Source organism: Corylus avellana, chromosome 5, assembly GCF_965113065.1.
Source record: "Corylus avellana chromosome 5, dhCorAvel1.hap1.2, whole genome shotgun sequence".
Taxonomy (NCBI): Eukaryota; Viridiplantae; Streptophyta; class Magnoliopsida; order Fagales; family Betulaceae; genus Corylus; species Corylus avellana.
In genome coordinates this window covers 417,690-479,258 of record NC_142494.1, presented here as the reverse complement: position 1 = coordinate 479,258, position 61,569 = coordinate 417,690, and the positions used below count along the sequence as shown (strand labels likewise).

The 61,569-nt window shown below is 35.8% G+C and overlaps 10 protein-coding genes across 16 annotated transcripts; 4 read left to right on the top strand and 6 right to left on the bottom strand.

Annotated features, from left to right (window-relative positions):
* The first annotated feature begins 5,929 nt into the window (after window positions 1–5,929).
* LOC132180894 (acetyl-CoA acetyltransferase 2) lies at window positions 5,930–10,874 on the top strand. The gene is made up of 15 exons (XM_059593877.2): window positions 5,930–6,005; window positions 6,947–7,003; window positions 7,253–7,351; window positions 7,458–7,631; window positions 7,795–7,900; window positions 7,979–8,117; window positions 8,207–8,284; window positions 8,366–8,431; window positions 8,730–8,815; window positions 9,431–9,530; window positions 9,689–9,799; window positions 9,898–9,939; window positions 10,136–10,222; window positions 10,488–10,594; window positions 10,714–10,874. The coding sequence occupies exons 2-14, from the start codon at window positions 6,967–6,969 to the stop codon at window positions 10,575–10,577; spliced, it is 1,215 nt and encodes a 404-aa protein (XP_059449860.2). The 5' UTR covers window positions 5,930–6,005; window positions 6,947–6,966; the 3' UTR covers window positions 10,578–10,594; window positions 10,714–10,874.
* A 2,455-nt stretch (window positions 10,875–13,329) lies between these two features.
* On the top strand, window positions 13,330–16,073 carry LOC132182288 (protein NOI4-like). Of its 2 annotated transcripts, none has more exons than XM_059595487.2 (3): window positions 13,330–13,499; window positions 14,757–14,939; window positions 15,743–16,073. In XM_059595487.2, the coding sequence occupies exons 1-3, from the start codon at window positions 13,494–13,496 to the stop codon at window positions 15,785–15,787; spliced, it is 234 nt and encodes a 77-aa protein (XP_059451470.1). In that variant the 5' UTR covers window positions 13,330–13,493; the 3' UTR covers window positions 15,788–16,073. The 2 variants fall into 2 exon arrangements, with proteins under 2 accessions (XP_059451470.1, XP_059451469.1); XM_059595486.2 differs by having other exon boundaries at window positions 13,336–13,499; window positions 15,740–16,073.
* A 605-nt stretch (window positions 16,074–16,678) lies between these two features.
* Window positions 16,679–18,944, bottom strand: P24BETA2 (emp24/gp25L/p24 family/GOLD family protein). The gene is made up of 4 exons (XM_059593672.2): window positions 18,654–18,944; window positions 17,436–17,631; window positions 17,137–17,244; window positions 16,679–16,878 (listed from the first exon to the last, which is right to left on the bottom strand). Exons 1-4 carry the CDS (start codon window positions 18,876–18,878, stop codon window positions 16,739–16,741), a joined length of 669 nt encoding a protein of 222 aa, XP_059449655.2. The 5' UTR covers window positions 18,879–18,944; the 3' UTR covers window positions 16,679–16,738.
* Window positions 18,945–19,677: 733 nt separating this feature from the next.
* Window positions 19,678–23,868, bottom strand: LOC132180743 (SAWADEE protein). 4 transcript variants are annotated; one of them, XM_059593668.2, is made up of 7 exons: window positions 23,329–23,868; window positions 22,932–23,225; window positions 22,782–22,830; window positions 21,698–21,989; window positions 20,741–20,819; window positions 20,244–20,470; window positions 19,678–19,781 (listed from the first exon to the last, which is right to left on the bottom strand). In XM_059593668.2, exons 1-6 carry the CDS (start codon window positions 23,644–23,646, stop codon window positions 20,252–20,254), a joined length of 1,251 nt encoding a protein of 416 aa, XP_059449651.1. In that variant the 5' UTR covers window positions 23,647–23,868; the 3' UTR covers window positions 19,678–19,781; window positions 20,244–20,251. The 4 variants fall into 4 exon arrangements, with proteins under 4 accessions (XP_059449651.1, XP_059449650.1, XP_059449652.1 ...); XM_059593667.1 differs by lacking the exon at window positions 19,678–19,781 and having other exon boundaries at window positions 20,148–20,470; XM_059593669.1 differs by lacking the exon at window positions 19,678–19,781 and having other exon boundaries at window positions 20,148–20,470; window positions 21,698–21,986.
* Window positions 23,869–24,364: 496 nt separating this feature from the next.
* LOC132180744 (indole-3-glycerol phosphate synthase, chloroplastic) lies at window positions 24,365–28,185 on the bottom strand. The gene is made up of 10 exons (XM_059593671.2): window positions 27,912–28,185; window positions 27,158–27,418; window positions 26,866–27,042; window positions 26,052–26,126; window positions 25,870–25,914; window positions 25,601–25,765; window positions 25,089–25,167; window positions 24,859–24,941; window positions 24,684–24,752; window positions 24,365–24,604 (listed from the first exon to the last, which is right to left on the bottom strand). Exons 1-10 carry the CDS (start codon window positions 28,053–28,055, stop codon window positions 24,521–24,523), a joined length of 1,182 nt encoding a protein of 393 aa, XP_059449654.1. The 5' UTR covers window positions 28,056–28,185; the 3' UTR covers window positions 24,365–24,520.
* A 1,718-nt stretch (window positions 28,186–29,903) lies between these two features.
* Window positions 29,904–34,941, bottom strand: LOC132180926 (Rubisco methyltransferase family protein). The gene is made up of 12 exons (XM_059593923.2): window positions 34,510–34,941; window positions 33,659–33,822; window positions 33,460–33,543; window positions 33,247–33,304; window positions 32,843–32,896; window positions 32,210–32,281; window positions 32,035–32,115; window positions 31,203–31,375; window positions 30,835–30,937; window positions 30,625–30,756; window positions 30,410–30,532; window positions 29,904–30,259 (listed from the first exon to the last, which is right to left on the bottom strand). The coding sequence occupies exons 1-12, from the start codon at window positions 34,873–34,875 to the stop codon at window positions 30,173–30,175; spliced, it is 1,497 nt and encodes a 498-aa protein (XP_059449906.1). The 5' UTR covers window positions 34,876–34,941; the 3' UTR covers window positions 29,904–30,172.
* Window positions 34,942–35,065: 124 nt separating this feature from the next.
* On the top strand, window positions 35,066–38,731 carry LOC132181264 (uncharacterized). Of its 2 annotated transcripts, XM_059594398.2 has the most exons (6): window positions 35,066–35,524; window positions 36,069–36,214; window positions 36,537–36,744; window positions 37,423–37,521; window positions 37,914–37,996; window positions 38,099–38,731. In XM_059594398.2, the coding sequence occupies exons 1-6, from the start codon at window positions 35,096–35,098 to the stop codon at window positions 38,229–38,231; spliced, it is 1,098 nt and encodes a 365-aa protein (XP_059450381.2). In that variant the 5' UTR covers window positions 35,066–35,095; the 3' UTR covers window positions 38,232–38,731. The 2 variants fall into 2 exon arrangements, with proteins under 2 accessions (XP_059450381.2, XP_059450383.2); XM_059594400.2 differs by lacking the exon at window positions 37,914–37,996 and having other exon boundaries at window positions 38,099–38,189.
* Window positions 38,732–40,288: 1,557 nt separating this feature from the next.
* Window positions 40,289–43,305, top strand: LOC132180593 (receptor-like protein 7). The gene is given in 2 exon segments (XM_088516602.1): window positions 40,289–42,193; window positions 42,196–43,305. Coding segments are annotated over 2 exon segments (3,003 nt in total). The 5' UTR covers window positions 40,289–40,300.
* Window positions 43,306–50,434: 7,129 nt separating this feature from the next.
* Window positions 50,435–55,688, bottom strand: LACS8 (AMP-dependent synthetase and ligase family protein). 2 transcript variants are annotated; one of them, XM_059594556.2, is made up of 12 exons: window positions 55,549–55,688; window positions 54,140–54,740; window positions 53,924–54,004; window positions 53,511–53,780; window positions 52,959–53,090; window positions 52,711–52,884; window positions 52,390–52,619; window positions 52,057–52,174; window positions 51,608–51,739; window positions 51,360–51,494; window positions 51,071–51,277; window positions 50,435–50,794 (listed from the first exon to the last, which is right to left on the bottom strand). In XM_059594556.2, the coding sequence occupies exons 2-12, from the start codon at window positions 54,686–54,688 to the stop codon at window positions 50,630–50,632; spliced, it is 2,193 nt and encodes a 730-aa protein (XP_059450539.1). In that variant the 5' UTR covers window positions 54,689–54,740; window positions 55,549–55,688; the 3' UTR covers window positions 50,435–50,629. The 2 variants fall into 2 exon arrangements, with proteins under 2 accessions (XP_059450539.1, XP_088372577.1); XM_088516451.1 differs by lacking the exon at window positions 55,549–55,688 and adding an exon at window positions 55,166–55,510.
* An 808-nt stretch (window positions 55,689–56,496) lies between these two features.
* LOC132180565 (receptor-like protein 6) lies at window positions 56,497–59,621 on the bottom strand. The gene has a single exon (XM_059593437.2). The coding sequence runs from the start codon at window positions 59,610–59,612 to the stop codon at window positions 56,664–56,666; it is 2,949 nt and encodes a 982-aa protein (XP_059449420.1). The 5' UTR covers window positions 59,613–59,621; the 3' UTR covers window positions 56,497–56,663.
* Between the last annotated feature and the right edge of the window lie 1,948 nt (window positions 59,622–61,569).

Genomic DNA, 61,569 nt, shown 5'->3' with positions numbered 1-61,569 from the left:
GATCCATCAATAAGGAATACCGAGCAAAGTTGGCACCTCTCTCAAATTGTTGATAATGTCAGATAATAGAAAATGAAGATTTGCTTAGTATGCCTTCCCTTTCTTTGCATCACTCGATGCCAATTGTTTAGGAAATGGCAGAAGTAATTAACTGTTGTGGAAATGTTCTTTTTTCTTGAATTTCTTTCGACCTTTCAACATGAAACATCTTTTAAGGAAGTGGATTGTAAGAAAATGGTTCCAAAGAGATACCTCCTTTTGCTTTGTTATGAGCATACCATATATATACCCTTTTTTGCATGCATGCTAGCTAGCCTTGAAAAGGAACCTCAAGCAGTGGACTCCATAAAGCCCTGTATCACAAGAATGGTCAGTGTCAAAAAGACAAAAACTATCTTAATCAACCCTCTAATTCCTATAATTTCCCCCTATTATGAAGTATTATGATAGAATTGTTGGGCCACAAATGATTCTCTTTATGTGGTTACATGGTTGAAACAAAACTATGCTTGTTTATGTCCTTTATATAAACATCAGCCCAAGGATAATCCTCAAGATGGAAGAAGTGAGCGAGAACATGCAATGCTGGTTGTAACGACCCATGATAAAAGTTGTGGCTACAATTAAAGGCATTTAAAAAGTTCTCAAAATCAGCTAAATTTCTGAAAAAGTTAGAGAGACTACGAAATAATCGAACAAGCCGGTTATGAGTCTCTTCCAATGACTGTAAGATAAATAAAAGCAAGAATATGATATTTTGTGGTCTGCATATGAATCTAAAATTTCTTTACACCAAAAGGGCTCCACTATAAGAGAGCCAAAGAAGAAAGGGAAGAGGATGGAACAAAAAATGACCTAATTGTACTTGGAGTACAAGTTTCCTCACTTGTCAGAAAATGCTACCCAAAACAAACAAAAGTGAAGGATTATAATGGTCCACGAGTTATGCTAGAAAGAGAATTAGAGTCTTCTTTATATCCTCTCTATTATGACGTGATTTTTAAAATTACTAATATATCAAAATTTATTAATGATTATCTCAAATTCAATGATAATTTTAAAAGTCACGTCATGATAAAAAAAAAAAAAAAAAAAAAAAATAGTCTTTCTTTTAACATTACTCCTTGTCCACGTAATAAGAGAAAAATCCAACAAGCAATTGATCACATGCATATATAAATTCACATGTTTGAGTCTATATATATATATATATATATATATATAGTATGAATCCATTTTGGTCGATGAATAAATTCAGAGAGCTATTATGAAAAAGACAGGGGGTGACTTTGAGGAATCATTTGGGGTAGTAGGACCCGTGATGTGTTGAACGATAAAGTCACCTCTCACGAACAAGGGAGAATATCATTTCTTGGAAATGTTCGATTTATTATTTATAGTTGGTTGTTGGGGGAATTGGGATTTGGGTTTCCCAAAGTCACCCAAAGGCCAAATACTACAACGTTTGTGTGTAGCATTTATTTTCTTCTTGTAAGCCATAAGGGCTTTGTTAGGCAATGGAATAAAAAAATGGAGTAGAATGGTACTGTAGCAGATTTGATTGATATGAGAGAAAAAAAAATAAGAATGTTTTATATAAAAAAGTAAAAAAATTTGTTTTGTAGTGATTTTTTATTTATTTGAATAGTAATAAAAAGTTATTGATATAATGTAAAAAGTAAAAATGATGAAGTTGATTTTGAGAATAATTTTTTTTGATTTTTGGGTCCCGTCCAGTCTTGCCCTTTGCCAAACACAGCCCAAAGTGTTTGTAGATTCTTTCAAATATGAAATTTTAAAATTTTAAATTTGAGCATTTTTTTATATTTAACGGTCCAAATTTTCTATGTTACTGAAACAATTAATTGTAGTTTTTAACATGTCAAACCCACTTGTCACGGTGACATATAAGTCGTTGCATTTGTTTGGACCAATAGATATAATAGAGAGCTCAGATTTTAAAATCTAAGGCAAAATGATTCACGTCACGTTATTTGTTTGGACCATTTTGTCTTTTTCTTTTTTTTACTGTTCACATCACTTTTTCTCCGAAAAAATAAAAAAATAAAAATATTCTCACTATTTTTTTTTTTTTACTTTTTATTTCACATAATTCACTTTTTATTACTATTCAATTAAAAAAATTACTACGAAACAAAATTTTTTTACCATTCAATACAAAAAATTCAAAACTTTATATCACATCAATCCATGTTAGCTACCGTATCTAAGGCAAAATGGTTTGTCAGACAGACCCCAAATCTTTAGTAATTTACCTGAAACCTACTCTAACAAATAAGTTTTATAAAAACTCTCTAACATTTATTAATCGAATTGCTAACAATCTCATAACGTAGCATGTCATTGTAAACATCTAAAAGACCAATAAATTGTTTTTGTGTTTTTTTTTTTTTTGTTTAATAATATTTAAGGTCCAACGGTTACTAAGCTTGAACCCACTTTTTATTTTCCTTCTCACGTGAAATATGGGTAGCAGTCAATAAAACGTGGAAAGAGTGTTGTGTGTTCATATAACGTGGAGTCAATATATTAATGTTTCCTCTTCAATTGCATTTGCTTGAGTTTGGTACATGTCACTATTAAGGTAGGTGACTGAAAGATAGATGACTTTCATAGAGTAATTTTTGTTTTTTATTTAAAAATATATATTGACGTACCATCAAGGCAAAATATTTTTGAGCATTAATCTGACCATAAAAGATCTTACTTGTAGAAGTAATGACAAGCTTTTCAATAAAGACAATGAAGAGGCAATTCACACGTTATGAAAAACTGTATGGTTGAAGATAATAATTCCACTATAGGAGTTGTATACTTGTTGTAAATATCAATACAATGATCTCATAATATTTATGGAGAAAATTATGTAATTCTCAAATCTTACATGGAGTGATTTGTGTATATATTATTATCTAAATAATAATAACTCACTTAAAATTGTCAAAAATTTACTGAAACTTTTTTCACACTTGGCAAAATCTCAAAGTACAAAAAATAAACCTTATATAAAATGTCAATGTTGTTGTTATTAGATTAAGAAGGAAAAAATTTTAACAAAAGGCAACTTGTCATTGAGAAAATGGGCATTGATGCAATTTTTCTTAAATAATTTGTCTCAATAGCACCTTCATTTATGTATAAAAATGTTATTACATTATGATACTTAGAAACCATTAATGCTATTGACAATTGCCACTATATTGACATTTTTCTTAGTGACCATTTAGTGGGAGATATTTGAAACTATTAACTATGTGTATCAATATTTGACATTTTTCTTGATGAGTAAGTGGGCATGTTTTGAGCATTAAATGAAATGTTGCAAATACAACTATGACTATGAAGCCTAGCCTACACAATATGACTACACAGTGGCCGATCTATCTACGCCACACGCCGTCACACTCACAACTAGATTATTGGCTATGCATTAAATTTTCACGATGCATGGTATGCTATAAGCCGGTCTATCTACACTACACGCCGTCACACTCACAACTAGATCATTGGCTACGCATTAAATTTTCATAATGCATGTTAACACATCATTCTCTCAATTATCTATTCTTGGATTTGTGGGCTCATATGAGCTTTACACAAGTTTAATGGTAGATTCACCTATTCACTATACGAAGATAAGTAAAAGATGTGATGGAAAATGATTTTTATCATTTCTCAATTTTCATTGCAATGAAAGCCTAAGGCCTCCGGGTAATGAAATGATTATTAATTTATTAGAAAAAAGACTAAAGAAAGACAGGAAAAAAAAAACTTACGAGGAAGACAAAGACAAAGAGCAATTGTAGAGTGATCTGAGACTCCAAGCAAAAAAGAGCTTTCACTTTTAAGTTTCACTGCTTTGGCATAGAAGCAATGAGTGTGAAGAAAGAAATTTGAATGGTGATAGGTAAAAAGCGTTATCAAACGTGTTATTTTTAACATATATTAATTTAATAAATTAGATTGAAAAAAAAAAGAAAAAAAAAAAGACCTAATTTGAAAGAAAACCTTTACCCTTAAATGATGTGTGTTTTATTTACATTTTGTTCCTTTTTACATTGTTAGAAATATAACATATGTTCTACTTAATCTAGGCTTAGCAATTTTGACATGACCTGCAAACCTGACACGAACATGACATGGAGTTAACGGGTTTTGTGTTAGATTTAAACGGGTTCAGGTCATAATCGGGTCACCCCGTTTATGACCCGATTATTTTTCGTGTATGGCGGGTCAACCTGTGGATCAAGCGGGTTGACCCGGAGATTGAGTTGTTATTTGAATAGACAATGAAACCTATTAAAGGCAATTCCCAAATCATTTACCATGTAAACTATATACTTTGAAATTTGCTATTTGCTATGATGGACTATAGAGTTGAAAATTGCTAATAATTGTGAATGTTTTTATTGAAAGGCAATTTGTTAACAATTAAACCTATTATGTTTTGATCATATTGTAATTTGTGAATTCTATTGAATCTCAATGGCATTGGTATTATTATTACATTATTTTTCCTATTTTTCATTCAAACGTGTTGGGTCGTGTTGTGTTACCTTTTAAGTAAACGAATCGTGTCGGATCGTGTCAACCTAATATGACTCAGTTATTTTAAACGGGTTAAACGGGTAGTGTCGGATTACCCAGCTATTTTTCGTGTCGTGTTCGTGTTTGAGAGTTCAACCTGTTTAGCTAAACGGGACGTGTTCGCATGTTCGGGTTTAGGTTAATCGGGTGGCGAGTCATTACGGGTTGTAATCATGTCGACTCACCAACTCATTTTGCCATCCCGACTAATCACATAAGAGTAATACTAAAAATCACATCTCCTTAAAATTTATTTTAATTTTTAACTATGGTAAATCCAATAACTAATTGGCACTATCACTATCACGTTAACATAATGATATGATGGTGGAATAAAATGATGGATTACAACAATACTCATTCAAACAATATTCGTTTATTTGTTTCTTTGTCAAATGAAAAGAAAAATATATCTATATCGATGAAACCTATTAAACTCTTATGAAAAGATTACTTTAGTTGTCGTTTGATTCATTCAAGTGTTGGTGCTCACGTACCTTAAAAAAAAAAAAAAAAAAAAAAAAAAAAAAATTATGGGAAAATATTGGAAAAGAATCTTTAGGCCAGCCTAAAAGATTCTCTTTATGTGCGTGAATCACATCCCATGAAAACAACTTTGTCTGCTTGCCCACTTGCCACACGATGGTAAGATGGTTGACCACAGCGTGTTCCGCATGGTGCACCCCTAAACCTTTTATTAATTTTTGAGTAAATTAATTTTCCCTGTACAATTCAAGGCAATAAATTAATTACTTCCTAGCTACTACCCTTAATTGGTCTTACTATGACTTTTATGATGGTGACTTTTTAGGAAATTTTGGTTCACAATTTCTCCATCTAATTTAAAATGTGAAAACTGTTTTTTATATTTTTATGAGAATTTTTGTTTTTTTTTTTTAAAAAATAATTTTAACAAATAGAGTCTATGAGACTTCGTTTCTACGCCTTATTACATAATTCATTCAATCCAGCGTATTAAACTAATATATGTTTTTAAAGTATATATTTTTCACGTACTTTAAAAATACACGTCAATTTAATAAATTAAGTTAAAAAAAAAAATTGAAATTAATTTAGAAGAATGTTTGCCTATTATTTAATTGATTGGTCAAGTGAAATGATTCATAAATATTGTTTTTTTGATAAAAGTCAAGTCCTCCTACAATGAAAGCGATCCAAGTCCATTGGATAGAATTATCAATTATCTAAAGAAAAAAGAAAGTGGACATAAGAGTCAATAGTTTAATTCACACAGGGTTTTCAGTAAATCCACACCCTCTTTCCCCCCTATATATACAGTTGTACACCAAACTCAATTCTTCATTTCTAGCTGACAAGGACCACAGTCTCTCTTTCTCTCTCTCTCTCTGTGATCCCATAAACTCCGAGAAAGACAGGTACGAATCTCTTTGTTTCTGATTGTTACCAATCTTCAGAGCTTAAAGTTTCTCTCAAGATCTTTTTTTTTTTTTTTTTTTGGGGCATGTTCTTGCTGATTTTCCGGGCATTTCTCTTGATTTTTTGGTTGCCGTACTGCGCATTTTGGTCATGCTGCTGATTCCTTACTATATGTGATTAGGTTTGGTTAGGGTTAGATCTATTGTTGATTAAGTAAAGACAGGGCAATTACGGGACTAATTGTAGGATATTATTGGATGCATGTGTAATTGGAGAGGATCTTCACGTTCTGTTTGGTTGCTGAGAAAACTGAAACAAGAGGACAAAACTAGTCAAAGCTCTGAACATTGTTTGTTTTGGTTCGGTTTGGTTCCCATCCCACTATAAAAGAAAAGGAAAAAACTTTAATACATGTATGTATATACGTTACTTGTTATGAGGTATTTGTTGTCTCTACTAAGAATTGGTTTTGTCGCATCTGGAGGTTAATTTGGGAATAAGAGTAGTTGGTTTTGTAGATTCTGTGAATTGGAAAATATGTGTAAAATCAGGAAATTAATTTATTGATTTTTCTTAGGAGGCTCTATATTCTGAAATTAAGAATGTTTTGTTGGGTTTGCAAAATTATTATCAAGCTCTCATCTTTAGTACGATTAGCTTAAGGAGTGATTTGTTATTTGCTGAATCCTGCTAAAGTTCTCTAACTTCTGTTGGGTTTCCTAATATGAAGCTGTTTTGAAGTTAGTTGGTTAGTCAGAGCAACAAAGCCTATGTTTTAAATATTGGTTTCTTGGAACCTCACATGCTTTGGTTTTGCTTTGAAGTGTATAATTAGGGGGTCATGCATAAAGTTTGTGCTTAATTGTTTGGGGTTGTGCATGATATCTTATCTATTATTGTCTCACAAGCATATGCTAATTTAAATTGATAAATTTTGCAGATTTCCATTTGAAAATATCCATGGCTCCAGCAGCAGCAGACTCAATTAAGCCTAGAGGTCTAATGTTTTCTCTGTATTATGTCTTAAAACCGTGGATTGTTGGCTAAGTCTTTATTTATTATGTCTTAATCATACTAAAGTTACTTAAAGGCGAAAAGTCAGTGGTGTCTTTGTGCTTTATGTCTCTGTGATTAGTTACTTTTTCCTTTTTTTCTATTATAGAAATTGAACTTTTTAGCTTAGCAGAAAACTTAATGATCAGCTGCTTTCTGGTTCACTCAATCCTACTGGTTTTATTTTATGCAGATGTATGCATTGTTGGTGTTGCACGTACGCCAATGGGTGGACTTCTTGGTTCTCTTTCATCTTTTTCTGCCACTAAGCTTGGTTCTATTGCCATTGAAGGTATGTCTAGAACCATTTTTTTCTGCTTCATGATACGGTCAATCTTTTTGTTTTTAGAAAGGTTTCTCTTGTCCTTTTCTTGAACTATTTTTCATGTCCCTTGTAGCTGCTCTTAAAAGAGCAAATGTTGATCCATCACTTGTACAAGAAGTTATCTTTGGCAATGTTCTCAGTGCAAATTTAGGGCAGGCTCCGGCCAGACAAGCTGCATTGGGTGCAGGAATACCTAATTCAGTGGTCTGTACCACTGTTAACAAAGTTTGTGCATCAGGGATGAAGGGTAGACACTCTATTGTTATGAAATCTTTATTTATTTGTTTGTTTATTGATTTTTACCTAAGTTTTTTATTTATTTATTTATTTTATTTTTAATAATAAAAAAAAAAAGAAGAAATGATAATTAAATGCACTATCTATTAATCTAATCAATTTGGTTATTGCAGCAACAATGCTTGCAGCACAAAGTATCCAGTTGGGCATCAATGATGTTGTTGTGGCTGGTGGCATGGAAAGCATGTCCAATGCACCTAAATACATTGCAGAAGCAAGGTTAATATACCCTTCTACTCGTGTTTCTCTTAGTTTTGAGTTAAAATTTCAAAGTTTTTGATTTTATACTAAATGCAGGAAGGGATCTCGCTTTGGACATGATACTCTTTTTGATGGAATGCTGAAAGATGGTTTATGGGATGTCTATAATGATTGTGCCATGGGATCATGTGCTGAATTATGCGCAGATAAACATGGAATAACGAGGGAGGAGCAGGTGTTCTTCAAAACCTATTTTCTTATTGCATAATATTTAATGGTGTTTGCTGCAATAGAATCTGATTTGTGTCTATGTGATTTGTGCAGGATAACTTTGCTGTTCAGAGCTTTGAGCGTGGTATTGCTGCCAAAGATTCTGGTGCCTTTGCATGGGAAATTGTTCCGGTTGGACAGCTTATCAATAAGTTGAATGATGAGACCCTAGCACTATGTTGTATCTATTAACCTCAATTTGATAACATGCAGGTTGAAGTTTCTGGAGGAAGGGGAAAACCATCAACAATTGTTGACAAGGATGAAGGCCTAGGAAAGGTACAGAATTTATCCACTTGAAACAATTGCTCCATCACTTAGTCTCCTTAGCTGCACCCTGAATTTTTTTTCAATGTTTCATAGAAAGAGAAGGGGTGGGAAGCTGATCACAAACTTTCTTCAATGCTTGACTATCTAAATTATGTTTCTCTAAGTTGTAAACCTTTTATTTATCGTAACTTTTTGTATTAGATCTTCTTTTTTGATAACTACGATATTAACATATAAATCTGGGAGCAGAGAGCTGCCCAACTTCCTGTCCCTAATATCCTTAGATGTTTCTTTTGTGCCATGTCAGTTTGATGCCGCCAAATTAAGGAAGCTCCGACCTAGTTTCAAGGACAATGGAGGTTCTGTCACTGCTGGCAATGCTTCCAGTATAAGGTTCATTAATTTATCTATTTCTGTTGTTCTATTTTTACTTGTTCTTCTTCATCTACTTTTTTCTTTAAGCTTAAAGTTGCTTCTCAATAGCACTTTGTATGTGGTCACTAATTGTCTTCTGTAAGAGTCTGAGAGAACCAATTATAACAGAGAACCATGTACACTGAAATTGCTAATTTGATCACCAATCTGACCAGAAAAACTTGGATATCGCTCTATTATAGGTTGACCAACCCCTTGATTGAAATTTCTTCCATAATCATCTTAATGCCTTGGTGAAAGAAAAATAGGATCTTGTTATCACTTGATCATGTTTGGAGCTAGTGGGAGGGAATTGTGGTACTTTTTTGTCTTCTGATCTTTCGTGTAAACTGCTTATAGTCTTACATTTTGTGACTTTCTGTCTAATAAGCTGTGAGTGCACTCATCATTGGTTAAGTATTTAATGTGTGGAGTGCATGAAGTGGAATTCATTTTTTGTTGTGCAAGTGATACAAAGACATGATAGAAGTTTCTATTCATTGAAGGATGAATTGTCCATTTTTAGTTATGCAAGTCTTACAAAGACACGAACTGAAGCTTTTACTGAAAATAAAAAAATATTCTGATTGACAGTGATGGAGCTGCCGCTTTAATTTTAGTGAGTGGAGAGACAGCACTGAAGCTTGGGCTGCAAGTGATTGCAAAGATCACTGGGTATGCTGATGCTGCTCAGGTAATACACAAGTGACAAGTATTAGTTACTTTTAGCTTGCTTTCAGAGCCACTGCAAATATCAGAAGTGAAAACTCCCTTTCTGTTTTTAATATTATGCATTTTCAATATTAAGTTTTGGGTGTAATAATTGATTTTAATTTTGAATTGATTGTGCAGGCGCCAGAATTCTTTACAACAGCTCCAGCTCTGGCAATTCCAAAAGCTATTTCAAAAGCTGGGTTGGAGGCCTCTGAAATTGATTTCTATGAAATAAACGAAGCCTTTGCTGTAAGTTGTTATAGCACACATTTAGCATGAGTAGCATGAGTAGCACGAGTAGCATGTCAATCTATGAGGTTATCAATCTTATTATGTCATCTGTGCAGGTTGTGGCTCTTGCAAACCAAAAACTGCTTGGACTTAATCCCGTGAGTTTCTAAACATCTCTCACTCTTGCCACAGACATGCCTGCCTGTGCATGTGCATTTGTTCATGTGGCACTTGCATGCTTGTTTGTTTTTCCATCCCCCCCCCCCCCCCCCCCCCCCCAGCCTGCTGGTGGGGGGTTCTCTGTCTTCTTGCTTTTTCATTATTCATCAAATACGATTCTCAATTTATTTGCAGGAAAAAGTTAATGTGCATGGTGGAGCGGTAGGCTTGGGACATCCTCTAGGTTGTAGTGGAGCTCGTATCTTGGTCACATTGTTGGGGGTATAACCACGCTGGATTGTCATTTTGCTCCGCAATATTTTCTGAATAGCTATTTTTGTGTCAATATATTGCCCTCCTCTCTAGCCTGCTGGATTGCCTATTTTCCCTGCAATTTTTTCTGCAAATAGCTACTTTTGTGTCAATATGTTGCTCTCTCTAGCCTCCTGGTTTAGTTTTGCCAACCTTTTTTTTCTAAAGTTTTTGGTGATAAAAAGCCTATTATTCTTTTTCTGTTCTCATAGTTAAAGTTATAACGCCATTGTAGGTACTGAGGCAGAAAAATGGGAAATACGGTGTTGGTGGTGTTTGCAACGGAGGAGGTGGTGCATCTGCCCTTGTTTTAGAGCTTGTGTAAGCCTTTTTCCATGTTAGGTAAGCCTTTCTCTTTCAATCACAACGCTTAAGTTGGCCTTGTTGCAGCTGAAGATTTAGAGTCAGGCTCGTTGGATACTTGATTTAATCTTTGCTTAATTTAGTTTATTTTGGTTCAGGCTGGATATGAAGAAGGTTGGGAGATGAGAATCTGTTGGCATCAAAGTCCGATGTTTGTTTTGCAATTTCATCTTCATCTTCTCCTCCATTTTTTTGGCTTTCTCTAGAATAAACTATAATTGTATTTATCTTCTGAAAGAAATGTAGTTGGTTTCTAATATTGTGCACCCTTCTCAAACTGTCTCTCTCTATTACTGGCTGAAAAAAGAAGAAAAAGAAGGAATGAATAAATACAAATAAATAAATATATATATGCGAATAATTGGACAGCCTCATGGGTCACCTGCACCAATCCCTGTTGTCGAGGAGAACAAGCAAGAAGGCCAAAATGGGATGCTTTTGTTTGTTATTTACTCTGAAAAATACGAAGCAGAATTGGGTGGCTGGTACAAACAAGTGATCGAACACGTAATGCTACAATTACAAAAGTCAATTTGGTTAACTTGTTTGTGTTATATAGAATATGCATAGTTAGTTTCTATCGCCAAATTCTACAATTGTTTAGATGCTTTGGACAATAAAGTTATAAGCCGATGGTTCATAATTATAAGTTGATAGCCCTCAACAATATTCCAACTATAGATGTCGAAATAGCTCCTAAACTTGTGATAAGCCAGCCTTGTTCATAATCCTTGGTTTGGTTTGGATTGAATTTGGTAGGGTGGCTTTTTTGGACATATCTTATTCTAAATTGTAATTTTATTAAAAAAAAAAAAAGAAAAAAAGAAAAAAAAAGGAAGTGTAACATGATCTTATACTTTAGCTAACTATATTCCATTTTTAACATTATAATAAGAAGAAAAATCCTCAATTTTATCTATTATTTGAACCAATAATTTACCTATTTCATAATACTGGCAATTTTTCTGAGAGAATAGAGATCACAGGTGGAATTCTAAAGGAATCAGAAAAAATGAATAATCATTTCAGATGCATCAGTTGTCAAGCCTTAAAAATTGCAAGCAGCACATTATTTATTTTAATTAATTAATTAATTTATTTTTGGTTTAGGACATCTCCTTACAAGCCTCTTCGCTGTACATAAAACGCAGCAGAGAGAACAATACTCAAAAAATCAGCACAATGAACACAAATAGTTAGGTCTTGCCGTCACCTGTCTTTTTTCGATGATTGTCCTAAATTTTTCAAAAGTTTTCAACAATGCCAACTCTCACAAACGAGTATTCTCTCTTTTTCTCTCTTTAGCATTTCTATAAGTTTAGCGTATTCATATAGGTGTTTGGAAGTGCGATTTTTTTGTACTGAACTTAACTATATATTTTTTGGATTGTGAATATCGAGAAGAAAAACGAGTTTGAGATTATGTTTGGATGATTTACCTATTTCATAATACTGACATGACAGTCTCATCAATTTTTGTAATTTTTCTTTTTAATAAAAACTAGGGTTAAATACTAAATTAGTCCCTAGGGTTTCACAACTTTATTTTTTTCCCCCTGGGTTTTCATTTTTATCACAGGAGGTCCCTGTGGTTTTGATAAGTGACCAAATTAGTCCATCCGTTAGTTGACCGTTAGTTGATCGTTAAACTGGACACGTGGACCAATCAGACGTCGACACGTGGCACATATATTAATTTTTTTTTAATTAAAAAAAATGTTTTTTTTTTTAAAAAAAAATTAAAAAAAAAAAAAAAAAAAAAAAAATCGGAAAAAACTGGGGGTGGCCGAGCCACCCCCTTGGCAATTTGGGGGTGGCTCGGCCACCCCCTTTGGCCATGGGGGTGGCCAGGCCACCCCCATCTGGCCGGATGGGGGTGGCCGAGCCACCCCCTGGGCACCAGGGGGTGGCCGAGCCACCCCCTTGGGCCCCAAGGGGGTGGCCGAAACCACCCCCGGTTCCCACTGGGGGTGGCTCGGCCACCCCCATGGAGCCTTGGGGGTGGCCGAAACCACCATTGGGGGTGGTTTCGGCCACCCCCAAGGCTCCATGGGGGTGGCCGAGCCACCCCCAGTGGGAACCGGGGGTGGTTTCGGCCACCCCCTTGGGGCCCAAGGGGGTGGCCGAGCCACCCCCTGGTGCCCAGGGGGTGGCTCGGCCACCCCCATCCGGCCAGATGGGGGTGGCCTGGCCACCCCCATGGCCAAAGCGGCCACCCCCAAATTGCCAAGAGCCACCCCCAGTTTTTTCCGATTTTTCTTTTTTTTTTTTTTTTTTTTTTTTTTAATATATTTTTTTTAATTTTTTTTTTTAAAAAAACATTTTTTTTAATTAAAAAAAAATTAAAAAAAAAATTAATATATGTGCCACGTGTCGACGTCTGATTGGTCCACATGTCCAGTTTAACGGTCAACTAACGGTCAACTAACGGATGGACTAATTTGGTCACTTATCAAAACCACATGGACCTCCTGTGATAAAAATGAAAACCCAAGGGGGAAAAAATAAAGTTGTGAAACCCTAGGGACTAATTTAGTATTTAACCCTAAAAACTAATTTAAGAATTAGTTGTAACTATCGCGGTCAATATTCCATAAGATTGTAAGAATTTTTATTTTTATCTTACTCAATTAATAAAGACAAATAATGAGAAGGGGCCGTTTTGTGTACTTGTGCTTCGCTGGAAGTACCAGTCTAAAGGCTAAAAACACAGTAAGGTTGTTCAAACAGGTGGCCTTCCCATCTACAAAATCCCACTCCCTCTCTGTCTTCTCTCTCTCTCTCTCTCTCTCTCTGTGTCTGTCTCTGTGGAATCAGGGAATAGACGAGAAGGGTAGAGAAGGGGAGGCGAGACGGAGATCTCTCTCCAATCGCACTCATGGCGGTACGTTTTTTTTTTTAAACAAAAGTTTATTGAAGAACAATTCGCATACGTACGTACATGTCTTGTGTTGTCTTTGTGCGTTTGGACGAATTCGATTTCGTGGATATTTATTTGGTTCTTCTTTTGCTTTTGGTCTATCAACTACCATTTCTGTTTGCGTTTTGATTTCTCTGAATGCGCTTTCTGTTCCATTTTCAATCCCTTTCACAGAATATGGTATTTGATTTTTCTATATATATATATATATGCAGCAATAACATGTTAATGTATGTGGATCTGTTTGTGAAGTTCTTTGTATACGTTTGTATATGTTTTTCGCTTTGTGTTGGTTGTGTTAGTGGGGTTCTTATCTAGTTCTTTTAAATGGTGGAAATGTAATCAAAATACTAGGCTTTGATGGGTTACGCATCGCTTCAAATTGTTTATCCTATGTGGAGTATTTTTCATCATCTGAGTTCTTGCTTGTAGTTTCATCATGCTTAGAAAAACTGTTCCTCGACATTATTTAATTTATTTTACTTTGTTATTGACATAGTTCATATGATTCTGTGTGATCCTAGCTTTAGTATTTGAGCTACTTTTTCATGTAAGCAAACCAAGTATATTAATATGTCGTAGTGTTACCATATGATGCAGTATCAAGATCCTGCATGTGGGAATTGGCGGATTATTGTAATCAATTCTTGCCATTCCCCCTCGGATCAAGATGGTGGCATGTGAGGCAAAAAAATTTCATCCCTTTTCCCTTTGCTTCTTTGGCCACCTTCCCTCTCTCTCCTCCATGACCCACAGCTGGCCAAGGACCCATGATCGTGAGTCTCCATGGCCATGGAGACCCAAGTCCCATGGCCAAAGAAGCAAAGGGAAAGGTGTGAAATTTTTTGCCCCATGACGTGAATGAATGGCCACATTTAAGAATTGCAGACCCCTGCTATACTCTAGGTATTGCAGGGGATCTCAATCCCCCCTTTCTCTTTAACGTATATCTATTGGTTTTATTTATTTATGTTATGTATCCTGTTCCATGTTTACTGATTATTCTGCAAGCATCTCCAATATTTCCTTGTATAAAAAGATTTACAATTAGCTTGACTAGCATCTTTATATTAAGGCATGTGAAGCACCATCCTCCTATATTTCATTCATATCTTTGTTTTGGTTGTATTTTCCTTGAATTAATATGTAGGCAGCAAGAAGTTGGGCATATGAGAAGATTGCATTTATCACACGTATCTTATGAAATTTGAATTTCCACAGGAAAAGGGTAAACCATTGCCAAAGTTTGGAGAATGGGATGTCAATGACCCTGCTTCTGCAGAGGGATTCACGGTAATCTTCAACAAGGCTCGGAATGAGAAAAAAACGGGCGGCAAGATTGAATCTCCACCAATGGTTGACTCAAACTATAAGCACGAAGCAGTTCTTGGAAAACCTCACTCTGTAAGTTCCAACTTTGCATATTTCTTATATTGGATGTGCACTCTGGCTTGTATAAAACCTCCCTCAATTTTATGCTTTGAACCTTTTCCCATTTCATACAACTTACTAAAAGCAGGAGGATCGTGTTTGGTTGACAACATAAAGTATTCATTTGAACGTTCATTATCATAAATTGTTCCATTGCTTTAGAACATCAATTTGGCCTTTGTTTCAAATTAAATCTAAAGCTTTAATTGAATCGCATAAACCCTATAATTTCAAAATTATTGCAATCTGGACCCTTGGTGTGTTTCTGTTGAGCATAAAAAACTGAAATCCATGTAATCTGCACTTAAGACCATTCTTGTAATCTGTAAATCCCTCCATGTGAATTGAAACTCATGGAATGGTTTGCTTATATGCAAAAAATTCTAATAGTTAAACAAGATCAATTCTCAGCCAATATTCTTTTGGTCTTTGTATTGCTTTTTCATACTTAAAATTCAAATCACCCTATCCTTGGTAGCGTTTTCATACTTAAAATTCAAATCACCGAATCCTTGGTATTGGTGATATTCTTACTTTTTGTGTATTTTCACTCTTCCATCTTAATGCCCTCATTTTGGCATAGAACTCATATTGGCTAATTACTAATGTCCCTGATTGATTTTTATGGCCATCTTCTGAGGCTGGTTATGAATGCCAATGATATATACATGCATGATAGAAGATATGCTTAAGAATTGTTTGATGAGACAACCATGTTTCCTTATAATGACACTTGTGGGTTAATACATTGCTTTTTATTTTGATGTTTACAGCAGAAAAAATGGTGTTGCTGCATACAATCGACTTATGCAGAATCTTGAGGCTTCTCTTACCTCTTAATAGCTTGAATATGAAAGCATCGTTTTGTTCATGCCCGAGCTGAAAACATATTCCAGAAGGCTGGAGCTGTATTCAGAAGCTATGATGGATCCTACTGGTTTTGTTTGTTTTGTCCTAAACTTGGTGATAATGTGCTCGTAGAGAAGTTTAAGGAACAATGTTATATTATGGTCAGTATACCGGTTGGTTATTCTTTGGTGCTGCTTCTCTTCTTTATTGAAATCCTATGACTTGGTACACTACTATTTGTGACAATTTGTTTCTTCATTGTTTTGAGTGTATTTGATTTCTTCTTTCCTGGTTAACTGCATAGTTATACCTCATGAGGCTTTCCTATTTCTCTTAAAATAGTTGATGGTGCATCATGGAATCAATAATGTCTATTCCCTTCGTCATATATCAGAACAAACTGCGAAATTATCAAGCAGATATATTTTATATTTTATTTTTTTCCAAATTGAAAATGGTAAGCAGAGCTTGGATAACAATGTCATGCATACGGCTTGTCGAATGTTGTGAAGGAATTGTATGAGTCATGTTAAGCTCTATATTGAGTCTTTACTAGGTAAGATTGAATTTTTTAAGTGTCTAAGAAGTTATAACCGTAACTTTAACTAGTCCTTTTGAAGTAATAGCATCAAAACTCACCTAATAAAATCTATTATCTCCCTAGTCATAATGCCGCTAGAATCAAATTTAACGGTTAGGATGGCCGTTAAAACCCAAACCACCAATTGGATTAGAACCGAATCGAAAGTGGGTTGGAAGTTGGAACTGCACGGATTTGAACACCCCTACTATTCAAAAAAATCAACTCATATTCAATGTCAATTTAACCATAGATGACACATCTCTTCATTAAATAGGGCAATGGTTACATGATAGTCCATCTTGTGCTAATAATAGATTCATTAAATATGCAACAAACATATCTAAACTTTGAGGACGCTAGCCCCTAGTTTCCGATTAAACAAGCGTTGCAAAAGGTAGACTTGGAGGACGCTGGCCCCAACGAGTGCTACCGATTCAATCACTGCCTTATGGATTGCTCTCCGGCTCATTCCATCATTAACTGCAACATTATAATAACATAGCATTAATTCAAAGATAAATGAACTTTCACCAAATAATTAAGAACCGGGATCCTGATCTTTTGAAATTACCTTCCCAAATTCCAAGAAATTTGGGACGAGAATAAGAATGGAGGGACTATTTTGCTATTTGGTTATGATGTGACATAAAAATGTGAAAATAGTTTCGAGTCATTTGTTAATATTTTTACTTTCTACCCTAAAAAGCGTTAACCAAACGGGCCCAATCATGGTAGTACCTATTGCCTGGCGGTGAGTCTCAGCCTTTAACCAATGCTGTTCAAACACGATGTTGTCAAGGGCTTCCTCCAACTTTGCTATCTGTTCCATCAAGGGGGTGACATGGGCTGCATAGATCAACAACAATTTCTAATCATTATCCAAATGGAGGTTGATAAAATAAATACTAATAATAATAAAAGAAAGAAAGAGGGGTTAAGTAATAAAAAGAAGAAAAAATTAATGATTCTTTTTATTATAGCGTTCATCTCGCGTACATAGAATGCAAATTTAAGAAGCGTTTTTCTAAAAAGCTCACCATCTTGTAAATGCTGTTCAGAGGGCTTCAAGGATTTGAGGTGACCAACATGTACATCAAAGTAAATGGATTCATGGTATGGAGACTTGTTAATGAAACATAAGTGATAAATCCCCTTCGATGGTGCCATAAAACTAATGGTCAAGCTTTTCTTGTCGCGAAAATCTAGAATCTGCTCGCCACTCGGTCCCTTTATCTGATGATAATATCAACACAATAGTGAGATTACTAAAGATTCTATGGTGGATGGATGCAGCACAATGAAAGAAACCGGAGAAATTCAAGGCCAAGTTCTTTATTTTAGCCTTTTTGATCCATGCAAAGGAAAAACGTAAACGTTTTCTAGATGTAATACTTTTTAACCTTCAAGTACCTCAAAAGAACCCGTTCTTGTTCTATGTTCTCCTAATGTAATTACAAATCGAAAGTCCGCAATGGAATTTGATACAAATTTTGGATATAATTCACCATTCAAAATTAGTTTGCACAAAAAGAGTTCTTAATAACTTATATACACGTGATTAATATTATATTTAACTCGTGTGGTACTTAGAATTATAACGTACGTACCATCAAGCTCCACAACTAACTTTCACGGTGTGCCATCTTTTGGGGACTCCACTTTATCGACATAATTGATCAAAGCAAATTCAATGTTTCTCAATAGAGGAAAAAAGTTATGTAGATGTAATACTTTTTAATCATCATGTCAAAGAACCTGATCGATTTGGTTCTATCTTCTCATAATGTAATTACAAATCAAAAGTTTACGAGTGGTCTTTATACAGAATTTGATATAAATTTTAGGTAAAATTCACTCTTAAAAGCCAACTTGTAGTTAAGATTGTGCTTAACCCCATGTGAAATACTTCGGATTATAACATATTACCACACTTCATCGTTGGATCGATGCTAACCCAATGGTAATTCTTTCTCTTTTGACCGCTCCACTCATATATTAATATCCAATAACTTCTAACGGTATGCAACATTTTAACGTTAAATATCCAATATGGCAGATGGTGCGAAATTTCAATTGTGAACTAATTGCAGACCATGAGATGACTATAAGAACAGAAACAGAAAGAAACCATGCATGCATCCTAATCTTCGAGAAGAAAAAAAAAAAAACCCATTATATATATTCTAAAAGCACAAGATCATTTATGAAAACAATGAAAAGAAAATGAAAAAAGAAGAAGAAGATATGTAACATACGACGAGATCGATACCGTCGGCGTTGGCGGAATGATGCCAGGGGGAATTGTCCTTAATGACTACGAAAGAGACATGAAAAGAGTCACCCTCGTACTTGACCCCCTGGGAGAAGCACTCTTCTCCTTCCTCTATCCAAAACCTTAATCCTTCCGTTCCTCTGCTTCTCAATAATACTAAACACAGCGCCGCCATCGCCACTGCATGTCTCAAACCCCACAACCCCATCTCTTACAACCGTTTGGAAATGGGACGATCAAGTCCAGGTTCACAAAGGACAAACGTTGTCGTTTCTTTTTATTGCATGCCTAGCTGTTTTGTCGTTACTGGGTAAAGACAACGGTGTTGTGCAATTTAGATGGAAAATGATCTCTCAATTTCCTTCTATTTAGTACATTTTGAAAGGTAGCATTATCAAAAAATTTTAATGATAGTAGTGTATTAAATGCAATACCCTTCAAAATGCACTAAATAGAAAAAATAGAAAAATTTTGAAATGAAGAGATCCTTTTCCAATTTAGATATGCCACGTGGACATGGTTACATCATAGTTTAGGCTTTGGGGCATGTCAATGTGACGTCTTTCTTTTATATTTTTCTTTTCTAAATTAAGCAATCAAAATATGAACCATTTAATTTAAAAATAGTTAATAAAAATTACTACAAATTTCTTACTTATTATTTATAACATTGTATTATCCCAAATATTTTCATGTTATTTACAAAAGTATTTTGATTCTTATCTACAACGTGCTACAATATAGGAATAACAAGGTGGGATTCAATGAGAATCTTTTCAGGGGAGGGCGGTGGGTTGGAAGTCTTGAGACGTAAGATACGAGTCATATAACAATGAAAATAGCTACTTCTTTCTAGACAAGGATTCTTTATAATTTCAAAGGAAGTGTAGATTTCAAATTAAGAATTAAATATATTTTCATTTGGTTTTTTCGCTTTATGTTGTAAAAAAGCTTTAAGCAAAGCGAATAAAGAGCATTTTTTTAATCAAATCATCCATGCACATATACCTTACAGCAAACCAAATCCTTCAACTCTACAGGAGAACACACAGACAACTTCTTCAGCTCACTTCTGAATTGCACCCATGTTCGCAAATGCAAATTCTCGCAACTAAAAGCACCAAACAAAAAGAAAGTTGAGACATTTATGAGATTTATTTAAGAGGAATATGTTGCTTCTTATATTTGTTAACATAAAAAGCAGGAACTTTTTAATTCAGACCATTGAACATCAAAGACCTTCTTGCAGATAGCTTATTGTTGCAGAGATATTTGTTCATCCTCTCCAACAATTACCAGAAAGTTGCGTTGCTGATTTTATAAACATAAACAAATCTTGCATCGATTTCAAACCATGATGTGACTTCAATAGAGGGTACACAATGTGAAATAATTAGAAATCCAAGTTCCAATCTTAAATCCATTCTTTCACCTGTATTTCCATTTGTTTCTCACCAGATTTTTCTGAAAAAGTACATTGGCCAGGCAATATATTGATATATTCTCACAAAATGACTTACATGTGTGTGACATACGGTATATAACAAACTGCACAAGTGAATTACATTGATACCTAATAGTCTAATCCGAAGCATATGAACAAGAAACAGAGCATTTCCTCGGGTGTTGCAGCATGATCTTTCCAACATCCAAAGCTAGCCTCTTCTGAAGTCCCTTTTGATGATTAAAAAACTCCACAAATAAATCCTTGAGCAGTCTAGCTCTCTCGTACTCTTCACTTCCAAAATGGACAACCTTTAACTCGTTTCTTCCAATATTGCTTCCTTGCCGCAACATTCTCTGCAAAGTAAATGCTAATGAATTTCAAGAAGGAACCAACAAAATACTTGTAATCATTTACTCCAACCTACTGAGTGTCAATGCAGGCAAATGGGTGAAATTACAGGCCACGAGTGGTAGCTACATGCTCTTATACAATTAATTGATGATATGGGGTGCTTGAGAGTGCAGCATCACCTTTCTCTACCATATATCCACAATATGTTCTATTGCTTAACATATTCAACCCCACTGGCCCAAAAGCCAAAAATATTGAATTTCAGGGCTTGCCTGAGAGTCGAGTGTCTGGATCCACGTTGATGCTCTTAGGGCATTATGCCCTGACATTGTCTCAATTATCACCCATGGTCTGCAGATAATGAGTTAGTAAGGAACACTAACGCTCTTGTGATTAAAGCTAAAAAGAAGTAACCCAAAAAGCACAATAACAAGGAAATAAAAAAGGGCAATGGATTGAAAATGTAGAATAAAAAGTGGTTTGAGGTTGAAGACCCACATTGGTAAAGTATAAAGAGAGTGAGTAGTTAATATACCTAAGTAGATTAAAGCCCATTAGCTTAGACTTTTGGATTACAGTAGTGTTCTAATATGTATATTAACTTACTTTTATTGGACACCCTAACAATTGGTATCAGAGCTATGGTTAGTTTTCACAGCTGATACGAGTGTTTTGATTTGATGCGTTTGGTTTAACTTTGGTAAAAGAATTTGGTTCTAGAGATTTGTTGTGAATATACTTGTAAGGTTTTCGTCTCATATTGGCAAAGTACAATAAAGTATAAAAAGAGTGAGTGGTTAATCTAAATGGACCCAAGCGCGAGTCTTCCACAAGTGCACTCACAACATCACAAGTGCACTCATAATAAATCTCCCTCTTACTTGTGAGTCTCTAATATCAACTATTATGGAGAGATATACATAGGAAGTCAAACAAAAGTAAGTTAATATACATATTATGACACCATTTCTAGCCCAAAAGCCCAAGCTAATGGACTCTGGTCCACTTAGGTATATTACCATTCACTCTTTGTATACTTTACCAATGTGAGATACAAACTTTCCTAGTGCACTCACAACAAAAAGCATGGGGCATATTGTAATTAACAAACTGGCCAAAAGCATTAAATGCATCAATTAGATACAAAAGATTACAAGGAAGAAATAAAAGTGAAGACCAGCTAATTAATAAGATGCTAGAAAGCCTACTAGAATAATGCATATGCATACCTTTCTCTTGAGGACATGATGATGTGGTTTGAGTTATCCAGAAAATCACTCAACTTCTGAAATTTCTTTTCACAATCTAACACAAGGGCTCCCTGTGTTGATGGCTCTGAAGTCAAATTTGGGATAACGTAGACTTGAGGTGATATGGAAGTTTCTCTATGTATGAACTCTGCAACTGATAAGGGAGATAAGCCTTTATCCAGATTCTCTAGCAGTATCACAAAATGGCTTCCTACCCCCCCAAGATCCGTATCTTGCATAGTCCTTTCCAGATGACTGGCAATCCTTCCTACTTCAGAGATACACGAACACAAACCAATGCATTTGATTAAAGGCAAAGAGTACAAAGGTAGGTAGTTAACTCATGTACAAACAATGAGTATGGTGGGAAAAAAGCTGTAATTTAAGTCATTTTCAGACTGTTACTTGAATATTAGGAAGGCAAAAATACAAGAGACACAAGGCAGTGACAAAGGTCAGAGCCCTATGAAAGAGGGCCCAAGTATTTTGGGATCTAAGACCTTTGAGAGTCGAGTTTAGCTTAATATCAGGGGTAGCAATTCAGCTTAATATCAGGTGTAGCAATTCGTGTTTGTATCGAAACATGGATATAAGACTAAATAAGTTTTTTTTTTTTTTTATGTCGGGGAACCTCTCCAAGGCAGGGCCTTTTGGACCCATCCCTGTAAAGTAAACCCCGGTCCCGTGCACCGCACCCTCGAAAGTTTTCATACACGGAACTGGTTAAATCACTAACTTTTCACTAGGGGGTGTGGCCCCAAGAAATTGTTTGCACCCATGAGGTGTTGAACCTTGGACCTTGAAGGGAGCAAACCCTCAAGACCAAGGCCTTCACCACATCAAAAAAATATTAGACACTTCAATCATAACCCATTAATTTTAGGTCGTGCTAGAAGTTATTTGTCCTAAATATTACATGTCAGGTTCAAACCATGTCAAAACATGAGTATAAAACTATATCAATCATAATCCAAGCTATTTAATTAAACGGGTCAAGACCTCCGGTTTTATAAAAAATTGACAACTCTAGTCTAGTCTCCATATTTAGTGGACAAGGACAAACCTTCAGGTGGGCATATTTTAGTCAAAGTCCGCTTGGCACATCTTTTTTCCTTCAAACAAGCATAGATATATCATGTCAATGCTAAAAGAACATGCAATAAATGCAGTAAAATTCCAAGTAGTTGAAAAATCAAACACAAAAATAACCTGCCTGGTTAAGATGTTCAAAAGAACTAAACTTGCGCTTGAATGGCTTGATGCTTGAGCTACTGTCAGCTTTAGAAATCAAAACAGGTTCGCTATTGATTATAAATCTCTCCCGGGCTACTTTCAGAAAAGAAGTCACCTTGGGATCAATTGGTGCACTTGATTGGACTTGACAAATGTTTTCAATCGATGTAGTGGTCAAGTTTCCAACATTTGGACCGTGTAGCCAGGAAACGATGAAGATGCATGAGCACTCTTCTTCTCCGTCTTCTTTCCGAGCATGTTCACGACGCTCCACCTACCAAAACAATCCAAGAAAGCTCTTTTTTTTTTTTTTTCTTTTTTAATTATTGAATAAAAAAATAAAAAAGAAGGCATTTTTGAGAGTGAGGGGTGAGTACCCCATCGACGAAGGCGTCGTAGAAGCGGACGTCGTCGTCACGGTCGGAGTAGGAGGCGCAGACCCGGTTGCCCGTGACGACCTTGGAGCAATCGGAGTCCTGCACCTGCACGGACACCGCTCTGAAGCGGTCCTTGAATTTCTCAACCTCCCTCCCGCTCTTGAAGTCGCTCGCTCTGAACTTATTGTCCTCCTCCTCCGAGAACCCCAAGTACTTCACCCTTAATACCTCTTCCTCTTCCTCGCCCTCCAACTCCACTCTCACGCTGTACCACGCGTCGTCCCCCGCCCGGAACTCTAGGACACTCTCCGACGACATGTCCAGTCCTACAACACATTCACAGAGAGAGAGAGAGAGAGAGAGAGATTTCCTCTAGTTTTCGAAACGGCTTTCCGTCGATTCTGTTTTTGACGTTTGAGTGGCCCCCACTGGACGTAGTGTCAGATTTGTACACGCGTCGGATTATCGTGACTCTCACCGTCATACCAGTCCTGCCATTTCCAAGGCCTTTCCTTTTTTCCAAGTTTGGGATGATAGGAGGATTGAGATACAACACGAGAATTCTAATTTTGAGTAATTGAAGCGGATCTCTATACAGTAATACCTTTTTTTTTTTTTTTTTTTTTTTGGCATTTTATAAAAAAAAAAAAAAAATCTACCATGCTTGCTATTAGGGCTGAGAGTCGGAAATTTGGTTATGAAAATGAAATTTTCGCATTTCATAACGACATTGTTGATAAAGTCAGAATTTTCTCAACTTATTCCGTCAACTTTATTTTCTATTACTAACATGATTACGGTGACAATCGATAATGTCGCTAAGCAAAGAAATGGAAACGTTGAGTGGCAAAGTCAATCAGTAAAATCAGTTCAGATTGAAAATGTTATTCTGCTTACCAAATCGAATTTGTCGGAAATAGAAAAAGTTTACCGCCTACCGGTCATCAGTTAAGCAGTGTCAGTCGGTACTCGGCCGGCAAGCGGTAGACGGTTATTTTACACAGCCCTACTTGCTACACATTCTTCATCAATTCAATTATTGTAATATATTATATGCCATAGCCATTTTTGAGAGATACAAAAAGTTATTCCACCACACTTTTGGACTGCAACTCCATAAACTTCGCTATGTGTCGCTTACAAAAAAAAGGAAGGGGAAGGGGGTAAGAAGTAAGAACATTCTAATCCTGACTCATGATGAAATATCTTTGCCAAAAAGTCCAGTTATTCCCTTCCCGGGGTCACTTTGTTTCACAATTGACTCTCCAACCAAAACCTGCAGCAGAAGAATACAAACTTTCAGCTAAGGCATGCCATGTACAATTGAGTATCAGTTAATTGGTTTGCAAGCTTACCGCTCTAACACCAGCATCTTGAACAAAAGCTATATCATCGGGAGTAAACAATCCAGATTCCCCAACTACCTGAAGCATTCCCCACGCCCCCCAAAAAAAAAAAAATAAATCACATAACTTGTACAAATACCAAACTATATGTTTCAGAGATTTGCCAGGTAAATGGACCACTTACGATTATGTCTTTTTCGCGTATCCTTTGACCGCGCTCTCCTTCAAGAAGCCTCTTTGTATTACTTATATCAACCTCAAATGTTTCTGCAGAAAAGAAGAAGAAGAAGCCATGCATAAGGTACAGAAGAAAACAATTTAATATGATATGTCAACAAACAGTCATATTACAAAGCTCGAGGATCAAAATAAAAACATGGGTTAAGCCAACTCGAAAAAGTAGAAAAAATGTACCGAGATTGCGGTTATTGATGCCAATAAGCTCAATCCCATCTATTCCAAGAACACGATCCATTTCTCTCTCATCGTGCACCTAAAGATAAACAACAGAAGCAACAATAGCACATTTAGTAATCAAAATTGCAGGTAAAAAGTTCGAATTTTCTCATTTCTAACAAAAACATAAACTTGTAATACAACTAGGAAGAAAAGAAGATAAGAAAACTAAAGAAAAGGCAACCCATAAACTCTTGCATTCAAGACAACAACAATAAAAGCAACAGAAGAAAATGTTTTGAAACCAAACTATGTCAGAGTATGACTTTTAAACCAACAGCCGAAGCAGCTGTGATTACATTCCTTATAATATGTGACAGAAGAAAAATATATGAATAGAAGCACAAATTAAGTCAAATGTCTCAGAGTAGTCAAGTATCTAATCCAGAAACATAAATATGTTCTACCACCTGGAAGCATAAGACTGCCAGGGGGAAGTACGACAAACAAGAAAAGAGCAACATCTGTACCTCAACAAGTGCTGCCAAACCAAGCAACTTGCAGATCTTACTCATGTATTTGATGTCAAGATCTGGCAAAACAGCAGCAATTAAAAGAATGGCATCTGCACCTTTTGCTCGAGCATTGTAGATCTGCCATGCATCTACAACAAATTCTTTGCACAATAGAGGGCACTGCATATTTTGCTAGTATTAGATGCATAACTCATATTAATCACTAAATAACAGTTTGTATCTGTCACTATAGACTATGCAACAACAAAATTCAAGGAGCAGACCTTTACTCCAGCTTTCCTTATCAACTCCAGATTTTCAAAGCTTCCCTGCATTGTAAATACAAAACAAGTATGAGGTTTTCCTTTTTTCAGCTTCAGTAACGAGAACTTACTTTAAAATAAATTAAATCCAGCAACTTTCATTACATAAGAATACCTAAAAAGGTTTATACTGATTTGTTTACCTTGAAATACTTTTCATCTGTCAGAACACTGAGACATGCTGCTCCACCTCGCTCATAAGCTTGGGCAATTTCAACCTATCATTAGAGGCATTCAGAACATTACATTACGTTAAATGTGACAATGAAAGAAAGATATAAATAAATATAATCTCGAATTTTAGGTGAACTGGTACAGTTCTTGAAGGCCTTCTACTATGCCATCTCTCTGGTGCCACAAATTCAGAAAAGGCCCTTAGTCTTACAGAACTCACTCTCTCCTAGAATTAACACCATTTTACATGTATGCATATAGGACTTATATACGAAGGAACTGCTGTCTCAAAGCAGCACTGTTTCATTAATTAAGAAAATGTATTCAAATTCATAAAGACTTGAACTTCTAGTACTTGTTCAAAAATTGAAATTTTCTCATGTCCACCATTCTAGCAGCAACTCTAAACCATTTTAAGTAGACTTGCAATTGCATACTGCAAAGATTAGAGGTCTAAGGCTCAGTAATGATAGAAAGGCAAGCAACTCTATGCATTTAGGAATTTCATGTCTGATAAAATCCTAGCAAAACAACTACATCCTTCAACAGTACTTGTATCATTTCAGAAGGAGATGACGATGATGAAAACAATGATGATAAGAAAAATTATGAACAAGAAAATCAGGACTTAGTATTCCTCTAAACATGACATGTCATCAGTAAAAAAATGTTGTAACAGATACATGCAGGGATATCAAATGTAGCTCAACAATAGGATAGTAATATAATATGACAATAAAATCCGGAAAAAAAAAAAAGAAAAAAGGAAGGATTTAGACTCACTGGATCAAAATCCTCTCTTAGAATTCCTCTGCTTGGAGAAGCCTTTTTCACTTCAGCAATCAATCCAGGCATTCCAGTTCGCATATTTGCTGCTTTAAGAGCTCCAATGAAGTCTCTAGTAGGAGGAGCATTCTCAAGTTCTTTGTTCAGTACTGAGAGAGATCTTCTCTCTCTAAACTGAAAAATGATAGCTATTAGCACTACAGCAAACTCATCAAAATTCCAAAAAAGGAAAAAGGTAAAGGGAAAAACAAAACATATATTTTTTTACAAACCAAGTTGTAGAAATTACTTTTGCGACTTCCTTGTCCTTGTGCCAAATGATTTCCTCTAAAATGTTGCGAGGAGTATTCCCCTCATTCTGCAGCCGGAACTCAAAGGGTCCAACATAGTGCAAAGGGGGCCCAGTCCACGGTCTCCTCCTAATTCTTATTCCCTGGCTAGCAGCTACTTCATCTTGAAACATTCCCACTTCCCACTCCTTGACTTTAAGAGCATCTTCTTCAGGTACTGTTACCGGTGCAACTGTGGCAGAACTATCCTCGGACTCTAGCTAAACAACATTCCGACATTAATTCAGTTCCCAAGCTATTAACCCAACTGAGCAGTTAGTCGCAAATTCATCCCCAGAGAGAAAAAAATGGAAGAGGGGAAAAAAAAACACATTTTAAGACCCAAACACAAATGGGCTTCAACAATCACACAAATTTGCTGGCTCAACAAAATTCTCTATTGCTTAAGTTACCACATCATGTGGAAGCTAGCATATCATATATAATCCGAGAACAACTCTATATTGCACCAATTTCCAACATTATTCACTTTCTTGAACTCGGAAATAAATAAAACCTCACCACAAAGATCATAACTTTACTGAAAACTAAGAGACCCACATGCAAATAAGCTTATATTTTCTACATGCATTTGATTATAAACATTGAATTATTTCAAAATCCACAAAGACTTAGCTCTGAATTGGGCAATAATGTAAATATATCGACACAAAATAGTACAAATCGGCGTCTAAATTGGAAGATTTGGAAAACCTGTTGAGCCCTAATCGAGGAAGAAGCAAAAGGACCCAAGTTTCGAATATGCAAGTCCATTGGAATGGACCTCCTGACAGAGAACCGGTTTGGTCTGTGAGCGAAAGACGGAAGCGTTGCTCTCAGAGAAACCAAACCCTCCATTTCTCAATATAATTGTGATGTCGTGCTACTTTGTGCAGGACAAAAATATTGAGGGCGATGATATTCGTATAGATCTTACAAGTGTCGTCACGAAAAAATTTTACGAGTTGGAACGATAGGGAAGGGTATGGGCTATTGGAGTCCTGCTATTTTGGCAGACTCCGTCGGACATATATTAAAAAAAAATAATAAAAAAAATAATTTTGTTATATTTTTTTTGGGTTAAATACTAAATACCTTTTTGGGTTTGGTAACTTTATTTTTACCTCTCTGAAGTTTCATTTTTATCAGAGGACCTCCCTAGGGTTTTGATAAAGGACCAAGTTAGTCCATCCGTTAGTTGACTGTTAAGACTGACATGTGGACCAATCAGATGTTGATACATGGCACCTATTTAATTTTTTAAAATTTTTTTAAAAAAAAAAAATGAAAAAAGAAAAGGAAAAAAATTGGGGGTGGCTCCCTTGGCCATTTGGGGGTGGCTCGACCACCCCCATTCGGCCAGATGGGGCCACCCCCAAATGTAATTTTATTGTCTTAAAATTTGTTTTTGGATTCAAAACTAAAAATGTAAGGGTGAAAAGTTAACCATTTAGGGATTGTATCACCTAAAAGGGATTCGATCATCCTAAATTTAGTGCTAATGTCTCAAATTTGGAGCTAAATACCTCAAATTTGAATTTTTCTTTAATATCTCTTTTTCAATTTTTTTTTAAAAAACAAAAACAAAATATCTGACGTTATTTAAAAAAAAAAAAAATTGACCACGTCAGACTTTGATAGATGCTGGAATGACTCCAAGCTGCCAAAAATCTCTACTCGGGCTATTGGGAAGGGAATGGTTTTTTTTTTTTTTTTTAAGAGATTTTTTTTAAACATTGGGAAGCGGATGGGCTATAGGAAGTCGACTTAGACTTATGGCCTTCAAAAGTCTCAATAAAAATCAAAATTTTAAGGCAGTGCAAAAAAAAAAAAAAATAATAATAATAATAATAATAAATAAATGTTCAAAACCTGTTGAGCTCTAATGGAGGAAGAAGCAAAAGGGACCGATTTCCTCGTACGAAAATTGATTTTGATTCCTGGAATTGAATTTCTGGGAGTGAATTTGTTGGGTCTGTGAGTGACAGGTGGAATTGTTGCTCTTAGAGAAACCAAACCCTCCATTTTTTTTTTTCTTGTTTGTTGAATTTCAGATTGGTGAAAACCCTAACGGCTGATTTTGAAGAGAAAGTGTGCGTTATAATAGGAGAAATATAGAGATAGGTGGTGAGTCTGAGATAGATGTACAGAATAGCTCTTGGTTGTGTTTTATCCCAATCTTCCATATTAGGAGTAACTAATTATTAGTTGATTCTCTTTATTAACTAACTAATTAATAGTTGATTCTCTTTATTTGATATGGTTAGGTGAAACATTGAATGCATCAGATTCATTCAATTCTTTTTACTTTAATCTGGGCCGTTATTGGATGCAATAGTAATACTGCTGATTTGGCCTTTTGATGGTATATTTTAACTAAGAAATTGGCGACTATTTGTTTCAGTAATATCACAATCATGCATTAAAAAAAAAAAAAAATGCAATCCCTTTGCTTCATATGTTAAGGTGACTAAATTGTGATATTGGTGGAGTGGACTCAATTAAAATCTGGAAAACCCAAATGTGGATTAATTGCATTTGTCTGATTCCTGATTGTATATGGCCAAAAGGGGATGCATCTTCTTGACATATTTCATTTCTGCTCTTGTAGAAAAGGGGCAAATTTGTTATCTCTCTCCCTCAGCTCTCTCCATTATGTATGCACCTACCCACTTAAACCAGAGAAGTTAAATATTCAAAAAGAAGAAGAAAAGTATAACTTCTATCATGCCAAATGAAATAGAATAAATAGGAGGTTTCTTTTAGCAGCACATATGAATAATATAACATCATATTAATTCAAACATGGCGAAAAATCTGTCTCCTTGGCTTGCTGGAAGTCCCAAGCTCTTGCTTAAGGTCACATAAGATGATAAGAAGCCCACCAGATATGATTTGATCCGAAGCTCATATTCATATGGCCTAGTAATATTCATCTGAACACCCAAGGACAGATTTTGCATTCAGAAATACTCTCAATTGAATAGCTTCCTCAACCCATCAAAGAGATTCAGAGCTCTCAATTCACCACTCCTTATATCTCTCAACCTCCTCCTCAGTATCTGGAAATATAAGCACAATCAAATAAAAAAACTCAGATACCTGTTATACCAATTTTTATTTACTAGGGTACTCTTTTTAAGTTTGATGGCTGAAAATGTAGTTTATGAAGAAAAATCAATTGACAAAAGGTGAAGGGGGTTTTCACTTACATATTGAGCACGGAATAGAATTCTCCGCTCACTAGTACACAAGTCTACTGCTAACTGTTTCAGAAACAGTCTTCGGTTGAGTTGCTTTGGAGATGTCACATCCAAATCCATTGATCCACTTGCCTGATAAGGATAATGTATTAGGGCTGATATTATAGGGAATCATAAAACTTTCTGGCAACCATGTCAAAGTTTTTTAAAAAATATTCCCTCACCTGCAAGAATTTGTTGTATTTTGATATGCTAGATTCACAACTGTCCAATATGAATTGCAGAGCTTCTTCCTCTATTTCAGGGTACCTTAAATCCTTCTTGGTGGTAGTTTTATTTGATGCTGCAGCAGCCATCTGAAATAAAGATGTTTGAGACAGGCTATACAATATTGAAACAATTTATTCATAATTCAGAAGGCTAAACTGTCAAACCTCTTCAAACTGTCTGCTCATACTTGGAGGGCTGACTGCTAAATAAGCATACGCCATTAACTCCACTGGCCAACCAGTGATTTGTATAGGAAAACACTGAGATCTGCCATATAAATGTATGCCATGGTACTTAATAACCTTTTCTTTTATTTATTGAAGTAAGAAGAATAACATAACATAGAAGAAGGAAGCACAATTTATGTAATCAACATAATTAAAAGGTTACCAATAGTTACCTCAACATTTCAAAATATTTATATTGTTATGGACATAACAAACGCTTAAGAGTACAAGAAAGAAAGAAAGAAAGAAAATAAGAGAGAGAGAGAGAGACTGGAGATGACTCGATTGATCTATGAGGTACTTACGCTGAAAATTCATACTTCCTCAGAGCTTCCAACTTCTCCTTATAACACTTGTCATATTTCTTAAGTGACACTGACAACTCAACTGAATCACTTGGGTTGGTACCCTCTTTCGGCACAAATCCATACGACAGCAATAGCTCTCCATTAGACTTCTTACCATATGAAATGAAAACCTACAGAAAGTGGTAGTAGAAATCAAGCATTGATGATTCTAATTTAAATGGGATGTTACCCACTACTATTGGTCTCAAAGTTTCTGATAAGTAACTTACACCTGGATCCAATGGGTGTTGAATGCACAACCTCTCCCTCCATCCCGTTCTCAGGGGGGAGGAGGGTGGAAGGGAGAAGAGTAAGTGCCAGTTAATAGCGCTCGCTGGCATAGTATTGGACTAAATGGTTGATAATATATAAGATGATGAAGCAAATCACAAATAACACTGAAGTTGGTCTAGGTGGACAAAATTCCCTAAGAGAGAATACATTTGGCTTTGTAGCAGGTAACATATCGCAGTTATTTTCAATGAAGAAAAACTAATATGACCCCTACGCTTATTTTTTTCCTTTTTTGTATCAATCAAGTGTCTCAGAATCAATCAAGTTATCATGTCACAAAAAAATAAAAAGAATAAAATATCCCCAAAATTCCTAAACTTTTCACCAAGTTATTAAAACCCAAAATAATTGCAAGTATTCTTTTAAGTCACCCTTATATATATAATCATTTCTAGAAAATACTTGAACTATAAACACATTAGAATTTTTTGTTTATGGTCCTAGCAGCTCCCCCCTATGTGATGATTTGTCAATAATGTACTTAAATTTTGTTTACCTGCTCACCTGGCTGATATGGCCGGTCTGTTGTAAAGACTACTCCCTGTGATGACTTATCATAATCCAAAAATGTTTCCACCTAGAGAAGTCAATAACAGGTGTACCTACTTAGATTTTGAATTGTCCAGGTTATTTCTAATGACATTGTCGTATAAAAAATCTAGTCAACATACCTCACAACTGTGATTCAGCATATCTGCCCATGGAACCAAGGCCACCCTTCCATCCATTGAGGGTAACCGAACCTGTGATTTGAGAATAATGAAGTCTAAGTTATTCATTCTTACAAACACATATGCCTTTTAAAATCCATGAGGATCATCAAATATATAGCTTTAATCTACACGATGTTTATTTATCAAGTACAGAATAAAGATGTTAGATATACTTAAAAGGGTTTTTAGGCAACACTTGCAAAAAATTTAAATATTTTCTTAGTGACATTTGAAATATACCTTCTTTTCCTTAACACCTATTCAGTTTGAGGATTTTGGACGAGTCACTTGTTAGCCTTGGTAGTTTAGTACTCAAGTAATAATCAAGGTCAAGGGTTCAGGCATCGATAGAGATACAAGAAAGGGGGAAAAGGGAAGAAAAAAAAATTGATAGGCTTTAATACATAATTTCACTTCTTTTCTAAAGAAACCGTACTGGTCATGACTTCATACTACATTACAAATCTGTCAACTATACTGCTATGAAGAGCAACATCATTTTTGGCAGGTGTCCAAACACCTTATCATAGTTTGACTCCTTTTCTGTGGATGGCAAGCAATTCAATGATATTGCCAACTAAATTTACTTACCAAGCGTGAGAAAAGAATGCCAAATGACCATTTGAAGGTTTCAATATTGAATACCTGCAAACCATTCATAGTGCAAAGTCAAAAATTGTACATGATGCAAAGTCAAATACAGCATGTGATTATTGTAACAATAAATATGTGCATATAACGAGTTCCAGATGCAACTTGTAGTTATGAATGTTCATATCTTCTATGCCCAACTCAGCATCAAAGACAATTATAATCAAATCCTGGATTGAATTATGAGTAGATTAAGGAACCAAAAGAGTTGTAAGAACGCCAAGACAGCTAAAAGTGAAAAGAGGAATAAGTTTTCCCACATACAAAGTAGTCACCCAGGTCACTGAAATACACCATCCTATTCTACACAAAGTACAACAGTTGAGAAAATATGAAATAAATACCTCTTCAGGGAATAAATGAGGATACTTGGAAAATATCCTGAGCCTTAAGTCATTGTAACTACACAAGAAATGGGAATAAGTTCTAAATTTAGTAAAGTGAAAAATCATGTATTCAGCAAAATATAAGCACAAAAATCAGGATATATGTCAACAAAGGTACAAGAAATTATAAGCCAAGTTTTAAAGTAAGACAACATAGCAAAAGCATCATACGTTCCAATGACATCCATGACCCTCTCAATTGCCCGCTCTCTAATCTGTGATGCTTCCAGATATCGATCTAGTTCTTCACGTGTCCTGAAATAATACAGAGAAGCTGTAGGGGAAAAAACTGAGAGTAGACCCTTTCCATATTAGAAAAAGACTCTTAAGACTCCACCATTAGAACCAGTAATTAGGAATAAGAACTTACCAGTACAGTAGTGAATAGGGCTGCCGAGGTAAGGCTGAAATATAACTCCTCCATCTTGAAGATTCCAAAAAACTTGCTTCACTAATCAGGTAAGTTGCAAGTAGTGGCCAATCTGGTACAGAATTCTGTTTTAACACTTCACCAGCCTCCACACAGGTCCACTCCTAGTATCCCCAAAGACACATATGCATAGGCGAGAATAAGTATTGCAGGTACTGAGGTACACATACTTATTATGAAAGCTAAATCGAGTAATCAATTATTCAGTGAAGAAAAGATAAAATAAAGTCTCATAGAAACACAGTAACTCAGATGTGCAGACTCGAAAATGCATGAAAAGACAGTTGAAAAACTTACTACACAGTTTGGCATTCCAAAAAATCAATACAGTGGACAACAAATTAGCCAAGTCAAACGCTGCAATCTGCAGTGGCAAAGAAAATTTAGTATTTTGTTTTTCGTCTTGTTTTACTTGGTGGATTTATTTTTGAGTTGTTTTGTCTTTGGCTTTCATCTTTTGTGCATTGCGATTGTGTTTTGGGATTAAACTCGGGATTCTTTCTTTCGGTGATCAATGAATTCTATCCACCCCAACTTTTAAAGGTCGATTGGAGCCTTAAAAATAAGAACTTTTTCATAACCTTGTATGAAGTGTACATTTCGACTAATCAGACAAATGTAGCAAGCACTAATGTTGATGCATACATGTTCCAAAACCATAAACATTCTGCAAGAATTTGTTTCATCTGACTTACGACAATATGCATCAAAATCAAGCTTATACAACCCAGATAATGTTACAGAAAAACACTTGAACAAATTTCTCAGAAACTTTCTCAAGAAAATCTTACTGAGTCTGCAGTGATGACCAGTGGAGGAGGCACAAAAAGCAACTTCTCGCCCTTCCTGATATTCTTCGAAGCAACAAGTCCTCTTTCTCCCACCTCCACTCTTTCTATGGCCATTTTCTGGTCTGGGAGGCCCGACTCAGACAACCATTTCTGCAAAGCTGACGCGTTTTCCAAGGAATCGATATCACAACCCCAGGGGACATTCTGGGACACTGCGGCTTTGGTGGTGTCATTTGTGAAAACTGAGCAATGAATTGGGCGCTTATGAAAGATTGCCGAGTGAGAGTGAGAGTGTGGGATGGTTTTGTGGAGTGAACAGAAACTTGGTATGAATGAGGCGTGAAAGAGTCTTGAAGCCTCAGCCATGGCTATGCTTAGAGAGAGAGAGAGAGGTGCCTAGGTGCCTTATCTCTTGTCTGCTAAGTTGTGGCCGGATTATGGTCGTTGTGGCAGTTGTAGAACGCTTGGCTACTTTTTAGTCTTGAGTCTGATAAACGACGTCGTATTTATGGTTTATATGTCGCTTAAAAGCTTCAAACCCGTCTGTTAAGGGTATCTTTCTTTCTGAAATCCTCTAATCCTCAACATGTTTGTTAATGCCAACATTATCTCCTGCAACTTCTCTACCTTCCCATCGCTTACTCTCAATCTTAAAGACCCAGAACTCAAAACTTCTCTGCAAAGCCACAACCTTAAACCCAGAATCCCATTTCTCAAAGAAACCTCAAAGTTTTCAGCTTTTCTTAAACCCCAGAATCATAGAAGCTCAATCTTAGCATTTCAGAGGAAGGGACTTGCTCAAATTTGTCATTTTTCCTTAACAAGGCAGAAGTCAGAAGACCCAGTTGTGGAAGAAAGAGATCCTTTGGAAGGTGGGGTTGGTGGAAATGGTAGAAATGGCGGAAATGGTGGAAATGGTGGAGAGGGAAGGGACTGGACAACCTCAATTTTGCTCTTGGTCTTGTGGGGAGCACTCTTGTATTATGTTTTCAATCTCAGTCCAAACCAGACCCCGGTACTTTAGGATCATTATTTTATTCATATTAATATAGTGCTCTGTTTTTCTTTTTTTTCTTTTTTTGTTTTATTTGATGGGTTTTACCGGTGCATTCTGGTTGCGAATTGGTAAGGTAATCTGTTTGCCTTGTTGAAATATTTTCATTGCTTATAAAGCCAAAGGTTTCATTGATTTAGATTTTAGATTTATGGTACTGGTTTAGGTCTCGGACTTGGTTTTGACGGCAGTTTTTCAAAAGCTGATTTTGGTTATTTTGATTAATTATGTGTAAAAAGCTAATGCTCATACGTAACAAGCGTATTTCATCGTTTCTTCTCTTAGATAAAGACCAAGAAATAGAGCTTAAAGAGAAGGGGGTGTTTTTTAGGGGGGCAAAGGCCAAGTTCAAAATTTGGCATTAGTAATCTCCCTATTTGGATGTATCAATCTTTGAACAAGCTTATTCAAAACAACCCGTTTCTGTATGTATATGTATTCTTGTCATCTTCATCTTGTTCTATCATTTCAATTCTTAACATGTTGTCTTTTTAACTCTTTCCAGTCGAGGGACATGTATTTCTTGAAAAAACTCCTGAATTTGAAGGGAGATGATGGTTTCAGGATGAATGGTGTGCTTGTGTCTCTGTGGTACATAATGGGCTTGTGGCCTTTGGTGTATAGCATGCTGCTGCTCCCAACAGGTAGAAGGTATATTTCTTTCCTTTAGCTTAGTTAATCAATGATCCTGTGTATCCTTTCTCGTGCACAACTTTTTTCTTGTGTGTTAATGGAAAGTCTTTCAGAATAGGCCAATATGTAGGCCGACTATACGGTAATAGAAGTATCATGTCGAGTCCTTTCTCCCTGAAAGTCTCTTGTTATGATGCATCTGATGACACATGCAAGCTACTTCTTAGGTGGACTGAATGCTAGCATCTGTGACATGTCCATCTAGCTACACTCAAAATTTCTCAACTATTAGTGTTTTGGTGCTGATTAAATTTGATCTTTTTTTCCTTGGTATCCACAGCTCAAAAAGCAAAGTTCCAGTCTGGCCATTCCTAATAAGCTCAAAAAGAAAAGTTCCGGTCTGGCCATTCCTAATACTTTCATTCTTCGGTGGTGCATATGCTCTTCTTCCCTATTTTGTACTTTGGACACCGCCACCACCTCCTGTTGAAGAAACTGAAATCAAAAGATGGCCTCTGAATTTTCTGGAATCAAAATTAACTGCCGCGGTAAGAAATTAACTTCCAAAAGCTCCAAACTATTTCTCTTGATAAAATATGTGAGTTCATTTATAAACTGTTTTTGTGAGTGGAAATATTTTGAAACTAGCTAATACTTCAGACACTAAAAAGATGTATAGCAGAAGCTTGACAATGCACATGATGCCTAAAAAACACAGACCTATTATCTACAACTACAAGATGAAATAAAAATTTTAAACACACAATAGAAAGAAAAAAAACAGATGGTGAACAAAATATGTTATCAGTATCTGTATTATTTGATTGAAGATTGCCTGCAGATATTGACCTCCAAATCTTTCTCTGGGAAAAGGGCATGTCTAGAAAATTCTTTTGTTTTTCATTTTTTCATTTTCTCTTTCAGAATATAAGATGGGTAATAACCACTGGCTCTTGTGGTCTAGTGGTGGAATGGGGTAAGCCAAGGGTAACGGTAGTCACAAATTATTCTTTATTTTATTTTTAAGTACGAATATTGTACTTCTGTGTAGCATGTCTAGATCATTCCTGCTTTATGAAGTGTTGCCCTTGTATTGAGAACAGCAGTAGAAGTATTCACCGAGAGAGAGAGAGAGAGAGAGAGAGAGAAAAGAAGTTGGAATAATTGCAATTACATTAGTTTCTTTGTTTTATATGGAATTACAAGTTAACTTTGTTACACATCAGATATCACTTGCTGCAGGACTAGGTATAATTGTTTATGCAGGTTTAGCTAACTGGGATGACTGGAAGGAATTTTACCAGTACTTCAGAGAAAGCAAATTTGTAAGTGTTGTGAACCATTGCTGTATATATGTCAGACATTTCAGTAGTTCGTTAGAATTAAATGGACAGCAAACACTATGCAGCCATTTTTATAATAGGATACCAACTCATGTTGAAGATGAGTTACAACCTCTTTTTCTGTGATGATGAATCAGCATAAACTTTTGAGCCTTCAGTAGCAGTCTTTTTAATTTTGAATCATAAAAGTTTTCCCCATTGATAATATTAATGAAATATACATTCAATGTAGTAGGCAAATTTTAGACTAGAACTTATCTCTCTTCTTTCATTTTATTTTCTTCATTGGTAATTTCGTATGGTTTAGTCTTGATATTTACAATCTTAGAAACCCTACAAAAACTTAGAAGCAGCCTTTGAACTTGATGCTGCAGATCCATGTCACATGCCTTGATTTCACTCTGTTATCTGCATTTGCTCCATTTTGGGTTTACAACGATATGACTGCCAGGAAATGGTGAGGTGTTGGGGAACTCTTGAATGGTTCTGTCTCATTTAAAGCTTTAAATTCCTATTTTAGGAGAGTTTATGTAGCATAACATTGAGGTGTTTATCACAGGTTTGACAAAGGCTCTTGGCTTCTTCCCCTATCACTGGTGCCATTCTTAGGTCCTGCTTTGTACCTTGTCCTAAGGCCGTCACTATCAACAATGCCCGTTACAGTCGGCCACACAACATCCGAGCCTAAATGATGTTCATATTTCTTGCACTGATGTCGTTTGTGTGGTGATTTTATCACTGTATGCTGAAAGAAGAATAGCCAGCCTAAGATGGATGAAATAAACTTGATAGGGAAAAGTTTTGAAATGCCATTAATTGCTGTGTACTCGACTGTTCAGTCCCTGCTGCTAGATGACGAGTTATTTTCCCTATGCAGACTGCTGGATGTGCTTATGAAAGGAGAAAGAATGGTTGTCAGAAATTAGTTCACCTCTTCATGGTGAAATTCACCTGAAATTATAGTTTCAACTCTTTTCCTATGTATTTTGCATCAAGTAATACATGATTGGTTTCATGAGCAAGATAATTCCCTGTTACTTTGTTTTAGACATTGTAACGTTAATGTAGAAGAAGGCATGCTCCATAATTAGAGGCTTCTAGGATGTTACAACATTTTGGTAGATGTATTAGATTGAATAATTTTGGACTAATTCTATAACTTCAATGAAGTTAACTAGAACATTTTATTTTACCCACTTTATTTATTTATACACAGATGAGCTGTACAGTCCAAAATTAATGTACTCCCAAAAAATAAACAAAATAAAAGATAAAATATCTCAAAGTTTTGAACTACGTACTTTTTGGACGACCACAACATAATATAAAAGTAGGCAGGCAATGTTGAGGTAGCTGGTTAAAAGTCTTTCAGAGGACCAGTTGTAAAATATCTCAAAAGTTATCGGACGGTGAGGACAAAGGGCAAACGGCAAACGACTTGACTTGAAGTAAACGAAATGGACTTAGAAGATTAGCAGCAGTTTTTCTTTGATTTTCTTAGGACACAACTATTTTTTGCTTTCTTATGAAAATATATTTCACAATAGCTTCGTTCACCTTTTCTTATATCATTAAAATATGATTTCTTTACAAAATACAAATTCTCTACCTAGCCTTGCTTTTTTCACAAAATTCTAACACAATCTCCAATTAAAAACAAAAAGATGAAAGATGAGAGAAGAAAGAAAAATGTTTATATTAAAATAAAGTATAGGGAACCACTTTTGGTTCTCTATATATTGGGAAACACTATAGTAACGCTTGAGGGTTAATTAAATGTAAGAAATCTTACGTAAATAGGTTTTTTTGTTTTTTTGTTTATTTGTTTTTTATTTTTTAATTTTCCCTAAACATAAGGAAGTGAATGACATATAGGGCATCTACTGCTAGTGTTCGTGGTCTGATGACTCTAGTCCACTGAGCTTGTAAGCTTGCGAATGCCAAACTTTCATATTAATTTACTTCAAATTAATTCAAAGAATATCTGGAAACCAAAGGCATTTTTCTAATTTACCGTGTACGAAAGATGTGTTGAAGAATAAGTCACCATTTGAAGTCTTGGTGAATAAAGAAAGAAGCTAATTAATCCATATTAACAACCTTTGGTCTCCTACCTCCACTTTACACTAATGACAAGTTAATGTTACTTTAGATCAAAGAAATTAATGCATCTTCTTTTCTTGGGTTATAGTTCAAATCATTCTTTAAAGTATACAAATTATCAAATCCCTGCCTATGGATTAAGGAACACCTTTATCAAAGAAATTCCTCTGTTCCCCTCATTTAAATGTTTAGAAGTTATCAAACGCAATAATTAACAAAAAAGAACAGAATCTCATTTTTTTTTTTTTTTTTTTTTTTTGGTTTAGAAGTCATCTTTTCACTTCCTCTTGAGATAAGATTTGGGTTGTTTGAATATATTGATCCGTGTAGTTTACGAAGAGAAGACTTGGAGGAATTAGAAAGATAAGCATATGACAAGTAGTTTATTGGTGGTCAGACAAAAGTGGGTGGTCAGATCAAATGCCAGTCAATGTAGGGCATCGCAGATTTTGTATCTTTTTAATTATAATGGACTTCGGGGAGATGCTCTGGTCCCCCACACTTGAAGTCAAACACGTATGGTGCTTTCATATGAAGTGCAAAAGACTATAAATAAATTAGAGCTCTCCCTATGAGCTTCACCACCAAGCATATCTATCTAAGAGTACGTACGTAGTACAACATAGTGGGGGGTTTCTCGCTTTCTCTCTTCATTTTCATGCGCTTCCTTTTCTTACTTTCACAATTGCACCTTATACTCACTCATTCTTCTCCTTCTATTCAACCCTTGTGCCATGATGACGAGAGCTCTGCCTTGTTGCAATTCAAGGATAGCTTCATCATCCGTGAACAGTTATTTTGTCAGCAGGGTTTTTCTTGTCAAAACGCCGTTGCGTCTTGGACAGTAGAAGGAGGCAAAAGTAGTGATTGTTGCACATGGGATGGGGTGGAGTGCGATGAGGACACAGGTCATGTAATTGGCCTCGACCTCAGTTTCAGCTGTTTATATGGTTCTATTAACTCCAACAGTAGCCTTTTTCGCCTTGTCTACCTCCAAAGCCTTAACCTTGCCTACAATCACTTTAACTACTCTCCTATCCCACCCCAGGTAGGTGCTCTTTCAAGACTAACACATCTCAATCTGTCTTTCTCTCATTTTTCTGGTCAAATCCCGTTTGAAATTTCACAATTGTCACACTTGTCATCCCTGAAATTGTCATCCCCGAAATTGTCATCCTTGGACTTGTCTCAAGTTTATCCCGTTTTGGAACTCAAAAAGCCCAGCCTAGAAAGCCTAGTTAGAAATTTGAGCAGCCTAAAAGAGCTTGATTTGAGTTGGGTGGACATTAGCTCTAATGTTCCGGATATTTTGGCAAATTTGTCTTCTTTAACGTTCCTCTCTCTTGAAAATTGTGGCTTGTACGGGGAATTTCCGATAGACATCTTTAAGCATTCAAATTTACAGTATCTTAAAGTAGGTTTCAATAAAGGCATCACTGGTTATTTGCCTAGCTTTACATGGAGTAGTCCGCTTGAGATATTGGAGCTCTCAAGCACGAGTTTCTCAGGTGAGATACCCGCTTCCATCGGAAGCCTTGGCTTCCTGACTGAGTTGAATTTGAAGATTTGCAATTTCTCAGGGTCCATTCCATCTTCACTTGGTAACCTCTCTAAACTCACTTCTCTTGACCTTTCATTTAACTCTTTAATGGGGTCCATTCCATCTTCACTAGGTAACCTCTCTAAACTCATTTCTCTTTACCTTTCATCAAACTCTTTAGTAGGTAATATTCCGCCTTCACTTGGAAACCTCGTTCAACTCTCTATTTTATCTGTTCCCTTCAATCGATTGACAGGTCCAATACCTTTCAGACTTGCAAACTGCCCACAGCTTATTGTTGTTGATCTAAGCTATAATCTTTTGAGTGGTGAAATGCATTTTGGGCTTATGAACAACACACAGCTGGACTCCCTTCACCCTAGCCACAATCAGTTAACTGGTACACTTACTTCTGAGCTAATGAACCTCACACAATTAGTTGCCTTGAACCTTGGAGCCAACAAGTTTTATGATCAAATTTCAAACTCACTCTTCAACCTTAAGAATCTTCAATTTCTTGTTCTTTCTGAGAACTACCTTAATGACATTGTGGATTTTGACAAGTTTGTTAAGCTCAAAGAGTTAGTTACATTGGATATTTCTGGTAATCAATTATTGTTATTCAGTACTCAAGAAACTAGTCCCAATGCAACTCTTCACAAGTTGCAAGCTTTAGGCATTTCTTCTTGCAACTTGAGTGAGTTTCCAAATTTCCTAAAAAACCAACATGAACTGGAGTATTTAAACTTGTCAAACAACAAAATTCATGGCCAAGTCCCAAAATGGATGTGGAATACCAGCAAAACATTTCTACAAGTTCTTGATCTTAGATCAAATTTTCTCCAAGGATCACTTCCTATTCCACCGGTGTCCACTTTTCGTTTTTATATTTCCAACAACTTATTGATTGGAAATATACCAGAATCGTTTTGCAACCTGACTTCTCTTCAAGTCCTCGATTTGGCTAATAACAACCTAAGTGGTTCACTTCCTCGATGCTTGGACAACTTTGTGGTGATTCTCTATCAGTAATTGATCTACAAAGGAACAAATTTCGAGGAAGCGTTCCAAAAACTTGGGTAAAAGGAGGCCAATTGGGGATAGTAAATTTCAGTCGAAACAAATTCCAAGGGCATTTACCTAGATCGTTGGCCAAGTGTGCGATGCTAAAGGTCCTTGATCTTAGTGATAACCAATTCAATGATAGGTTTCCATTTTGGTTGGGACGTCTTCCAAATTTAGAGGTTGTCATTTTACGATCAAACAGATTCAACGGACCAATGGGGACACCTCAATCCTATTTTAAGTTCCCCAACATGCGAATACTTGACATCTCCTACAATGATTTTACAGGAAAATTGCCTTTAAGCCTTCTTGAAAATTGGAAGGCCAGAAAGTTTGAGAATGTTCGCTCGTTAACATATATAATTGATGAAATCTCAGACATCACAATACTAAAAGATCTTGGGTATTTCACTTGGCTTCATGCTTATACTTACTCAATGATGATGACAAACAAAGGCAAGGATATGTTCTATGAGAAGGTCCAAGAATTGTTCATAGCCATTGATTTCTCAAGCAACAGATTTGTGGGTGAGATTCCGGATTCTATTGGAAATTTAAATGGAGCTCAATTGCTCAATCTTTCTAATAATGCTCTTAGTGGTCATATCCCATCATCTTTAGGAAATCTTACAGAGTTGGAAGCATTAGACCTTTCTCAAAACAAGTTGTCGGGGGAGATTCCACAGCAGCTAACACAACTTACTTTCTTAGCAGTCTTTAGTGTTTCTCATAATAATCTCACAGGACCTATACCACAAGGGAAACAATTTGATACATTTGAAAACAGTTCGTTTGAGGGGAATCCAAGATTGTGTGAGAGACCATTGACAAGGAAATGTTTGAATTCTAATGAGCCGCCTTCTCAACCTTCAATCTCTCAAGAAAGTCAAGACTCTAGATCACCATTTGAATTTGGTTGAAAAATAGTTGCGATTGGATATGGATTTGGATTTGTCATTGGAGTAATCATTGGACGGATTGTGATTGCAAGGAAACATGATTGGTTAATGAAGACCTTAAGAATAAGGCCACTGGGTGGGAGGAGACGCAGAAATTAAATAAAATAGTTTGGACAAGATACCCTCTCAAAGCCATGTATGCATTATTATTCCCGTGTGTTTCTACTTTAAATCTTATTTTTCTGTGTGTAATGCGCTCAGGGACGGAGGAAGGGGGGGACTGGCAGGGGCCAGGGCCCCCCCCAAATGACAAATATATTTTTTTTTAAGGTAAAAACAATTGTTTTTATGGTTAATTTTTTTTTTTTTTGCTAATGGGCCCCTGCCCATTAAATTTTTTCAACCATGGCCCCTGCCCAGTCTCAAGGCTGGCTCCGTCCCTGAATGCGCTCCTTCCCTTTTCATTTTTGTTTTGATGTATTTTGGATTAGTGTGGCATTAAGATGTTGTATGTAAAAATGCTTGGGTGGGATCTTTTATATATATATTGTTGTAAAATTAAAGAAAATAACAAGACAAGATAAAAGATTGCAATATATGAAACTAGTTCTTCAAGAACTATGTATTATTCTTCTCTATTATTGTGTGATTTACATACAACTCAATACTCCCTTTTATAGGCATGAAATCATAATGGGAGGTTAATGAATATGAAATGGGGAATATGAAACAAAAGGGTTAATCAATTTATTACATGGATGTTATAGGAATTCTAAAAGATGACATGAATGTGTAGAATTCCAAGAGATGGAACTAAATGGTCATCCACCTAATGCATGAATGCATTCATAACACTCCCCCTTGGATGACCATACACTAAGAATATGCCTCGTTAAAACCTTGCCAAGGAAAACCCAGTGGGAAAAAACCTGTGGCGAAGGAAAAAGAGTACAATATTCTTGTGTGCCTTCGTATGCTTTAGGATTGCCTCATTAAAACCTTGCAAAGGAAAACCCAGTGGGAAAAACCTTAGCGAAGGAAAAAGAGTACAATCAGCATAATCATTTTACTCCCCCTCATTAGCATGAAGAGCTTCAATTGTTTATGATAAAAGATCCTTCAGTTGGCGCATTCCAATGTTATTCACCAACTTCTTAAATATTGCAGTTGGTAATGCTTTGGTAAATAAATCTGCCAAATTGTCACTTGATCGTATCTGTTTAACATCAATATCACCACTCTTCTGGAGCTCATGTGTATAAAAGAACTTTGGTGAAATGTGTTTGGTTCTATCACCCTTAATATATCCTCCTCTGATCTGTGTGATACAAGCAGCATTATCTTCATATAATATTGTCGGGCTATCTTTGATTGTGGATAAACCGCACTTTTCTCGAATGTGTTGAATTACTGATCTTAGCCATATGCATTCCCTACTTGCTTCATGAATTGCAATAATCTCTGAGTGATTTGAAGAAGTAGCAACAAGTGTTTGCTTGACAGATCTCCATGAAATAGCAGTACTTCCACTTGTAAATAGATATCCTGTTTGAGATCTACCTTTATGCGGATCAGAAAGAAAACCCGCATCTGCATATCCAATTAATTGTGAATTTGAATCTTTTGAATAAAATAATCCCATGTCAGCTGTGCCACGAAGATAACGTAGAACATGTTTGACCCCATTCCAATGCCTTCGAGTTGGTGCAGAGCTGTATCTTGCTAATAAATTAACTGAAAATGCAATATCAGGTCGTGTGCAATTTGCAAGATACATCAAAGCACCAATTGCACTAAGATATGGTACTTCAGGACCAAGAATTTCTTCGTCATCTTCTCGAGGGCGAAAAGGATCTTTTTTCACATCAAGTGACCGAACAACCATTGGAGTGCTCAAAGGATGAGCTTTCTCCATGTAAAAGTGCTTCAGGACTTTTTCTGTGTATGTTGACTGATGAACAAGAATTCCATTTGGAAAATGTTCAATTTGTAAACCAAGGCAAAATTTTGTCTTTCCAAGATCTTTCATCTCAAACTCATTTTTTAAATACGTGGCAGTTTTTATGAGCTCTTCTGGAGTCCCAACAAGATTTAAATCATCTACATAAACTGCAATGATAGAAAATCCGGATTCTGATTTCTTAATGAAAACGCATGGACAAATTGGATTATTCTCAAATCCTTCTTTCAATAGATATTCACTAAGACGATTGTACCACATGCGTCCGGATTGCTTTAACCCATATAAAGATCTTTGTAGCTTGATAGAATAAATACTTCGGGATTTCGAATTATATGCTTCAGGCATTTTATATCCTTCAGGGATTTTCATGTATATATCATTATCAAGTGATCCATATAAATATGCTGTAACCACATCCATTAAACGCATATCCAAACTTTCTGTAACTACCAAGCTAATCAAAAATCTAAATGTAATTGCATCCACTACAGGGGAATATGTTTCTTCATAATCAATACCAGGTTTCTGCAGGAAACCTTGTGCAACAAGTCTTGCTTTGTATCTCACAATTTCATTTTTCTCATTTCGTTTTCGTACAAATACCCACTTGTATCCAACAGGCGATACACCTTCAGGTGTTTGGACTACAGGTCCAAATACTTCACGTTTTGCTAGTGAGTTCAATTCTGCCTGAATTGCTTCCTTCCACATTGGCCAATCATTTCTACGTCGACATTCTTCGACGGTTTGTGGTTCAATATCATCATTACTTCTGGTAATGTCAAATGCAACTTTAAATGAAAATATGTTGTCGACAACAATTTTGTTTCTATCCAATATTTCTCCTGTACTTACATAATTTATTGAGATCTCATTATTTTCAGGTACCTGTTCCTCTTCAGGAGGTAACTCTTCAGGAGATTCCTCTTCAAGAGGTTCCTCTTCGGGGGATTCCTTTCCAGGAGAATTTTGTACAGAAAGTTTTGATGGATCAATTTTCGTTGCCTGTTTTGTGGGTAAGGCCTCTTCAGGAGCGCCGATTTCATTTCTTTGTGCTTTTCTCTTCCGGGGAATCTTATCCTTTGCACCAATAGGTCTTCCACGCTTCAGACGCGCCTTAGACTCATTTGCTGCTGTATTAATTAATTGTCCTACAGGGACTTCTATCTTCGCTAGAGTATTAGCAGCTGGAATGTGAGACTTAATTATTTTCTTGTTGTCAGTAAATGCATCTGGCAATTGATTTGCAATACTCTGCAAATGAATGATCTTCTGAACTTCTAGTTCACATTGATTTGTACGAGGATCAAAATGAGATAACGTCGAATTATTCCAAGTGATTTCTTGTCGTGCTTCTGGCAACGACTTTTCTTTTCCTAGTGATGGGAATATGTTTTCATCAAAATGACAATCTTCAAAACGTGCTTTAAAAACATCACCAGTTAAAGGCTCAAGATATCTAATGATAGAAGGAGAATCAAAACCAATATAAATTCCAAGTCTACGTTGAGGTCCCATCTTAGTGCGTTGAGGTGGCGCAATTGGAACATATACAGCGCAACCAAAAATACGAAAATGAAAAATATTTGGTGGTTGACCAAATGCAAGTTGCAAAGGGGAATATTTTTGGTAAGCTGTTGGTCTGATCCGAACTAATGATGCAGCGTGTAATATTGCATGTCCCCAAGCAGAAACAGGTAATTTTGTTTTCATAAGCAAAGGTCGAGCAATTAACTGAAGTCGTTTAATAAACGATTCAGCTAAACCATTTTGAGTATGAGTATGAGCAACAGGATGTTCAACATTAATTCCAATTGACATGCAATAATCATAAAATGCTTGAGATGTAAATTCACCTGCATTATCCATCCGAATAGATTGAATTGGATAATCAGGAAATTGTGCTCGTAATCTAATTATTTGAGAAAGAAGTCTAGCAAATGCAACATTACGAGTAGAAAGCAAGCAAACGTGTGACCACCTAGATGATGCATCTATTAAAACCATAAAATATCTAAATGGCCCACATGGAGGGTGAATCGGCCCACATATATCCCCTTGAATCCTTTGTAAAAATGATGGAGATTCAACAATTATCTTAGAAGGGGATGGTTTGATAACAAGTTTACCTTGAGAACATGCAGCACAAGGATAATCACTTGGTAAAAGAATCTTCTGGTTCTTTAAGGGATGCCCATGAGAGTTCTCAATTATTCGACGCATCATAATTGTTCCTGGATGTCCAAGACGATCATGCCAAAGCATAAACATCTTTGGATTAGAGCACTTCTGGTGCATTACAACATGTGATTCAATTGTTCTTATTGTTGTATAATACAACCCGGAAGAGAAAGCAGGTAGTTTTTCCAATATGAGCTTCTGGCCCGAAATTGTTGAAGTAATATAAAGATATTCATCACTACCTTCATTAGTGGTTTCAACATGATAACCATTTAGACGAATATCCTTAAAACTGATTAAATTTCTTCTAGATTTAGATGAATACAAAGCATCATCAATACAAAATTTTGTTCCTTTTGGCAATATGATATTCGCTCTTCCAGAGCCTTCGATTAGGTTTGATGAACCTGATATTGTATTGACACTAGCTTTGTTTAATATCAAGTATTGAAAATATTTCTTATCTCTAAGAATTGTGTGCGTTGTACAACTGTCTGCTAGACACAAATCTTCACCAATCATCTTGAAATTATTCATTCCATCAATATGACCCATACCTCTATATATAAACAAAATATATATTAAAATTTCATTAATCAAAAAGAAAATAACAAAATACAATGAAATTTGATAATGTAAACATACTGTAATTAAGACATAAAGAAAACATATTAATTGTTGTAGACATATTCATCACCAATCAGAAGATCAGTATTTGTGTTAGAGTCTACAAAGAAATCAGAAACATCAAGATGAGTGCTACCCTCTCCATTTAGAGTATCAAGAAAAATTGGAGAATCTTCAGGATTATTGTGATTAGCAAAATTCATTTCAATCCCCTTTTCTTTTATGGAGGCTTGATATAGATCTACCAGATGTTTAGGCGTACGACAGGTACGCGACCAATGTCCTTTCATACCACACCTGTAACATTTATCTTCATAGTTCTTTGTAGGTTTATTCTGTAAACCTTTGTTTTCATTTTGTTTTGCCTCAGTGTGGTTCCACTTCTGGTGGTATGGGGTATTTCTTTTGTAAGAATTATGAGTACGTTCCCCTTGACCTCTATAATTTTTTCTCCCACGTCCACGTCCACGACCACGGTTTCCTTTATTACCATGAAATGAGGTCCCATTTGCTTCAGGAAATGGTGTAGAACCCGTTGGACGAGATTGATGATTTTTCATTAATAGCTCGTTGTTTTGCTCAGCCACTAGAAGACAAGATATCAGTTCAGAATATCTTGTGAAATTACGCTCTCGATATTGCTGCTGCAGGAGCACATTCGAGGCATGAAATGTGGTATATGTTTTTTCTAACAAATCCACATCAGTGACTTTTTCTCCACACAATTTTAATTGTGAGCTGATTTTAAAGAGTGCAGAGTTATAGTCACTGACACTCTTAAAATCTTGCAACCTCAGGTGCATCCAATCATAGCGAGCTTTTGGGAGGATAACTGTCTTTTGATGCTCGTATCTCTCCCTTAAATTATTCCACAAGGTCAAGGGATCCTTTACTGTAAGGTACTCAATTTTTAATTCTTCATGCAGATGATGACGAAGAAAAATCATTGCTTTAGCGCGATCCTGCTGGGATGCTTGATTATCTTCCTTAATAGTATTTCCAAGATTCATAGCTTCAAGATGGATCTCAGCATCAAGGATCCAAGATAAGTAATTTTTGCCAGAAACGTCAAGAGCGACAAACTCAAGTTTTGTAAGATTTGACATTATCTATACAAAAATATATCAAGAATTAAATAAATAAACATTATTTAAAATCAAGTGATATTATACACAAACCAAAAATTTTCAAATATAAACTATTATGTTCATAGCATTAGTATGATAATATTCTAGTTCATATAAATCTCACATGGATATGCAAATGTTAGAATGTTAATTAACAAAATAGATAATAAGATTACTAAACGTTAAAGAAACTTACAATGAATTGAGAATAGCTCACGGATAGCTTTTGATGTTGAAGATCAAAAGAACACAACAATTGGCTAGAGCTTCGTGCTGATAACGTGTTGTAAAATTAAAGAAAATAACAAGACAAGATAAAAGATTGCAATATATGAAACTAGTTCTTCAAGAACTATGTATTATTCTTCTCTATTATTGTGTGATTTACATACAACTCAATACTCCATTTTATAGGCATGAAATCATAATGGGAGGTTAATGAATATGAAATGGGGAATATGAAACAAAAGGGTTAATCAATTTATTACATGGATGTTATAGGAATTCTAAAAGATGACATGAATGTGTAGAATTCCAAGAGATGGAACTAAATGGTCATCCACCTAATGCATGAATGCATTCATAACATATATATATATATATATATATATATATATATATATGTGTGTGTGTGTGTGTGTTCTTTCTATAATTTTTGTTTTATTGTAGTAGAGCGCATTACTTATCTTATGATTCCGTATGATAATTTTCGATTATTTGAACTTGTGAGAATACAAAGTTCTTCATATCTGGTAGGTAAATATTTCTAATGAAGTTAAAATACAAGCAAGCATGCATTGAGATCAAATATATGTTATTTATAAATACATGTGTAGCAACCATTGGAGAACTGAAGCTCAAATGCCATGCTTAGTAAAAAGATAGAAAGATTTGAGCAAATTTATAACTTTGCCTCAAATAGGTTCCTCTTTCCTTTGATGGGATGGGTTCAGTGCAAAGAGGACAAAGGTCATATAATTGGCCTTTGAGTGCATTTAACATTGCAATTTTATAGATAAAAAGTGAGATTGTTAACCAAATTGCAAAAAATAGGTTGTCTGAGATTGTTATTTTTTTTTTTAAAAAAAAAAATATGGCTATTTACTCCAACACTAATCTTTTCTGCCTTGTCTGCCTTGTTCACCTCCAAAGGTTTAAGCTTGCCAAAAATTACTTCAGGGATTCGCAAATCCCATTCACCAAACTCCACTGTGAATTATTATATTTCAAACATGAAAATTTTGCGAATTGGTTTGCAATTTGAGTTTGCTTCAAATCCTTGATTCGACAAGAAGCTTCTTTAAGTAGTTCACTTCATCTATGCTTGCTCGCCATTGATGATTATTTTAGTAGGTCTGCATATTGACAGGCGCGAAATCACAGTTACCAAAGTTGAAACATCAGTATATGATCTTTTTGTGCCAGGTAGGCCACAAAGATTTAGCCATAACAAGCATTAACTGAAAATTACAAAATTTGTAAGAACATATTATGACCAAGGAAAATTACAAAATTTGAGTATAAAATAACACCATGTCAGTGAAATAAAGCTCAACACTTCAGAAGTCATAAATCAATACATGTTTCACGCATATAACTTTAGAAGCTCATTCTTGAACTTGGCCTTCACTTGTTCCCTCTTTATCTTGAGAGCAGCAGTGACTAATCCAGACTCAGGGGTCCATTGTTCAGGCAGCAACTTAATCTTTGCAGGAGTTTCAAACTTATCCAATTTTGCAGCTTTTGCCACCTGCACACATAAAAATATGCTCTTATTTCTGCACTAATTCTTGAATAAAACAAAATCAAAAGACCTTTTTTACTTTGGAACTTTCGGCATATGCAAGGGTCGATTGGCCTCTTGTTAAATATTATGCAAAAATATAAAACTTGCTCAATAGTTAGATCTCTGTATCTCCTAAATATGTATTCTGCAGTTCCAGCAGCAGTGGAGATGTAATAAAATATGGCTTTGTCACAGTAGTTTCAAATAAGTTTTCAGAAGAAAAAGGAAAATAAACAAAACCTTATTAAGAGATTGCTGAACCTCGCTGACACTTTCAGCTTTCTCACACAGCTCAGAGAAATCACTGTAGTTGATGCCAGCTTGTTGGGCCCACTTCTCGAGGACCTGGTGCAAAGGAACAACTAGTGCTACACAATAGTTATGGAAGGGATCTGCGTGTACCATGATATTATCCACATAATTGCTCGATGTGAGAGCCGCCTCAACCTGCAATAACGCAGCTACTAATTCAGTGAGCACCTCTGAGACATATTCTATTAAGAAATATAAGGTAAAGCTTTAATTGCACCTTTCCAAGGGAGATATATTCTCCATGTTGAAGTTTCACTATATCCTTCTTCCTATCAATAATTTCAAGGCATCCATCAGGGTGAAATTTTCCAATGTCACCACTATAAAACCAGCGCATGCCCCTCTCATCAACCTGTACTATGTAACAGATCATGAGTGCATGTATATACAGGCTACAAGATCAAGTTGCAGCATATGTAAAACATAAATAGAAAAAAAGAAACACAGACACAGCTTGGAAATTACCTTGTACACCTCATTAGTTTTTTCTTGATTTTTAAAGTAACCAGCAGTTACACTGAAACCCCCCACTACAATCTCTCCTCGGGGCATTGGTTTGTCAGTTGTCAAATATCCACCTTCTTCCCAAGAAACAAGCTACAATATCAAATTAAAGACACATTAAATCCCATTTGAAAGTATTCTACCTGGTACACCCCATACACTTACCATCATGAATTCTTAATGGAATTTACAAGTTTATGTCGTATGCAATGAATTAGCAAAGATTTATACTTCCATGGAAAAACAAACTTTTGATTGTTATTGTCAATTGGAAGCACTCACCAAAGATAAGCTAGTGCGAAGTGAAATGTGCCAAACACAGTACAATTTACCAAATTCTCTTCACAAACAAGAGTATAGATCTGATTACGAAATTCTGTTGAAAGTTTCGTTACCAAGTCGAGGCTTACCTTAATGTAGCAACAAGGAAGCGGTGGTCCAACACGTCCCACCGTTGAATCATCCCACTCAGAAAAAGTGGCTCCGGCAAATGTTTCAGTCAAGCCATATGCTTGACCAACAGGAGCCCTGCCGAAGGGCAATATTTTCAGAAGATCATCTTAAATGTGAATATGAAACAGAATAAAGAAACTTTTAAGCAATCTACACAGAGACCAATTATAAGCAGTGGAGCATGCTCTAACATGGAACTGAACTTGATCTTCTTTGGTAGCTGATACAACATTGACCTGTCAATTCTAAACTTAAAAAGACCAATAGTTTATGATTCAAAGTCCGATTACCCCATGCAGATGTTGATAAACCGCTGTGAATCCGCAGATAAAGGAGCTCCACCACAGAGCACAAATCGGATGTGTCCTCCAATTAAAATGCGTACTTTTTTAAAGACAATGATATCCCACAAAATTCTCTCCAATCCCCAAGCCCCAAGCCAGCTTCCTTCTACAGCGGCTAGACGTCGCTTACATCCAATGTCGAATAGATGCTTCACTAACCCCCCTTTTTCCTCAACCTAAATTACAACATAATAGATAGTGAAGAAGAAAGCTGACTGTTTACCCAAGTATTCTCAACCAACAGATATGTGCCAATCAAATGCAAACCTTTTTCACAACTCCATCACGAATTCGATCTAAAATAGCAGGAACTGCTGTCATGAGGGTTGGCTTTAATACAGAAGCATCCCCCTTGGTTCCTTTCTTAATTTTGTTAGAAGTGTCAGTTAACGTCAATGCTGAACTATAACCCATTGCACAACCTGCAGCCAACATCACAGACTGGACAACCACAGTGATGTTAAGACGATTTCAACCAATTAACATTAAAAATACAAATGCAAACAAGAAAGTACCTCAGCTGCCAGTTCAAAAACATGAGCCAGGGGCAAGTACGCCATGTACACATCATTTCTACCTAGTTTTGGGATTACTTTCATAACACCTGCAGCAGTGGCTACAATGTTTCCATGAGTGATCATGACCCCCTACAATTGTTACATACTACACCATGTTAATGCCACTTTGTGTATAAGGATACTAGGCTTTCAGAGCCAGACAACACAAACATATGCAGGTGTTTATCATGACTTAAGAAATTATAGAGCTCAAATAAAAATTTCAGGAACACATTGAGAAGAAACCTCTGGGTTCGGGATTATAACTCGCCTCAAAAAGAACTTGCAAACAAACATGGTACAAAAGTTATACAAAGACACATTACTCTAAGTTTCTGGACCACATTTGAATTGGGCATCTGCAACCCCAAAAAATAAACCAGAAAATAAAACCCTTCCAGTGATGAGCAATTGGCAAAAATTTGCTAAGCATGATTCTGGATCCACCCTCTCTCTCATTTGCAGCAAAGAACAAATGCACAACATAAGGAACTAAAAGCAGGAACAAACCTTTGGTAAACCTGTACTGCCACTTGTATACATGATAACAGCAATACCATTTTTGGAAGGCAGGCTTGGATGAACAGGACTTTTTTTCCCAAGTTTCTCAACCTCAGAAAAAGATGTGATTGTCCACTCGTTCATACTTCCAGAGATGGTATCATTTTCAATTCCATCATCTTCAAAGTAAATAATATTGTGGATACTCTTTAGGCTTGAGCTTATAGCAGCCAACTTCTTCAACTGCTTGGATTCGCAAATAAGAGTTGACACTTGGGTCTGTAGAGAATTTACAGCTCTGAGTTAGGACTGTTCAAAATCTTTGTAATTCACTATAAAATATAGTATGGATTTGCATGTTAGTCATGCATATCCTAGACAATACGATATCCTAAGGTATACAAGAGCAGCGTTTTCCTAACCTCATTAAGTGAGTGAATCAGGGCATCCTCGCCTAGAGAAGCGTAAATAGTAACAACAGTGATGCTTTGTCGAAAGCATCCCTGGACCAAAAATACAATCTTAGCATCTCCTGCATCCATAAAGCTAAACCAAAGAAGAAAAAGAAAAGAACGAAGAGGAAAAAAAAAAAGAAAAAAGACATTTATGATGTCAAAGTATGAATGAAAAAAGGCTACCTGAAGAGCAATGAACCACTCTGCCCGAGTGTCAGAAAAAATAGCAGCACGGCTATCCAAATCATGACCTAATTTGACAAGCCCAGATGCAAAGTTGCAAGCACGATCAAATATCTGTCCATAAGTTTGCCATTCATAATCCCCTAAGTGTAGTTTCTCAAACTTCCTACCATCACTACCTGTGACAAATTCTCTGCTAATTAGCTTTCTTGTTCCGAGAAATGGATTTCGTGAATTCTTTTTACAAGATTGCTCAAATAGAGCTGCCATGGTTGTGGCTCCTTCCCAAGGAGCTTCAACCAGCTCACTAACTCGAGCATTACGAACTGCATAACCTGCCTCACCACCAACTTGTACTGGAACTCCTCTTTGCTTTTCCTTTTTCTTTCCCAGGAACAGAGCAGACAGCAATATAGGTATGAGAAGACCAATAATAACTGCACCCACAATCCCATATGGCCCATAGCCTTTCCAAACAGACAAGTAGTCACCAGCACCCAAATTTTTCAGCAGTTGTGAGTTCGACAAACCTCCATCGGAATCCCCCATTTTCAATGTTTAACTTACAAAAGTTCCTTTCCACAACAGATCAACTTGTTACCTATAATAGATGACAAGTATTAGTGACATAATCCATTTTTGAACTTGCAACCAGTTAACAAATAACTCTCCATTCATGATCTATCTATCAGGAATATAATTAACAAATATAATTAGTATGACTACTATAGCTCATTGAGCAACAGGCATTGAATAGACCTAGATTAAGTTCATTGAGCAACAGCATGTGTTCAAAACCTTACAATACTCTAGGCATGCAGATAACATTGACCGCTCGTAACACACAAAGTAGACCACATCCAGAACCTTTTCTTGCAAAATCACGCTAAGAAAATTTGGAGACTTTAACAGTTCTGACATAAAAACGTAGCAATTTCAAATGTTTGGTAATTAAACTCAAGAAATGAGATTTCAACATTAACCGACTAGAAACAATTAAAACAGGAACTTCAGATTTTTCAATACCCCTTAATTTGGAATTTATGTTCCCCTCATCGGTCTTCTTTAAAACGTAAAGCATGCAACCCATTTTGTTGTTCAGATGGAAGGGGTATACAGCAAAAGAAGCATCGAAGGGATGATCTTGGGTTACTGAAGTTACTGTTAGCATCAAATTTTGGCAAAATACAGAGATTGAGCTTCAATTATCACAAATTACGAAATTGGCTAGAGAAAAAACTAAATCGAACCCAAAACCTAGACGCAAATAGATTCGATAGATGATATAAAGCTTATCCTGACAAGAACTCCAACTCAAAAAAGATCAGAAAAACCAAATCACCATAAAAGATTAATTGGAATTGAAACAAACAGAGACGAAAGCAAAACAGAAGATGAAGAATTCTTACTATGTGATGAAGATAATGCTACAATCTTCTTTCTCAGCGGGTGTGTGGAAGCTCGATAAAGCTGGGGAGCAAATGAAAAGCAGAGAAGGGTGGCACCGTGGCAACCGAGAAAAGATCGGGGAGTGTGTTTCACGGTAATAAACACTGAAATTATGAAAATGACCTCTCGGATTTAATGTAATGGCCGGTTGCAGTGAGGGGGTAGTTTCGTTATTGTGGTTGACTATGCGTATTTTAGTTGCCCAGCCGTACTGTAGGATCGAACAAACGCCACGTGGTGGGGAGAGAGAGAGAAGAGAGAGAGGATACATGCTGACCATGAAAAACTCAAGTGCAAGATGACACGTGGCGAACAGTATGAGTGTCACGTGCGTACTGGCCATTACGGTTTTCCACGTTTCTCATAGGCACGCGTCTCGATGACATGTGACCATGAACTGGTCGTGACAGATTGCAGGTCTAGTTGTTGATAAGATGCCACAGTTAACATTAACATTAACGGACATAATTGTGCAGATAATTCTTAACCATTTTTTAAGAAGCAATTTTTTACTATGAAGTTAATAAAGTAATTTTCATCTTATTATCAAAATTTAAGATTATTTTTGTTTTTTTTTTTATTGATTTTGGAGAAATATGCAATATTTTAGTAGTTTTGAAGAATATTATCAATTGAATGGCCTACGTTTTATAAGGTGTGATTTTTAACCAAGTGAACTATCCATTAAATACAAAAGACATTATGAATAACATATGTTTGGTTCCTATGCATGCTTGACTTGAATTTTAACGTCATTAGGAATAGAAAACTGCCAAGTCTGAAGAACTTTGTGTTCCCACCAAGTTCAAGTAATCGAAAATTATCAAATGGAATCATGGGATAAGTAATGCACTCTACTACAACAACAAAAATTATAGAAATATATATAAAAGATCCCACCAAAGCATTTTACATACAACATATTAATGCCACACTATTCCAAAATACACCAAAACAATAATGAAAAAGGGAAGGAATGCATTACATCAAAAAAAAAAAAAAATTAAAGTAGAAACATACGGGTATAATAAATGCATACATGGCTTTGAGTGGGTATCTTGTCCAACTATTTTATTTAATTTCTGTGTCTCCTCCCACCCAATGGCCTTATTCTTAAGGTCTTCATTAACCAATCATATTTCCTTGCAATCACAATCTGCCCAATGATTACTCCAACAACAAATCCAAATCCATATCCAATCGCAACTATTTTCCAACCAAATTCAAATGGTGATCCAGAGTCTTGACTTTCTTGAGAGATTGAAGGGTGAGAATGCGGCTCATTAGAATTCTCACATTTCCGTGTCAATGTTCTCCCACACAATCTTGGATTCCCCTCAAATGAACTGTTTTCAAATGTATCAAATTGTTTCCCCTGTGGTATAGGTCCTGCGAGATTATTATGAGAAACACTAAAGACTTCTAAGAAAATAAGTTGTGTTAGCTGCTGTGGAATCTCCCCCGACAAATTGTTTTGAGAAAGGTCTAATGTTTCTAGCTTTGTAAGGTTTCCTAAAGATGATGGGATATGACCGGTAAGGGCATTATTAGAAAGATTGAGCAACTGAACTCCCTTTAAATTTCCAATAGATTCAGGAATCTCACCGACAAATCTGTTGCTTGAGAAATCAATGGCCGTGAACACTTCTTGAACCTTCTCATAGAAAACAACGTTTCCTTTGTTTGTCATCACCATAGAGTAAGTATAAGCAGCCCAAGCCACATCGGCAAACCAATATCTTTTTTTTTGAAAGTCTGAGCTTTCATGAATATATGTTAACATATGCTCATCATCCTCAAATTTTTTGGCCTTCCAATTTTCAAAAAGTCTTAATGGCAGCTTTCCCATAAAATCATTGCAGGAGATGTCAAGGATATGGATGTTGGGGAACTTAAAATAAGTTTGAGGCGTCTCCATTGGACCGTTGAATTTGTTTGACCGTAACATGAGGACCTGTAAATTTGGAAGATCTCCCAACCAAAATGGAAACATATCATTGAATTGGTTATCACTAAGATCAAGGACCTTTAGCATTGTACACTCAGCCAGCAATCTCGGTAACTGCCCTTGGAATTTGTTTTGACTCAAATTTATTATCCCCAATTGGCTTCCTCTTATCCAAGTTTCTGGAATGCTTCCTTGAAATTTGTTCCTTTGCAAATCAAGTACCGATAGAGAAGCACTAAAGTTGTCAAAGCATCGAGGAAGTGAACCACTTAAGTTGTTATTAGCCAAATCAAGGACTATAAGAGAACTCAGATTGCAAAACAATTCTGGCATATTTCCAGTGATTAAGTTGTTGGAAATAAAAAAATACAAAGTGGAGACTGGTGGAATCGGAAGTGATCCTTGGAGAAAATTTGACCTGAGATCAAGAACTTGTAGAGAAGTCCATGGAAGAAAAATTGGATGTTGACTAAAGCCTGTGAGCAAGTTGTTGGAAAGATCAAGAACCTCTAGACTTGTTGTGCTTGTGTTCCACATCCATTCTGGAACTTGGCCGTGAATCTTGTTGTTGGACAAGTTTAGATTCTTCAACTCATGCTGGCTTCTTATGAAATTTGGAACCTCGCTCAAGTTGCATGAAGAAAATCCTAAAACTTGAAACTTTTGAAGAGTTGCATTGGCACTAGTTTCTTTAGTGAGTAACGATAATTGATTACCAGAAATATCCAATTCAGATAAATGTTTGAGCTTAAGAAACTCATCAAACTCCAAAGTGCCGTTAAAGTAGTTCTCAAAAAGATAAAGAAATTCAAGATTCTTAAAGTTGAAGATTGAGTTTGAAATTTGACCATGAATCTTGTTGACTGCAAGGTCCAAGACACGTAAGTTTGTGAGGTTCATAGGCCCAAAAGTAATTGGACCAGTTAAATTATTGTTGTTCAGGCCGATGACAGTCAATTGTGTCTCATTCTCGAATTTTATTTCACCACTCAAAAGATTATGGCTTAGATCAAGAAAAGTCAATTGAGGCAAGTTTACAAGCCTAAAAGGGACTTCGCCTGTCAATTGAGTCCATGAAATTTTTAGAGAAGAGAGTTGAAGTAGGTTTCCAAGTGAATGAGGAATGTTACCCACAAAAGAGTTATATGAAAGGCGAAGAGTGGTGAGTTTAGTGAGGTTACCAAGTGAAGATGGAATGGACCCTGAGAAATAGCAATCCCAAATAGACAAGTAAGTCAAAAAGCTAAGGTTTCCCATGGAAGCGGGTAGCTCACCTGAGAAACTCGTGTGTGCCAAACACAATTTCTGAAGAGAGCTACTCCATGCAAAGTTAGGCAAATAACCGGTGAGACCTGCATTGGCACCTACATTAAGAACCCGCAAGTTTGATAGCTTAAAGATGCCTATTGGAAATTCTCCGTGCAAACCACAACCCCATAGAGAGAGGAATGTTAAAGAAGACAATTTTGCCAAAGTATTAGGCACAGTAGAATTAATATACACCCCACTCAAATCAAGCTCTTGTAGGTGGGTCAAATTTCCAACTAGGGTTCTAAGGCTAGCCTTTTTGAGTTCCAAAAGGGAATAGTCTTGAGACAAATCAAGAGATGACAACTGGGACAATTGTGAAATTTCTAAGGGGATTTCACCAGAAAAATTAGAGAAAGAGAGATTGAGATGTGTTAATCTTGAAAGATTGCGTACCTGGGGTGGGATAGAAGATGGGAAAAGGGAATTATTGGCAAGGTTAAGCCTTTGGAGGTGAACAAGGCGAAAAAGGCTACTGCTGGAGTTAATAGAACCAAATAGACAGCTGCTACTGAGGTCGAGACCAATTACACGACCTGTGTTGTCATCGCACTCAACTCCATCCCATGAGCAGCAATCACTTTTGTTTAGTTCAAGTGTCCAAGACGCAAGCTTTAATTGACAAGTATACACCGGTGTGAAAAAGCTTTGCTTGAATTGCAACAAGGCAGAGCTGTCATCACCATGGCACATAGGAGGAGAAGAATGAGTGAGTGAACATAAGGCCGTGAAAATGAAAATGAAGAGAGAAAGCGATGATAAACCCATAATTAATGTTGCAACTAACTTGGTAATTATGAAGCCTCCTAGGAGTAGGAGAGACCTTATTTATAGGGTGGTGGAGTCTTGTCTTGTAGTTGTGCCCTTAATATGAAAGCTCGGCAAACGTCGCAAAAGCCTTGCAAAGTAAAGCAAGACTTCGGAGACACTAGCAAGTGGAAGACATAGAAAAGAAAAAGCAATATGGGAAAACAAGACTTGATAAATTAAAGTGTGAAAAAGTTAAACCACCATGCACAACAGCTAGCTAGGGCCTTCATGTGACATATATATGATGTGAAATCATAATGCACTCAATAATAATGGAAGCATCTAATTAGTCACACTTTTTTTAAAATCCCATTTGGAGTCGATCTCCAAACTTAAATGTAACGCGTATATATATCCTTAATTACTAGGCTATAAAGGAATATTTATTGCTCTAAAAAATAAAAAAATAAATTATTATTATTTTTTAAGGAATACACTAAAAAAATAAAAATAAAAAATAAAAAAAAACTTCAAATAATGTAACGTTTTTTTTTTTTTTTAATGTCAAACCCTAAAAACCAAAAAAATTAAACTACTTATAACACATTATGTCAATGATAAGATATACGTTATAAATGGGCGGAGATAATAACGTTACTCCTTTCACAAAAGCATAGAGGAAATGTGAAAATAAGACATTATAGAAAGTGCTTTAATTGAAGTGCGAAAGTAATACCTTCTATAAAAAGTTTTTTAATTGAAGTGTAAAAGTAATAAAATACCTTTTTATAAAAAGTGAAAGTAATACCTTTATAAAAAGATTTTATATAAAAGTTTTTTAATTGAAGTGTAAAAGTAATAAAATACCTTTTTATAAAAAGTGAAAGTAATACCTTTATAAAAGGATTTTTAATTAAAGTGTGAAAGTACTAAAATACCTTTACAAAAAGTGAAACTATACCTTTATAAAAAGTGTTTTAATTGCTTTATAATAATTGTTGTAATTGCCGTATGTCATAAGAACGGATTAAAATTCTCTCTAATTACTTAAAATTGAAGATTCTCATGTTATAAAATCGTGGTCCTTCATTTTAAACCCATAATAACAATGTCTTTATTTATCATCATTCATGTCTAATCTAAAAATTTATGTTTCTTCTTTTACCCATTGGTTCTATGTCTTCTCTACAGCCACATGCTATGGCCAGGAAACGAATTAAGGCAACAAAAGCATGCATATGGATTAATTGATAAGTTTATTAGAGAAAATTGGTTGAATGGATGAATTTAAAGATGGTTGGCTTTGTGTAGCTGAAATTAAAGTGGGATTTTAAAAAGCATACTTTAAGGTATAATTACCATAATATATTCGTTTATTTACAATTACAACATAATGTGAAACGTGCTTGACTACTTGACTTGTCCCTCATACAAGATTTGGCATTCATGAACAAACTCACTTTTAAGAAGTTTCCTATCAAGATTTTCATAGGAAGGAACAAAGTGCTTTCGCTTAGGACTACTTTTTCTACTCCACACTCAAAAAAGTCGTACGTAAATTAGACATTAATTATTGCTTTATTGCTTCAAATTCCGCGTTTCCACCTACAATAGTTTTCATTCAGTACTCGCTCAAAACGAATTTTTGGTTTCCGGACATTCACTATAATTTTATTGTGAATTATTCAAATTTTCCAACCAAGATTTAATTCTACCACACAATTACAAGATTTAATTCACTGTAATTTTATTGTGAATTATTGGCCCTCAGACAATATTTTCTCGAAATTACAAGGTGCGCATTTTGTATCCATGAACAAAATCACATGAGGTCTCATCAGCTCGTTTGTCTCTTTGTAAGATATTTTCATAGGAAGGAACAAGGTGCTTTCGCTTCAAACCGCGTTTCCCGGCCCTCGTCTACACATGATTTTCATTAATTCTCTCAAAAATAAGTGAAAAACAACAAGTAGTA

Coding starts and splice junctions, on each gene's coding strand:
- P24BETA2 (XM_059593672.2), bottom strand. CDS start 18,878: ATGGGGTTGTGGGGTTTGAGACATGCAGTGGCGATGGCGGCGCTGTGT. Junction 17,245..17,435: donor TGAACAGCATTTACAAGATG/GTGAGCTTTTTA, acceptor TGATCTATGCAG/CCCATGTCACCCCCTTGATG. Junction 16,879..17,136: donor GACTCACCGCCAGGCAATAG/GTACTACCATGA, acceptor ATAATGTTGCAG/TTAATGATGGAATGAGCCGG.
- LOC132181264 (XM_059594398.2), top strand. CDS start 35,096: ATGTTTGTTAATGCCAACATTATCTCCTGCAACTTCTCTACCTTCCCA. Junction 37,522..37,913: donor ACTTCAGAGAAAGCAAATTT/GTAAGTGTTGTG, acceptor TTGATGCTGCAG/ATCCATGTCACATGCCTTGA. Junction 37,997..38,098: donor GATATGACTGCCAGGAAATG/GTGAGGTGTTGG, acceptor TGTTTATCACAG/GTTTGACAAAGGCTCTTGGC.
- LOC132180894 (XM_059593877.2), top strand. CDS start 6,967: ATGGCTCCAGCAGCAGCAGACTCAATTAAGCCTAGAG. Junction 9,800..9,897: donor AAATAAACGAAGCCTTTGCT/GTAAGTTGTTAT, acceptor TCATCTGTGCAG/GTTGTGGCTCTTGCAAACCA. Junction 10,223..10,487: donor TCTTGGTCACATTGTTGGGG/GTATAACCACGC, acceptor ACGCCATTGTAG/GTACTGAGGCAGAAAAATGG.
- LOC132180565 (XM_059593437.2), bottom strand. CDS start 59,612: ATGGGTTTATCATCGCTTTCTCTCTTCATTTTCATTTTCACGGCCTTA.
- LOC132182288 (XM_059595486.2), top strand. Junction 14,940..15,739: donor TTCTTGGAAAACCTCACTCT/GTAAGTTCCAAC, acceptor TGATGTTTACAG/CAGAAAAAATGGTGTTGCTG.
- LOC132180744 (XM_059593671.2), bottom strand. CDS start 28,055: ATGGAGGGTTTGGTTTCTCTGAGAGCAACGCTTCCGTCTTTCGCTCAC. Junction 27,043..27,157: donor AGGACAAGGAAGTCGCAAAA/GTAATTTCTACA, acceptor ATCATTTTTCAG/TTTAGAGAGAGAAGATCTCT. Junction 26,127..26,865: donor TAAGAGAGGATTTTGATCCA/GTGAGTCTAAAT, acceptor CTCTAATGATAG/GTTGAAATTGCCCAAGCTTA.
- LOC132180926 (XM_059593923.2), bottom strand. CDS start 34,875: ATGGCTGAGGCTTCAAGACTCTTTCACGCCTCATTCATACCAAGTTTC. Junction 33,305..33,459: donor GTCATGGATGTCATTGGAAC/GTATGATGCTTT, acceptor TTTCTTGTGTAG/TTACAATGACTTAAGGCTCA. Junction 30,938..31,202: donor AGGAAGTATGAATTTTCAGC/GTAAGTACCTCA, acceptor TTTATATGGCAG/ATCTCAGTGTTTTCCTATAC.
- LOC132180743 (XM_059593668.2), bottom strand. CDS start 23,646: ATGTCGTCGGAGAGTGTCCTAGAGTTCCGGGCGGGGGACGACGCGTGG. Junction 21,990..22,781: donor TAAAATATGCCCACCTGAAG/GTTTGTCCTTGT, acceptor GTATCTCTGAAG/TAGGAAGGATTGCCAGTCAT. Junction 20,471..20,740: donor TCCAGACACTCGACTCTCAG/GCAAGCCCTGAA, acceptor TTTACTTTGCAG/AGAATGTTGCGGCAAGGAAG.
- LACS8 (XM_059594556.2), bottom strand. CDS start 54,688: ATGGGGGATTCCGATGGAGGTTTGTCGAACTCACAACTGCTGAAAAAT. Junction 53,091..53,510: donor GCAGTACAGGTTTACCAAAG/GTTTGTTCCTGC, acceptor TAACAATTGTAG/GGGGTCATGATCACTCATGG. Junction 51,278..51,359: donor AATATATCTCCCTTGGAAAG/GTGCAATTAAAG, acceptor GCGTTATTGCAG/GTTGAGGCGGCTCTCACATC.